At 43.1% G+C, this 72089-nt stretch overlaps 3 protein-coding genes across 3 annotated transcripts; 2 read left to right on the top strand and 1 right to left on the bottom strand.

The window, feature by feature from the left end:
- Window positions 1-13513: 13513 nt before the first annotated feature.
- On the bottom strand, window positions 13514-17189 carry LOC127316851 (ETHYLENE INSENSITIVE 3-like 3 protein). The gene is made up of 3 exons (XM_051347320.2): window positions 17041-17189; window positions 14261-16195; window positions 13514-13833 (listed from the first exon to the last, which is right to left on the bottom strand). The coding sequence occupies exon 2, from the start codon at window positions 16111-16113 to the stop codon at window positions 14266-14268; it is 1848 nt and encodes a 615-aa protein (XP_051203280.1). The 5' UTR covers window positions 16114-16195; window positions 17041-17189; the 3' UTR covers window positions 13514-13833; window positions 14261-14265.
- A 3691-nt stretch (window positions 17190-20880) lies between these two features.
- LOC127316852 (lysine-specific demethylase JMJ30) lies at window positions 20881-26622 on the top strand. Its single transcript, XM_051347321.2, has 6 exons — window positions 20881-21374; window positions 23459-23668; window positions 24676-24807; window positions 24899-25042; window positions 25770-25862; window positions 26276-26622. Exons 1-6 carry the CDS (start codon window positions 20910-20912, stop codon window positions 26465-26467), a joined length of 1236 nt encoding a protein of 411 aa, XP_051203281.1. The 5' UTR covers window positions 20881-20909; the 3' UTR covers window positions 26468-26622.
- A 12001-nt stretch (window positions 26623-38623) lies between these two features.
- LOC127316853 (IRK-interacting protein-like) lies at window positions 38624-41745 on the top strand. The gene is made up of 2 exons (XM_051347322.2): window positions 38624-39020; window positions 40057-41745. The coding sequence occupies exons 1-2, from the start codon at window positions 38715-38717 to the stop codon at window positions 41563-41565; spliced, it is 1815 nt and encodes a 604-aa protein (XP_051203282.1). The 5' UTR covers window positions 38624-38714; the 3' UTR covers window positions 41566-41745.
- Window positions 41746-72089: the final 30344 nt, after the last annotated feature.

Here is a 72089-nt window from a genome sequence, read left to right as displayed (position 1 = left end):
AAGCATGGATTGCTATATTTGTGCTAGAGCTTTTATTTTGAAAACATAGAAACAATTTTGTCAACGGTAGTAATAATTCATATGTGTTATGCATAAGACATCTTATAAGTTGCAAGCCTCATACATAGAATACCAATAGTGCTCGCACCTTGTCCTAATTAGCTTGGATTTACATGGATTATCATTGCATAACATATGTTTCAACCAAGTGTCACAAAGGGGTACCTCTATGCCGCCTGTACAAAGGTCCAAGGAGATAGATCGCATTTGATTTCTTGTTTTTGATACATCTCAACTTAGGACATCCATACCGGGACAACATAGAAAACAGATAATGGACTCCTCTTTAACGCATAAGCATTCAACAACAGATAATATTCTCATAAGAGATTGAGGATTAATGTCCAAACTAAAACTTCCACAATGATTCATGGCTTTGGTTAGCGGCCCAATGTTCTTCTCTAACAATATGCATACTCAAACCATTTGATCATGATAAATCACCCTTACTTCAGACAAGACGAACATGCATAGCAACTCACATGATATTCAACAAAGGTGTAATAGTTGATGGCGTCCCCAGAAACATGGTTACCGCTCAACAAGCAACTTATAAGAAATAAGATACATAAGCTACATATTCTTTACCACAATAGTTTTTAAGCTATTTTCCCATGAGCTATATATTGCAAGGACAAGGAATGAAATTTTAAAGGTAGCACTCAAGCAATTTACTTTGGAATGGCAAAGAAATACCATGTAGTAGGTAGGTATGGTGGACACAAATGGCATAGTTTTTGGCTCAAGGATTTGGATGCACGAGAAGTATTCCCTCTCAATACAAGGCTTTGGCTAGCAAGGTTGTTTGAAGCAAACACAAGTATGAACCGGTGCATCAAAACTTACATAAGAACATATTGCAAGCATTATAAGACTCTACACTATCTTCCTTGTTGTTCAAACACCTCACCAGAAAATATCTAGACTTTAGAGAGACCAATCATGCAAACCAAATTTCAACAAGCTCTATGGTAGTTCTTCATTAATAGGTGCAAAGTACATGTTGCAATAGCTTAAACATGATCTATTTGAGCACAAAAATTGCCAAGTATCAAATTATTCAAGACATTATACCAATTACCACATGAAGCATTTTCTGTTTCCAACCAAATAACAATGAACGAAGCAGTTTCAACCTTCGCCATGAACATTAAAAGTAAAGCTAAGAACACCAGTGTTCATATGCAACAGCGGAGCGTGTCTCTCTCCCAAACAAAGAATGCTAGGATCCGATTTTATTCAAACACAAACAAAAATAAAAACATACAAACGCTCCAAGTAAAGCACATAAGATGTGACGGAATAAAAATATAGTTTAACTAGAGGTGACCTGATAAGTTGTCAATGAAGAAGGGGATGCCTTGGGCATCCCCAAGCTTAGATGCTTGAGCCTTCTTGAAATATGCAGGGATGAACCACGGGGGCATCCCAAGCTTAGAGTTTTCACTCTTCTTGATCATATTGTATCATCCTCCTCTCTTGACCCTTGAAAACTTCCTCCACACCAAACTCAAAACAAACTCATTAGAGGGTTAGTGCATAATCAAAAACTCACATATTTAGAGGTGACATAATCATTCTTAACACTTCTGGACATTGCACAAAGCTACTGAAAGTTATTGGAACAAAGAAATCCATCCAACATAGCAAAATAGGCAATGCGAAATAAAAGGCAGAAGCTGTCAAAACAGAACAGTCCGTAAAGACGATTTTTTTTTTGGGCACTTAACTTGCTCAGATGAAAACGCTCAAATTGAATGAAAGTTGCGTACATATCTGAGGATCATTCACGTAAATTGGCTGATTTTTCTGAGTTACCTACAGAAGGGGCTACTCAAATTCGTGACAGCAAGAAATCTGTTTCTGCGCAGTAATCCAAATCTAGTATCAACCTTACTATCAAAGACTTTACTTGGCACAACAATGCAATAAAATAAAGATAAGGAGAGGTTGCTACAGTAGTAACAACTTCCAAGACTCAAATATAAAACAAAAGTGCAGAAGTAAAATAATGGGTTGTCTCCCATAAGCGCTTTTCTTTAACGCCTTTCAGCTAGGCGCAGAAAGTGTGAATCAAGCGTTATCAAGAGATGAAGCATCAACATCATAATTTGTTCTAATAATAGAATCATAAGGTAACTTAATTCTCTTTCTAGGGAAGTGTTCCATACCTTTCTTGAGAGGAAATTGATACTTAATATTCCCTTCCTTCATATCAATAATAGCACCAATAGTTCGAAGAAAAGGTCTTCCCAAAATAATGGGACAAGATGCATTGCATTCAATATCCAAGAAAACAAAATCAACGGGGACAAGGTTATTGTTAACCGTAATGCGAACATTATCAATCCTCCTCAAAGGTTTCTTTATAGAATTATCAGCAAGATTAACATCCAAATAACAATTTTTCAATGGTGGCAAGTCAAGCATATTATAGATTTTCTTAGGCATAACAAAAATACTTGCACCAAGATCACATAAAGCATTACAATCAAAACCATTGACCTTCATCTTAATGATGGGCTCCCAACCATCTTCTAACTTCCTAGGTATAGAAGTTTCAAGTTTTAATTTCTCTTCTCTAGCTTTAATGAGAGCATTGGTAATATGTTTTGTAAAGGCCAAATTTATAGCACTAGCATTAGGACTTCTAGCAAGTTTTTGTAAGAACTTTATAAATTCAGAGATGTGACAATCATCAAAATCTAAACCATTATGATCTAAAGCAATGGGATCATTGTCCCCAATATTCTGAAAAATTTCAGCAGTTTTATCACAAGCAGTTTCAGCAGTTTTAGCAGTTTCAGGCAGTTTTGCACGTTTTGCATTAGGAGTAGAAACATTGCCAACACCAATTATTTTACCATTGATAGTAGGAGGTTTAGCAACATGTGAAGCATCAACATTACTAGTGATGGTAATAGTCCAAACTTTAGCTACATTATTCTTTTTAGCAAATTTTTCTTCTCTTTCCCACCTAGCATGCAATTCAGCCATCAATCTAATATTTTCATTAATTCGAACTTGGATAGCGTTTGCTGTAGCAAATGACTTAATATCTTTAGTTTCATTAGGCATAATTTTCAATTTTAAAAGATCAACATCAGCAGGAAGACTATCAACCTTAGAAGCAAGAATATCAATTTTACCAAGCTTTTCTTTAACAGATTTGTTAAAAGCAGTTTGTGTACTAATAAATTCTTTAAGCATGGCTTCAAGACCAGAGGGTACACTCCTATTATTTTTGTAAGAATTACCATAAGAATTACCATAACCATTACCATTATTAGAAGGATATGGCCTATAGTTGTTACCAGAATTATTCCGATAAGCATTGTTGTTGAAATTATTATTTTTAATGAAGTTCACATCAACATGCTCTTCTTGAGCAACCAATGAAGCTAAAGGAACATTATTAGGATCAACATTAGATCTACCATTCACAAGCATAGACATAATAGCATCAATCTTATCACTCAAGGAGGAGGTTTCTTCAACAGAATTTACCTTCTTACCTTGTGGAGTCCTTTCCGTGTGCCATTCAAAGTAGTTGATCATCATATTATCAAGAAGCTTTGTTGCGGCGCCTAAGGTGATGGACATAAAAGTACCTCCAGTAGCTGAATCCAATAGGTTTCACGAAGAAAAATTCGATCTTGCATAAAAGGTTTGGATGATCATCCAGGTAGGCAGTCCATGGGTAGGGCAATTCTTCACCAAAGATTTCATTCTTTCCCATGCTTGGGCAACATGCTCATTATCCAATTGCTTAAAATTCATTATGCTACTTCTCAAAGATATAATTTTAGCGGGAGGATAATATCTACCAATGAAAGCATCCTTACATTTAGTCCATGAATCAATACTATTCTTAGGCAAAGATAGTAACCAATCTTTAGCTCTTCCTCTTAAGGAGAAAGGAAACAATTTCAATTTTATAATGTCACCATCTACATCCTTATACTTTTGCATTTCACAAAGTTCAACAAAATTATTAAGATGGGCAGCAGCATCATCAGAACTAACACCAGAAAATTGCTCTCTCATAACAAGATTTAGTAAAGCAGGTTTAATTTCATAAAATTCTACTGTAGTAGCAGGTGGAGCAATAGGTGTGCATAAGAAATCATTATTATTTGTGCTTGTGAAGTCACACAACTTAGTATTCTCAGGAGTACCCATTTTAGTAGTAGTAAATAAAGCAAACTAAATAAAGTAAATGCAAGTAACTAATTTTTTTGTGTTTCTAATATAGAGAACGCAAACAAGACAGTAAATAAAGTAAAACAAGTAACTAATTTTTTTGTATTTTTGATATAGAGAAAACAAACAAAGCAGTAAATAAAGTAAAGTAAAGCAAGACAAAAACAAAGTAAAGAGATTGGATGTGGGAGACTCCCCTTGCAGCGTGTCTTGATCTCCGACAACGGCGCCAGAAAACAGTCTTGATGACGCGTCAAGCACATGCCCGTTGGGAACCCCAAGAGGAAGGTGTGATGCGTACAACAGCAAGTTTTCCCTCAGTAAGAAACCAAGGTTATCGAACTAGTAGGAGTCAAGGGCCACGCGAAGGTTGTTGGTGGCGGAGTGTAGTGCGGCGCAACACCAGGGATTCCGGCGCCAACGTGGAACCTGCACAACACAATCCAAATACTTTGCCCCAACTTAACTGTGAGGTTGTCAATCTCACCGGCTTGCTGTAAACAAAGGATTAAATGTATGGTGTGGAAAATGATGTTTGTTTGCGAAGAACAGCAGAGAACAATGATTGCAGTAGATTGTATTCAGATGTAAAGAATAGACCGGGGTCCACAGTTCACTAGTGGTGTCTCTCCAATAAGAAATAGCATGTTGGGTGAACAAATTACAGTTGGGCAATTGACAAATAGAGAGGGCATAACAATTCCCATACATATCATGATGACTAATATGAGATTTAATTAGGGCATTACGACAAATTACATAAACCGCTATCCAGCATGCATCTATGCCTAAAAAGTCCACCTTCGGGTTAGCATCCGCACCCATTCCAGTATTAAGTTGCAAACAACAGAATTGCATTAAGTATGGTGCGTAATGTAATCAACACAAATATCCTTAGATAAAGCATCGATGTTGTATCCCTAGTGGCAACAGCACATCCACAACCTTAGAACTTTATGTCACTGTCCCAGATTCAATGGAGGCATGAACCCACTATCGAGCATAAATACTCCCTCTTGGAGTTACAAGTATCAACTTGGCTAGAGCCTCTACTAGCAACGGAGAGCATACAAGATCATAAACAACACATATGATAGATCGATAATCAACTTGACATAGTATTCCATATTCATCGGATCCCAACAAACACAACATGTAGCATTACAAATAGACGATCTTGATCATGATAGGCAGCTCACAAGATCTAACATGATAGCACAATGAGGAGAAGACAACCATCTAGCAACTGCTATGGACCCATAGTCCAAGGATGAACTACTCACACATCAGTCCGGAGGCGATCATGGTGATGTAGAGTCCTCCGGGAGATGATTCCCCTCTCCGGCAGGGTGCCGGAGGCGATCTCCTGAATCCCCCGAGATGGGATTGGCAGCGGCGGCGTCTCTGGAACTTTTTCCGTATCGTGGCTCTCGGTGATAGGGTTTTCGCGACGGAGAGTATAAGTAGGCGGAAGGGCAGAGTCGGAGGAGGCACGAGGGCCCCACACCATAGGGCGGCGCGGGCCCCACCCTAGCCGCGCGGCCCTGTGGTTTGGGCGCCTCGTCGCCCCACTTCGTATCCTCTTCGGTCTTCTGGAAGCTCCGTGGAAAAATAAGACCCTGGGCGTTGATTTCGTCCAATTCCGAGAATATTTCCTTTGTAGGATTTCTGAAACCAAAAACAGCAGAAAACAGGAACTGGCGCTTCGGCATCTCGTTAGTAGGTTAGTGCCGGAAAATGCGTAATAATGATGTAAGGTGTATATAAAACATGTGAGTATTGTCATAAAAGTATCATGGAACATAAGAAATTATAGATACGTTTGAGACGTATCATATACCACTTTTGGGCCATTTCAAATTACCAAAACTATATCCCAAACTATCAGGGACGGAGACAAGGGGGGACGAGGGGGGGGGGGGCTGCGCCCCCCTATGCTCATGATTTTCCTTCGAACACAAGCCATGGCAGCTCCTTATTTGTGTGATTTTAGCTAGTTCTGCCCCCCCTTATACTTCATTCCTGGCTCCGTCCCTGCAAACTATATTCCCGAAAAGAAAAGGAAAGCTAATGATAGTTGATAATTGTTAGAGGGGTGACAATAATGCATTCACCGAAATCCGCAAATATGTATGTCTCATGTTTATACCAAAATTATACCACTTTTGGGCCGTTTCAAATTACCAAAACTATATCCCAAACTATATTCCCTAAAAGAAAAGGAAAGCCAAAGATAGTTGATAATTATTAGAGGGGTGACAAATAATGCATTCACCGAAATCCGCAAACTATATTACGTGGCAAACTCGTTATTGCACATAAATAGAGGGGTGGCACTCTCCACCGACACAGAGAGAGAGAGGGTGGCCACGAAGAGAGAGAGAGGGGGTGGCCACAAAGAGACGGAGAGGGGTATACTGCCCGTTAGATCAGTTGATCAACGGTTCGTGGAGTCGATCCGTGTGACAACGGCTCAACCAATCAGGATAAGTTTGGGCTTCTGAGAGCATTTGTGACAGAAGTTGAGGGCAAAACTGAGTACTACTAAGAATCCAAGGGCACATAAATAGTAAATAGACTAAGGTATTCAAACAAAAGAATTACAAAATGAAAAATGCGTGTTTTGTACAATATAATTCATATTGGGCTACATTAAATTATTTGCAATTTAAATATACATGAGTGTGACAATTATGGCATCATTTAGACAAACTATGTTTTTGGGGAAGATGTTTTGCAAAGGGGTTTGAGTGGAAAACCATGCATCTTCATAGCTACACTAGTGATTCTGAGAAGTGACAATTTGTGGTAAAACTTCATTTATATATGTTTGTTAAGGTTTTATAGGTGGCAGGTTGCGTAGAAAGACTCCATGAGTAGGTGCCACTATGTTTTTATTTTTTTGGATTTTTTGCGCATGAAATGACTCAATTAGATATGTTAATCTCATTTGTTGACTCTCTGTTGACCAACTACTTGAGGGTAAAACTGAGTATATTGCACTTGCCAGTCTAAGTACTCAAGGGGAAAACTGAGTACAGATAAAATTTATGTATTAGGCCCGAGGTTATAACTGAGTACACCAAACGTTCCAGGGTTAGACTCATGTCGCGGTGCACGCTGCAGCCGTGCATAGCGGACGCGTGTTGCGGTACACGCCACCTTCGTCTTTATAGAGCCCTTTTTCTCTCCCTCGAAGCACGTTCTCACTGCAACCGCCTCTCCTGTCCCATCATCTTCTCCACAACCGAAGAAAAAACCCCGAAGAAAACCACCGGCGATGGAGAAGAATGAGATGCCCATTGTCGGCGCATCAGCCGCCGGCCATCGGCCGCGGCCCCCGTCAAGGCCCCTGTTGCTGCTTCCAACGTAGCAGCCGGCGCATCAGCCGCCGGTGCATCGGCCGCCGCCACCGTCCAGGCCCCCGTCTAGGCTCCCGTCGCTTGAAACCTGTACGAACCAGTGTCGTATGTCGCGCCGGAGAACCCCTACAACACCAGCATCATCGACGACGAGCCGGAGGTAACCCTTTGCTCCCTTGTTCTTATCCCATTTCAATCCTTTTGTGTTAGATCTAGAATTATTAGGGTTCGTCTGTTCCTAGTTCAATCCATTTGTGTTAGATCTTGCGTTATTAGGGTTCGTCTGTTCCTAGTTCAATCCTTTTGTGTTAGATCTTGCGTTATTAGTGTTTGTGATTTGCTTTTGTTTAAGATATATGCCGATGATGATGAATATTTGGACACAAATTGATTCAGGGTTTGGTCAGTAAACAATTGGTGTGTACAAATTTGTTGTGCATGATCTTTGGCTTGCTGACTCAAATCCTAGATATAAGTGTGTCCAATGTAACTGAGGCTACCTCTTTTTTTCGAGCCCATATTATCATGCATGATCTTTGTTCACTCTCTGTTCCATGTTGCAATTGACTCCGTGTTTTTTGCACGATCTTTCGTACTACGTGACAGGTGCAGAGCAGCGACATCGACAGCGACGACGAGTCCTTCCACACCAAGACTCGTCACGTCCTCAGGAGGCTGCAGTTCGGCCATTACGATGGCCCCTTTGCTCGAGGCATTTACAAGTGCCCCTTCTGCAACAGGAAGCTCCGCGCCACCGACTTCAACTGCCTGGTGAACCATGTTGAATCCATTGGCAGATGCGGCGCTAGAGTTGGAACGACCGTGAACGTGCATGCGTTCATGGCTAAACACAAAGCACTTGGGATTCACCTGCGCAACCTCCAAGCGAGTCACATGCGCTACCTGGAGGCGTTGAACGTGCCTACTACACTCTCTGTATGTGACTGCTCTATCTCTAGAGCAGCTTAAATTCATGTAAAATGTAGCTTATGTTGTATCTATCGGTACTACTGTTGGATCTATCGTGAATATATCTATGCTATGTTGGTTGCTGTATGCAGCTTATCCTATATTTTCTCTGGATTTGTGCCCTAGATTTCCTACCTTATTGGGTAAAAACAAAGGCATAAAGAAATGAATGGCGTTAAAAAACAGAAGGAGAAGCTGCTCTAGATTTACTACCAATTTGGGCTATCAAATATGAATGAGATCGAGCGAGAGAGAGGAAAAAGGTACATTGAAAACTGCTAATCTGGGCGAAAGAGACAGAAACCACTCGTGCCCACGTCCCGGACCCACACGGCTCCACACGCTACGGTCCCACACGCTACGCCAACACAAACACGGTCTCGTCCTGTCCCACGCGGTCCCTTCCTACCAGCCCCACACGACGCGGCCCCACACGACGCGGCCCCACAAACGGCACGACCCCACTCGTCAGCACGGAACGGTCAACTTAACGGATTCCTTCCGTCCGAGCCCCTTCTGCGGGTTTTCGACAAGGACTTGGAAAAAACTGAGGAAAAACTAAGTAGCTGGGGAAAATTGAGTGCAACTAAGGATATGAGGACACAGAAATAGAAAACCCTTTATTTTTCGGGGCTGTTATTTTTTTTCTTCGTATTGACGGCAAACAATCTACGCTGCTACAAGTACTACTCTAGATCTTCATCGACGATGATGACAAGTAGCCAGCCATGCCGGGTTACTGTTGTTTCCAACTTTTGATTGGAGTAAATAGGTTGGCAAAGATTGGATGAATGTACATACTGACCGGATATATCGGACGTACGTTGGTATCATTTGATGGCTCTGTGACGTGACTTGCATGTAGGAGAAAATTGTAAGACTAATCGTAGTGAAAGTAATATAGGTACTAATATCACACATTTCAAATCGTTTTAGCGACATAGCATAACAATAAAAGAGAAAAATTAAGATGGTAATTAGCTATGTTATCATAACATCATACACCCTAAAACAAGATGAGTCCATAACATAATGCATGGAAGCACATATAAGTTACTACCCACTATGGATGTAGTAACATGAAACATGTTATTACTAAGTTATTTCCCGCTATAACCAGCCTAAAAAACGCAATACAAAATATTTAAATTTCTAGCCACCCGTTTTGACCGAGCACGCTTTGGCTCCTGACACAAATCCCAACACGAATGGGCTGGTATATAATGTAGTACTTCCTCCGTTTAGAATTACAAGGTTCAGAGGGTTAATTATGTAAGATTAAGAAAATTCATAATTCCCCCATTAATTAGTACATGCGTCGATAGTTTCACATGCATGAGAAACTAGAAAAAAGAAACATGCATTGGAGAAGAGTGAGCAATAAATAAATGAGATATGCCTTATGATTTCTAACAATTAAGAAAAAAACTCACAGGTCATATAATCCCGAACGAAGGGAGTACTCTATTAAGTAAGAGGCCTAAGAAAAGATCCTAGCTAACCGCCCATCCGTCACCGATGGGTCCCCACCTCCTTTTTGTGTCGCTCCGGTAGAAGGAGGGGTTGGGGAATTCTCGAACCTGCGCTCCTTGTTGCAGTTGGGTCCTTAAAATTAGGGTTTGGTGAACCAGCAGCGAAATTATGGTGGCTATGGAGGTATTGCATAGAACAAGAGAATAGGACCAATCAAGCTAACATAATCTTGAAGACTTGTTGAACACAGCAACAACCAAGTCGTCGTTTATGGTTTTACTACTTGTATACATGTGCATGTGTTGGGCCAAGCCAAAAAAAAGCCCGACGCATGAAAACTAGACCTAGGCCCGACCTAGCAAAAAAAGCCCGAAAGCTCGTTGGGCCATAGGCCGGGCAACATCAATTGAATTGTGTTTTCAGGATACCTAAACCAGGCCCACACGAACTGAGGTATGTCACGTTGAAGAGATGGCTATCACAAGAAAAGTAAACTCGGGTACAGAGATAACTGAGACACGCGGAGACGAAGATGTATTTCCGAGTTCCCACACACGAAGTCAGGTACGTCGCGTTGAAGAGATGCGGGCTACCAGAAAGACCTCCTGAACACCACGGAGACTCACCTTCTTCTTCAAGTCAATTCCACGAAGGACAATGGTCTCAATTGGCCAGCTTTTCCTGCACTCCGGAGACTTCACAATCTCCAAGAAGGAGAAGCCCAGAGTGGCGCAGATCTAAGGCAGGAAATGGGGCTGGGGTGTTGGGGGGAGGGGGGGGGGTCGCGAGGGTTACGAGCGCGATCAGGCTGAATATTTAGGTGTGTGGGTATTTCATACCGATGCAGGAAGCGGGAAAAAAAACAAAAACCAGAAACGTACTTAACGATTCCACTTAGATCTGGCCGGAATGGAGTTTGTACTACGGTCGTTGTCTGCAGCGAGTTGTAGTCTTTTTGTATTTCAAATTCTGCCTTCTATAAAGATATGGCATGTCTTTGGCGTGCTCTCGAAAAAAAAACGATTCCACTTACAACTCATGCCAACACGAATCACAACGCAAACGATCATGAACATGTTTGGTGTATTGAATTTGCAAGCCACACTCAAACTTCAGTGACACGCAATTCACGATGCAAATTCGGTTGCCCTAGAGCCAACCGCTAACTTAATTCTGGATCAATCGAGAATTGTAAAACCAATATGTAATGCAGAAGCGTGGAAAGGGATAATCGAGATGGATGGATAATATCTAGAAACGTGTGAATATGGAACTACCGCTGCACGGATGTGTGCTGCCTCATGTGCACGTAGGAGTTTGACCATGCATGGTATATATCCAATTTGCAAGTGGCAGCAGCAAAACACGTACCTCAACACCGTTAGTCTTCACCATAGGTGGCCCAAGTCGCTCGTCGCTTGGCGCGCTGGTACCGACGCATGGACTTTGCATCGGCAGGGCATCGCGCGCGTACTATACAGGTACTCCTACGAAGGTTCCATGTATACGTACTCTCGATCATATCGACCAAGACGAGGTGTAAAAAAGAAGACTGGCGGGCAGGCCTAGGACCAAACTCGTAAGAGTGCGTGCGGCGCAGGTTCAGCTCGCGACGATCGACGCGGTAAACGTCGCGCGCGGTCAATTGGGGACTAGTCGTCTACGGGGCTGCTTGAGGATTACGCCGGGGCCTTGTGTGATTATAAAGTCACGTGCCCACGGTATTTATCCAGTTTTATTTATTTTTTATTCATCAGGGTTATTGTTTATTTGTATTGACGCGAACGATCGCTGCTGCTACGTATGCAGGTACGTAAGTGAGCGAGGAATGGAAGATGTAGGTCCACAAAGTTAGGGTTTGGTCAACCGGTAGCAAAATTATGGTGTCTATGGCGACATTGCGTGGAACAAGAATAAAGTTTACCCTATTTCTTCACCCACCTCGTAAGTGGCGATCTAGTCCCATTGTGGAGGGCGGTGAAAAGGTCGCTGCTCCTTTGAAGTGGTGGATCTCGTATTATCTATATGTGTGGGTTTGCTTCAGGAGATTAGGATCAACTGAAGAGTTTAATGTTGATGACTTCAGCTCTAGGACGTTGGTCCTCACGGGCATGTGGACGAAGACGGCTTCCATAGGGGTGCGACGATAGCGGCGCGTCGGCGGCTCGTTCTAGTGGCAGTAGTGGTTGTTAGGTGGTCTAAGCATCTCGATTTAATTTTTATTATGTTTGAAGTGCTTTCTACTTCTCGCGAAGCTTTATAAGCGATCCAGATCTTTCTCGCAAAAATAAACTTGGGTGGGCTGGCTTAACACGCTGGGCTCAGCCCACCAAGCTAGTGATTGGTTCTCATTTTTAGTACTCGCTTCGGCTCTAAATACTTGTACTCCCTCTAGTTCAAGATAATTGCTCAAAATAGGGGTGGTGCACTTTCAAATTCCACTTGTACAATTTGCATAATAAAAATTGGAAACCCAAAATAAGGTGTACTCACCTGTAAGTGAATTTGTACTCACTTGTAAATGTTTGACAGGGGTAACACTTAGAAAAAGATGTGCATATCTATTGCATATCAAAAGACACCAGTGTGATCTAGCATTCAAACGAGACATGGTGTCCTACTGTACAGTCATCAAAATGTTTGGCCTACTGAATTTATCATGTCACTGCATATGTACTGCTTGTAACTGTATTTAGCACTGACTGTGGGATAAGCTTCAGGTTTACAGGTTCAGTAAACATGTGTGATGTTGCTCTGTTTATAACATCTGTTACAAAAAGAACATTGAAAGCAAGAAACATTCTGTGAGTACTCAACAATAAATTAGCAGGAAACACTAGTAAATTCAGTGACATGTCAAGTTTCAGGGACTGAAATTTTCCGCAAGCTTCCCACAAATTTCAGCGAACTAGTCGTCCCGGCCGCTGGTCCCGTGGGCACGGTCCAGGAGCATCCAGAGGCGGCGCCGCTTCTTGGGTGCGTAGGAGAGCAGATCGAGCGCCGGCGCATCAAAATGTGATCTTTGACCTCGCTGCTCCGGGAGCTGAAGGCGGAGGAGGTAGTACGGGGCATTTTGGGAACTTTGTGAAATTTAGACAACATGCCAGGATTGAGCAGAGCGAGTACGGAGTATTACAGGAGCTCCACGACTCGCGCACCGCCGCCAGGCGCCAGCCCGCCAGAGGCAGAAACAGGGCCTTGTACCATGACATGGCCAACGCCTAGCCAGGAGCAACCTCCAAGGGTCAAAGCAACCGGAGGCAAAAGACTGCTGCCTTGTAAATTGTAATCCCGGTGACTGGCAGTCTGTCATCGAGATTCTTTTGAACCAAGATTCCTTTATCTCATGCTCGTATCCCGTTTTACCCTTTTATCTCCCCGCAAAGGAAAATGAAACTCTGCAGGTAAACTACAGACATTCATGTTTTTGCCAGCAACATTCAGAATGACATCCAGCAAGCATCAACAGAATTGTCTGCAGTATCACCATGTTTGAACAACTGGAAATGCATCAAGATGCATCTTAGCGGGAAAAACACGGAATAAGGAATCTCAATTCTCTCCAGCTAGCTGTGCACGCCTCTACCAAAGTTTTTACAGGCTAATCATATCCAGCACATGTCAAGAGAACAGCCTACAAATTACAAAACAGAGACAGATTTGATCTTTTTCTAGCTGCAGCAGGATTGGCACCGCATCAGCATCTCATGGACCTGCTGTTGGCAGGCTGCAAATACGCCTCCTCGCGGCGATTAACTGCAGAGCGCTGCAAATCAACAGAACAAGCACACGTTACCAAGAGAGCTGAAAGTAAATTTGGAAGGATCAAAACTGACAACAAGACTTGCGTAGTGTTTTCAAAGGTAGCTGTTTCTCAAGAGACAGGACTGTTCCATTGTGTGGCAGGAGTAACACTCAGCAACTCAGCTCAAATACTTGTGAATTCACCAGAGGAAACACAATCTTTCTTTTCCAGACATCATATTCATAGAGATTAGCTAATTTGATCTTAAACCAACCCCACATCTCACAAGTATGGATATAGAGAATTTTAGAATCTAGCTACATATAATTGCTCACGAAGAGAGATGGCACAGGCGTTATTACATAAATTGTAATAGCAATATAGCATATTATATTAAACAAAAGGTAGATCTAAGTGAGAAAAATAGCTAGATAAGATCAGGGATTACCTATATTATGTTCCCAGGTATTGCATTAAATCATCGTCATCCAGCAATTCATCGAGGTCAGGGATTGGACTATTAATACCAATGAAGTCCAAAGGCAGTCCATCAAAAGAACTGCCTATGTACTTATCATCAGGGTTAATATAAAAATCATCACTCATCATCTGATTTGTGTCACCGGCAACAGAAGTTGAATTCCCACTACCTGACATATGATGACTAAAAGAACTGTTCTCAACCAAAGCTTCTGTTCCCATGCCAGGCACATGACTATCCACAGTTACAGGGAGTGACTGTTTTGCAGCTGAAGTCTGGTAATCAAGTGAAGAAGAACTAAAACCCATAGATCCAAGATAAACATTTGGTGGAAAAGTATTCCCAGACCATGAATTTGTGTAACCACTACTTTCACAAGCTAAAGGCTGGTCACCCATATAAATGCTTGAAGTAGTTTCATTTGCAACCTGGTTATAGTTATTAACCACATCAGTAGGAGATATGAAGTTCCTTTGAGCATCTCCTTGATGTTGTAAAGCTCCACTTGTGCTGACATGGTTGAAGCTTGTCAGCTGGTTCGCCACAGACTGCACCTCCATCTGATTTGTGTTCATGTCAGGAATCACATTGATCAAAACCTCTGACGGATTATTGATTCTTTGTGTCCCATCAACCTCAGCCTCATAAACAGGAGACTGTCCAGGACGTCTTTTTCGCTTGCGTGATTCATTAGTTTGCTTATTACTAGGAGGCGTTTGAGTAGAGTGTTTATCATGACGTTTTCTGTTCCCTCTGCTTGAGACATTCTCTTCTCTGATCTGCACAGCTGGCTGATGAGCTCCAACGTCGTCTTTGGATGTTGTAGACTGAGGAGGCTCCTCAGTGCAGACGACATCGTACTCACCACAGCTGCTATATAGGTTGTCATCTTTGTCCCCTAGATCACAATGGTGAGTAACCTCTGATAAACCACTGTCAACACTGCGGGAATAATTCTCCTCCTTTTGCAAAACACCCAGCCAAGTCAAGGTCTCTTTTGCAGTCATTTTGTCCTGCAAGCACTTTGATTTCCGCACATGATATCTGATCTTATCAAAGTTTGGTGCCATGTGTTTGATCACACCCGTCAGCACACCAACCTTCCAAACCTTCTTAAGGTTATGTGGTTTATTGTATGGAGGCGTTTTACCCTTGGGAAGGCCTAAATCAGCCCACCACTCCTCATTCCCTGTCGGCCACCATGGGGGTGGAATACCCTTATCCAGTGGGTACTTGCGCTGCTGAGGGCTGCAGTACTGCATCAACGCTGAAAGCAATGAGCCCAGAGTGGAGTCTTGGAGATCCATCAAGCTATGCTGGTTCATGGCTCCAATGCTCTTATCGTTAACCAACGCCGGGTTCTCGGCCTCATATTTCGCAATTGCTGCTGGCCCGTTCTTATCAAACTTCACCTGCTCCTTCCACCAAGCTCTAATATTGTCTGATGCTCCACTGACAGGCTTCCCTTCCTCAGGAATGATCCCATAGACAAACCCCCGCGCGTTGCACACTTCCATCAACTTGAGCATGTACTTGAGGATCCCGTCCTGCGCTCTTGCCATCCTCTTGCGGAGGGCCAGATCAGACATCTTCTTCGGCTTGGACTTCTCCAGCTCCGCTTCTGCACGCTGCTGAGCAAGCTTCTGCTGCCTCTCCTGGATCCTCTTGAGCCGGACCTTGTCTTTCCACATTCGCCGGGCCAGGTCCTCGGCGTCAATCTCCTCATCACTGACATCATTCTCGGTGAGGTTCTGGATGCCATCGACCTCAAAGTCCGACACAACGCCTAGCTCTGACGCAAACATAGCTAGAGGGTCCATGCTCAGTAGACGCAATCACTCCACCCTACCGAACTTGCAACAGCGCTTTGATTCGCACCATCAGACAAGGAATCTCAAGAACCTGCAGGTTTTGCATATAGTCAAAATCTGCAAATTATATGCTAGTCGACTAAAGAAGATAAATCTTAGAATTGCGATCGCACAGCGCAATGGGCAAGACCTGAAAAAATCATCATGGTCATCGTAATTTTAGGTTTTCTAGTCTTATCTAACTATTTCCCTAAAAAAAAGTCTTCTGTAACTATGTCATATACAATGAACAATGAGGACATCACAGCGCATTACAGGATTTTAACAATTATGAAGAAATTCGGAAGGAGAACAACCTGCGAGTATTTGCATATAGTCAAACTCTAGCAAGCATATGCTTGTCGACTGAAGAAGATAAAAATCATAGAATTGTGATCGCACAGCGCAATGAGCCATACCTGACAAAACTATCAAGGTCATCCTAATTCTAGATTTCTAGCCTGCTCTAACTATGATGATACAATGAGCAATGAGAACATCCTAGCGCATTACAGGATTATAACAATTACGCAGAAATTCAGAAGTAGCAACCTTTTTTTTTCTAGACATGCATGTTTCATTGATAGTAATACATTGCAAACGCGGACCGAGAAAAGATTACAGGCATGGGGATAAAAAATAATATCAATATACATCTGAAGGAAACCCTAACCCCCACCAAATCAGGCAGGGACTAATCGCCCCACGGCTACGGGAAGGCACGGCAATCTGAATCCCACGCGAACCCTAGATATACGGCGAGCAACGAACGGAATGAGACCTAGCACCGCAACAGCCACCAACCGCCGGCCGTCCACAACACGGACACCGGGGGGGAGTAATCGCACACGAAATCCCTTGGGACACAAAGGGGGGAACACAGCCGCCGATCCGTACCTCGTCGAAATGGTCGCCGCGGCGGCGGAATCAGGTGGGGGGAAGCTCGGCGGAGGGGCCGGGTTCGGGGTAATCAGGTAGCTGATGCTGCCGGTCGCCGGCTCGCCGCAGTTTTTGTTATTGAAGATGGGAAAAGACAAGACAACAGGTTGGTGTTTTGAGCAGAGGCGGAAAGCGGCCGCGGGGGAGCATGAACCGTATGAGGTAGGACGTGACGTCACGGGTGATGTAATAAGTGGTATTTTATAAACTGCACGAAAAGTCGTTTTCATTTTCTGCCAGTAACATTGGTTTGGTAATGGAATTTGCCATCCTCCGTGCGGCTAACTCTGCGGTCCATCCTGTGGCGCGTCGCTCTTTGCCGCTGCACGCTGGAATTGTGTGCACATGTACTCCGCAGAAGATCCTGCCGCGCCGACAAGGACTTTGTGTGTGTGAGAGAGAGCTTGGAGAGAAGAATTTATTAGATATGTGTTTTTAACTTTTTATACTATGTACTTAGGTATTTACAGTGGATTCAGTGCGACAAGTATTTAGGAGCGGACGGAGTACGTTGTTTGACATGCAAGAGATCACGCTATGTGCTTGGATGAATTTCAATCGAATCCACACATCCACGTTAACATCATTTTGTCAATCCTAGCCGTCATGGATGCTTACGATTTTGTGATACTACCATTGCAAATCGATATGTATTGTGATAGTATCTTAATTCGGTAGTATAATACTTATACCATCGATATTTATCATGGTATCTTTAGTATCCCGATACAAATTCGATACTATACGGTACCACACTTACACTGAAATACAAGGTCATACCGGTGTGATAGCTGAAGACTAGAAGTTGTCTCAGAATCGCAAGGTGAACTAAGTATTTAAATAACATGGCTTCCATTACTTTGTGTGAGATGAGTGTAAAAAGGTGATTCTACGTGAAAGAAACAAGTCAACTAGCTTCCAAGTATACGACCCTACTCTTCTATTATTTTGTGATTTTGTAATTAGTTATGCTCATATCATGCATTAGGTGTCGGCTAATATTTAATATAAAATACAACAGGTATATGATCGGCCTCTATAAAGACAGGTACATGATCGGCCTCTATAAAGACGTAGAATATACTCAAGATTCAAATTAATAATTAAATTTAAATGCATTTGAGGAATTTAAATATATGCATGTATTTATTTAAAAATAAAATCTCATGTCATCGTAATTCTACGGTATAATTATACAATGTGATAGTGCTAACAAGAAAACAACGCCTCCTACTATCCCAATACTTATAAATGGAAGCTTTCAAAGTCCACACTTTAACAATAGGTGTAGCCTAAAATGAACTTCAATGTGGTTGAACATCTAGTAAAATCATTTGAACTTCTAATAGTGCTACTTTTCTCGTGTGTTTGAATTTTCTAGAGTTTTGCCAAACTTAAGTTTGTCTCCATGTACATTACCAAGGTTCATTGAATCTGGTCTCCATTGAACTCGGCAAGCAGCAAAGAGTCTACGTTCAATGTATCTTTATCGCGCAGCATATCCATTCCATTCTGGGCGTCTGGCCCATGGTTCTAGCCGATCCACAAGCGTCTTGCCCATAATTTAATCGAATAATAGAGTATATATTAGGCCCAGTAGATAAGAGCGAAAGAATAATAATTCCTATGTATCGGGAATCTAGGCCCAGGCTTGTCATATTCCAGTCCAAGCGGTTAAAGTTTGGCCCATAATTTCTTGAAATGGCGATTTCCGCGTCTTCATACATCTCACGCAGTCCACTAATAAAAGGGTTTTTTATATGTTATCATTTGAGAAATCATTTTACTCTTATTTATATACATATAACAAAAAAAATCATATGTGTTGTAAGAGCTAAAATATTCACATATATAATCATAAATGCACCCAAGTACTATATAAAAAGATGTCTATACATATTAAAAAACATATGCTATAAAATCATGTTTTCTATACTAAATAAAAAAATTATGTTTTATCAAAAAAATTCATAAAAATTTAAAAATATTCATGCTTACATGAAAAATATTATTACCTCCGTCCAAAATTAAGTGCCTTAGTTTTCTTTACATACGGATGTATCTGGAAAATGTTGAGACACTTGTTTCTAGACGGAGGGAGTATATGCAGGAAAAAAAAAGGAACAAAGAAATGATAAAATAAAATAAAATAGAAAGGAAAATGAGAAAGGAAAGGCAAAACTTAAAAAGGAGGCGATGGAAACAAATACTCCCTTCATTTCATGAAGGTTGTCTACGATTTATCAAAATTTAGATGTATATAGACAATAGCATCTGGATATATCTAAATTTTGACAAATCTCAAACAACCTTCGTGAGACAGAGGAAGTATGTAACAATCGAAAGAAAACCAAAGGGGACAATGAAAAACCTAAATGAACATGCAAGAACAAAAAACTTACGGAATGCATGATAGGAGGGTCGTCTCAGGAATTTTGTGGCCTTCGTGTGAAATGACAATTGGGGCCATAATTGTTTTTAAAAATCTAATATAACTAGAGCATAATTTTACTTAACTATATAGCCTCAACATGTGTTATTTCATACAAAATGAAAAAACAAAATAGTTAACACTAAAAAAGTGAAGTAAAACTAGATAAATAAATTTACATCAACTAATGAACTAAAGTAGAGAAAGAATCTGTTGACCAATCAACCAGATCATGAACTGATTGATCAAGTATGGACTTAATAAGATTGACCAACCGAGCATTGATTTATGCATATTAACGATCACTTATGAATGATGAACTGTAAGAAAATCGGTGATCATAACATGTTGGCTCGATGATCGGTGAGAATTCAAAAAATAAGCGCATGTATAGTAATCATACAAATGTAATTATTGGAGATATGGATCGGTATTTATAGTTGCATATTGTAGGATTAGTAAAATATATTTAAAAACTAGATAAGAATGCACCTCATCGGTTAATTGTTTCCTTCTAGCTATAAGTTAGTCACATGGGCTGATATGAACCTATTTTCTTTTTCAAAGGCAGTTAATCTAATACTTATATACAACAACATAAAGATATTATTTGAGTGGTGTTTAGGTACATGGGACTATGGAAGCATATGCTCCCTATATTTTGAAATGCATGTTACCCATATTTTGAAATTTTAAATTTGAAACGAAAAATCCGCACACACATTTTCACATGCTACGCTCTTATAAGTCGTTTCATAAAAAAATGACTTGTCGTCTGGTGTGTAACAAAAAGACAAGATTCAATGCTAAAAAAATAAGGCTTTTCAGATGATAAATTTTCTCTTTTTTACATAGACCACATAAGAATATTGGTTCCTCACAAAATTTGACGAACACATATATATTATGGAGATGTGCATGTAGATTTTTTTAATCAAAAGTTTCAATATTTTAAAATATAGTGTTTTGTTAGAGGGAGCATGTGCACCCGGGGGCTGAATTGAATTTTCATTTCTTTATTAACTATATACATTCTTGGGAACATTTGTCTGCAAAAAGTACAATGTTGACATTCTTTTCTGACGGGCCCACCTTTGCGATACTCCACCGTCCCACTGTCTCTCTCTGGCCGTTCAAGCCAAAATATCTTTAGTGGAAAATATCTCACATTTACTAGGAGCGAGGGCAAAAGCGTAAATCCTACTCGACCGTCTCACATCCGCGTCCAAGTATCTGGGTCCAAAATATCTCAAATCTACTAGGAGCGAGGGTACAACCGTAAATTCGGTAAATCCACCTCACACTGCATCCGAGTAAGCAGAGAACTGACCACGGCCCACGGGCACCCCGAAATATCTTCTCTTTTGCGCTTTTCCCACGGCTCAGCGACTCAGCAATGGACACCGGCGAGCCGGAGCCGGCGGGGGCAGTGGTAGCGGCGGCGGGAGGGGAGAAGCGGGCGGCGCTGCTGCGACAGATCACCGAGGAGGGGGGCTTCGCCTTCGTGGCCTCCGCGGAGAAGGCAGCTGCGGGGGACCTGCGCGCGGCGGAGGCGGCACGGGAGATGGCCTGGGAGCAGCTGCACTCGGGGCCGTGGAGAGGGGTGGAACCCGCGTGGCGGGACGCCTACGCGCTCGCCTGCCTCCACGTGGCCAGCATCCGGGCCGGCGACGACCGCCGCGCAGCGCTCCGGGCGCTCGACATGGGCCTCATCATGGGCGGCGACCTGCTCCGCGGGGAGCTCCAGGCTGCCGTCGCGCGGGTCCCGGCTTACAGAAACGGCGATAGCAATGGCGACGGCAATGGCATAGACGCGGAGAGGTGGATGGAAGGGCTCAGTAGGAACAGAGACATCGCCGATGTGAGTATTTCTATTGACTTGCCATCTTTCTAAGATTTCGTCTCTTGTCGTTGTGAGACTTTGTGAGTTTATATAGATTGGTGCATGAAAATGCAGTGCTAAAATTAGACTCACTTAGCAATCAGAATTACTCCTATGACAAAAAAAAATCTAGGAAAAATCATTAGTGCAGTGCAAGATTATAAAATGTCACAAGAACATAATTGGAAGGAATCTTTGCACATAGAAAAATAACAAGCAGTAACAAATACTATATGTGAATGGGTGTTTTGTATTTTTGGTTTCTCCCAAACTGCATAAAATATTAACTGAAACTTTAGAGGCCAACATAACTTTAGTTAGTATCGTAATATGTACTATTTTCAGTTTTTTAATACAGTGAACATGTCTTAAAGAAGTGAGTCTGTAGCGTGTACGTACACCCCAACGGTCAGCTCAAAGGTGAATTGGTTGGCCAAGTGGTTCATGTAAGTTTATATTTCTTCAAATTAACATTCACCGCATCGATGGCTAGGAATCTTGAGTTCGCAAATTGCAGGCAGTGTTGCGTTTTTATGAGAAGCTAGCATCTGCGTTCCCTAAGCTTGTGCAATTGTGCCTATTTGCGTCCCTATAAATTATTTTATCTCATATAGTTAATAAATGCCTGAATTCTTTGTGCTGAACAAGTTAGTCATTTAGGCAGACAGTGGGATGTGGAAGATGGACTTGTTTCCATGTATAAGGATGATATATTAAGTGTAAAGAAGTATTGGAAGCTCCGACACCTAGCACTAGCACCCACTTAGCAATCATAGTCACCAATGCCTTTTCTAACAAAGTTTGATGACCTGCTAGATTATTTCCGGTTGAGAGACCTAAGGGTAATGAAGCATAATAGTACTCCGTTTGGCAGTTTCAAGTGGAATATACTCTGTTAGGTCACGGATTGTCACACAATTGCTACCCTTTTAGTAAAAATTTAGCTTGACTTAGGGTTCCTCTATATATCTGTCGACCATGCATGCACTTATGGCGCTGTATTCTCAATGTTTGTGATATGTAGCAGTACATGCATGCTTTGTTTGTTATTTTTCGCAAAAATGCAAAAAGCTTGGTGTTTCGATGCATTGATAGAAAAAAAAGGCGTATTTACAAGTCCGAAGAGTGGACCAACACCCACACCATACAACTCAACCCAAGAAACCTAGTCTAAGGGAGAAGTTGGCGTAACCCTCGACCCTCGTGCTCCCGCCTCCGCCCATGATCTTGCCCCGGCTTTGATTGTGTCGACTAGGGAGGCCACCGAAGGCAGCTCGTTGTTGAAGACGATCGCTTTCCTATGCTTCCAAATCCACCACGCCGTGAGCATAATCAACGACGAGGTTCCTTTGCTCTGTTTGTTCTAACTGCACACACATGCATTTGCTCTAAAAGAAAATTCATAACTATACATAAGTAAAAGATTTGTGCAATTGTAGGCCTGGAAGTTCAAAGTGGGAATAATCTAGTTGCACATTTCGAAATCTAAAATCGTACTTCTTTATGCAAATGTAGGTTTGGCAAAGCCCAACTATCTCAAAAACAACAAATTAATTTATACCCATATATACAAAAGTTCTACCACACGCGAATCTCAGAGCAAGTCCAGAAATTTGTGAACACAAAAAATCAGATCCCCGCTAGTCAATTTAAACGAAAAAACAAAAAGTTAATTTTCACCCCAACCAAATATAAAAGTCTCGAGCCTACTCCCATTGTTAGCCGTTATCAGTTTAGGTTTAAGTCAGAAATCCAATTGAAATTAATCATTCGAAAATAAACTATAACTTAGAAACATGAATAACTAGTCAAATTAAATTAATTTTGGAGTTGCACAAAATTAACGGGCTGTCTAGGGACCGGAGACTGAGATTTTGTGCATGCATAGATTTTGTTTTGTAAAAACAAAGAGTTAAAACAATCAAAAAATGGAATTTAGTCTTATATAAAAATGAATTATTTCTGCAATTTTAGGATCAGAAGTGTGGAATTACCCAATTCCACATGGATTATGGACTACCCTGTAATCTCTCTGATTTATCTATTATGATAATATGTTTCAGGTGTTCAAAGTTCTGCCAGTGAAATCCTTATCGTGTAAGCAAATTGAGAGGCGGACATGCATTTCTTTGGAGGCATTTATACATGATTACTTTTTACGTGAGTCCCCTGTTATACTCAGCGGCTGCATTGATCATTGGCCTGCGAGGACAAAATGGAAGGACATAAAATACCTAGAGAGGATAGCCGGAGATCGCACTGTTCCTGCTGAGGTGACTACTTACACAGTTACACTTTACAGTTGACCTATCATGTAAAAAATCAATTCTGACATTTTTAAAATTAAAAACTTATGTATTGTGATTTTCAGTTTGCCCTTTTCAGACATTTTTAAAATTTTAAAAATAATGATGCCATTAATTGGGAAAAAGTATATGAAGTTCCATTGAAGAAGTGCATTAAATGATTAAATCTGATTCTACAGTAAATTGGCTGGTTTCCAGCAAGTGGCTCATATACTCAAATTCCATCTTCAGGACTTCAATCCAGCTTATCTCAGGAAGTATTTGTTATTGCATTTTCTTTTCTATTCAGTATTTGTCGTTCTTATTATACGCCTTAAATTCGTGTGTAGGATATATTGTTGAGATGTGCAACCTAAGCTAGTTTTAAATTTCATGTTAAATGCAAGTTAGAAAAGTAGTATTAAGCTTTGCAAGTTAGAACACGTGACCGAATTTATCTCTTTTGAACTGACTGCATCACATGATTTTACATATTGGTACTGGCATCATGCCTATGTTATGTTTTAGGTTGGATTATTTTCTAACCTGTTAACATTTGTAGTGGTATAAATCAGGTTTTGTAAACCATCCTTCTGGCACCGTTTTTCTTTAGCTATTTGTTCTTACGTTATTGACCAGGCTTATATTTTTAGCATCTTTTTCGCGTGCGTCTAGTTTTGATTTTCTACTAGTATTGTATGTGTATTTAAGAAATATCCCTGAAAACAATCAGCTTTTTTAATCTAATATTCTAATATGTATGAAGCATGTGCGTAAAATCTTCTTTCTGTTCGTGCAGTTACATATATGCTTGTCGGTTGACTACTGTTCAGTTAGCAATTCATTTGTATAAGCAATAGCTTATTTGTTGTCCGTAAGAGTAACTTGTCTAGTACTGGTTAGTTTTTTTTTTTGGTCGAATATTATTAGTATGCATCTTTCTCTCTTCTGTTACATAAGTTCTCAGCACACTGGTATAAATAATGGTGTCTCAGGTTGGGAAAAATTATGTTTGTAATGAGTGGAGACAGGACCTTATCACATTTTCTCAGTTTCTTGAGAGGATGTGGTCACCTGATTGTTCTGCAAACTTAACGTATTTAGCTCAGCATCCATTGTTTGACCAGGTAACCTATTCCTGAGAAACTTGATTTTCTTTTGAATATGTGGAGTTAGCAATTATTGAACTTTATTTAATGCCTTAATGGTATTTGGCAGATCAAAGAGCTTCGTGAAGACATAGTGGTTCCTGATTATTGTTCTGCTGGTGGAGGTGAACTCCAAGCGCTCAATGCTTGGTTTGGACCTGATGGGACTGTAACACCATTGCATCATGACCCACATCACAACCTTTTCGCTCAGGTATCACAGGAGTATAGTTCTGTAGTAGTTATTTTGAGTAATGCTGATGCATGATAATCGAACATGTGTTACTGCAACTACAGTTACGCTTCTTTTTACTACATAACGCCCCCTTCAGGAAATAGATCGAACTAAGTTGTCTTGTTATTTGTTGTTCCTCTGTTCTTCGGTAGGCAGGTTTCCTCCTCTACAGAAATGAAGAACAGACAGTCAAAGTGAGCTAGGTGATTCATAATTTTTAAAAGCCACTAAAAATGCGTCAGCATTTTTGTGTTTATTTAATTTTCTTGTGGAGCTTTTGCTAAACCTAGGTTCGGCTGCACCAACAAATAATATACGCACAAGTGGGCTGCACCTGCACATGCACCAATATGCTGCACACTTGAGACACATGTTAATCACAGTTTTTTTTTAAAATGAGAGAGAGGGGCTTAGCTTATTGGTATGTTATGTTACTTGCATGCTGCCAATGGGGTCTTCCCTCTAAAAATATTACTTGCATGCTCAAATCAAGGCTTGGGTCGTGAGATTCTTTAGTGCTGATTAACCTTGGTTCAGCAAAAACATTACGCTAATTTAAATTTGATCCACAAAATGCTGCTAGTTGGCACCTATTTAACTTAGCTACCAACTAATTATGTTCAGCTTCTTACTATGACAATGGAAGCAACATATTTCATCTAAGTTCTAAATAAGTCTGATATCTCTGGCTGTTCCTTATTGACAGGTCTTGGGCAGGAAGTATATTAGACTCTATAGTGCTTCCATCTCTGAGGATTTGTACCCTCACATGGAGACTATGCTAAGCAATACGAGTCAGGTGCGTGTTCTGTGTCAGATATCAAGCATTGGTTGAACAAGTGATTTGTCAACATCAATGATCTTCATAGTCTAGAGCAATATATGAGTGAATATAATTGGCAGGCCAAGAAAATAAATAAATGCTCCCTTTACCTGCCTTTCATTATTTTCATCCATGCACAAATTTGTTCCAAATCTTCTTCAAACAACCTTGATGCGGAGATTCTGAAAATAGAACAAGTTTGGTAATCAATATTGGACTACGTAGCAGATTTCTTCTGGTCCTCCTGTTCAGCCGTGTTTGTAACTGTCCAAAAGATCGATGTCCCTCAGGCCCTAAAGCTATGTGCTCTATAATTTCTTTTGCACAACTAGACTTGATTGAAAGATATTGATTTTCATGAGACTATTGTACACACAATGTCTCTGCAGATTGATCTTGACAACATTGATGTAAAGGAGTTCCCGAGGATGGAAGGTCTTGAATTCATGGACTGCATACTGGAGGAAGGTGACCTGCTTTACATTCCACCAAAATGGTGGCATTACGTGAAATCTCTTTCTATCAGTTTCTCTGTTAGCTTTTGGTGGCGCACGCCAATTCTTCCTTCAGAGGGTTCGTAATGTTATTGTTTGGACCATTCATGATGTTTCTATCATCAGGTGGTAGGAACTTTTTGTGAAAAAAATAATCAAGCCCATGTTTCATGATCCACTATTGTTTGGGTAGCATTGCTACATTGGGTGTATATCATTATTTTACGACAATGATTTAAACATTTGACTACTAGCATATACTAGTCTGGCTTCCGCTCTTCTCATCTAAAAATTTCTTTAATGGTTAATTTTTTTCTCTTTTTATTATCCCTTTTTAACAAAAATATATGGCAATTTATTTTTTTTCCTTCTCTTTTTTGAAAATATGTATGTTGAAGAAACTAGAGAGCGCATGTAAGAATACGTTATCATCTCTAACTTAAAACAAAATCTTGAAATTTGTATGTTACTATAATGTTACTCGTGAGCTTCTACATGAAGACATCTTTAAGACATGCCTTCAAGTAGCATAAAGTGTTTTAACCATATTATCGAATTCAATATGCACCTCTACTGTTGATGTGCAGTTTATTCACGGGGAAACCACTATGGTAGCCTCAAATTTTATGTACCCAGTAGCCTCAACCTTAGTTCAGAATCTTTTTCGTTAGTTGCTGCTTTTCACAAATACCACATGGTTTGATTCCCAGCCGTTGAGCCTCTTTTCTAACCCCGTAAAAGCCCATTTGCCGCCGGATAAGCATAAGATGATGGGAACTGGCCACTGAAGAGATAGGGTTGGGTATTCCACATTCCCACTGGCTTGCATTTGTGAAAATGTCTAAATCTTGATTCTCCCCAAACTAATGTATTGGCAGCACTTTACCTAAATAATGGGAAAATCATGACTGCAGCCCCCAAAGGCCGAACTTGACCACAGGGGCGCTGGGGCCATGGCTCCCCATGGTGGTTTTTTTTTTTTTTTTTTTTTTGAATTCCCCTAGTTAAAATATGTGGGTTTGAGCGCAGGCTTTTGGCTCCTTGGCACCAGTGCACCCTGTGCACACATTTAAAAGAAATTCTTAGTATCACAAAAATTTTATCAAAACAATCATGCTTGCAGATTTCAATCATAATTTCCATTGGAATTTTTTATAAAAATAATGTTGATATTTACATGAGTAGAAGCAACGGGGTAAAAAAGGCAAATTTAAAATCTTAAAAACACGGCCAAACTTCTTATTTTCCTTCACGGGTAGAATTATTTAAACTATTCTATGCAAATTTATTGGTCCAACAAACATTAAGATTACCGCCTGTGCGAATTATTTGGTGATTTATTTTGGCAAGCGTATAAATTCTGAAACATTATTTTCTTGCACCAGGAGCAGTAGTGTCCGAGATCCGAAGCGTGCTTTCTGATTTGATCTCCGAATTTACCCCAGTTTACATATGGGCTCTGCAGCTTTCGCTATGTCCTACTCATTGCTCCTTGTACTGCACCAAACTATAGTTTTTAAAGATTTTCTTGTAGTTTCCACCATGTGGTGGTTTAATTTGTTGCAATTTTCACCGATCGTCTAATCAGCCATTTAATAACCCTGTTAAGAGCAAAGACAACAGCTAGGCCCCACATGTCAATGCTCCAACTTATATACAAAAAATTAAAACTAAAGAAGTACATAAAAGTGTATAATTTATCCAGAAATAATTATCATTTTTTGTGGATGCACTATAGAATTTAATGGACGAATTTTCAATGAATCTTCTATAATTACTTGAAAAAATAGTCAGACATAATTTTACAATCAATAATCTAAAAAAAATAGTCTATTTATTTTCATGTGCAGTTGGCCCCTTGTGTTGCATTCTGGCTCCGTCCCTGCTTGGCCACAGCCGTGATCAGCGACGAATCAAACGACAGACGCTAGAGTCCATCTCGTGAACCCCATGTCGCCGAGCCCTGGCAAGCCTGGACGGACGCGAGCGCTGGAGCGGAACCGAGGTACGCCTCGTACAGATCACTGCGGCACGACATGCCCTGCCTGGTGCCTGCCGTGTAGGCCGCGCGGGGCCTTCGCTGAGAGGACAAAACGACCGTGCAGATGCAGTGCAACCGAACGAACCAAGGAGACAGGGGCATCGCGTCGTCGTCTCGGACGCTGCTTTGGCATGCTCCGTTCGGTCGCATCCTGCACTGCTGCATCTCCGAGCGAGTCTGTTTTGCCTCGGGCGTCATTCCACCCAGCCCAGCGCAGCGCTGGATCATGATCCCCCGGAACAGAAGACGGTCCCGCGCTGCCCCATGCCCGCCCGGTTACCAACCGGGGCGTCCTCGTTTGAGCCGAAAGGTTGCCGTGCCCATACCAAGCCGAGGCATGCATCGTCGTCTCACGCGGGAGCACGCACGCGGAGGCGCTGATCAAGGGCACCACACAAGCATGCAACGCGAAAGAAAACCGACGCTTTCTTTTTACGATGCACGCCCATAGGCATACATTACTTATATTTATAAACATAACAATACATAGTTGGTACATATACAAGCAACATAACACGGGGAGGATATAAACGGTTGTACTGCTGCAAACTGTCGCCGCCGCAACTACCAAGAACACACGTCTTCCATCGTCGCTGGAAAAGAAAATAATCAATAGTTGGTCCACACTTTACCTGAAGGAACTCCTAGCCATGAGGCGTTAACGAGCCGCAGTAGCCACCAACCTCATAAGATTCCTCTAAGCCTCTTCAACGCCGGATCCGGGACCAGTGCCACCCCGACCTTCAAGCGGCCAGATTGTTATAAACGCGACAAGCAAATAACGAAGAAGGATAAAGAAAAATGCAGAAGGGACACAAGATGTTAACGTGGAAAACCCCTCCAACACATAGAGGAAAAAACCACGGGGCCAGCCAGCGAAACTTCACTATATTAGGGTGTGTTTACAAACAACGTGGGTTATCTTATAATCTGATAAACCCTAACCGGCGGCTTACAAGAGGTATATGTAGGCGGTGGCATCGATCCGTACCGGCGACGGGCCTCGTTCCGCTTGTCAGAAGTTAGCCTCCCTTTAGTATGAATTTGGATCACAATATAACAAACTTCACCTTGAGACAATTTCCATTTTGTAGCATGAACTTCAACAATCTCCTGAACAACAAAGAAAACACTTGCTGGCGCCAACAATCACTTGGGATAAACAGTTATACCAACTAAGCTCGAGCAAAGCTCAAACTTGACAACATGAACTGGCTTTGTCATCATATCAGCAGGATTATCATGAGCACCTATCTTGCATGCCTTCAGTTTACCTTGTGCAACAATGCCGCGAACATAATGGTAGTTGACATCAATGTGCTTTGTCCGCTCATGGAACATTTGATCTTCAATAAGGTATATGACACTTTGACTGTTACAAAATAAGTTAATGAAGAATCATCTCCACAAAGCTTAGCATACAAACCTTTCAACCAAAAAAGACTCTTTGCAAGCTTCAGCAATAGCCATATATTCTATTTCGGTTGTAGATTGGCAACAACATGTTGTAATGTTGCCTTCCAACTCACGGCACATCCACCAACAGTGAACACATAACCTGTGAGAGACCTTCTCTTATCCAAGTCGGCAGCAAAATCTGAATCCACATAGCCAACGAGTCCCTTACCGGTCTTGCCAAACTTCAAGCAAGCTTTGGATGTGCCACGAAGGTACCTAAAAATCCACTGAACAACTTTCCAATATTCTTTACCAGGATTAGCCATGTATCAACTAACCAAACTCATAGCATATCACAAATCAGGGCGAGACCAAACCATGGCATACATCAAGGAACCAACAACACTAGAATATGGAACTCGTGACATGTACTCAATATTTTTCTTGCTCTTGGCAGCAATCAACACATAACAGCAAGTATATAGGTGATCCACTAACAAACTTGATGTAAACACAGCTATCATACTAAGATCTCTTGAAATCATGTGCAAGCATAAATAAATCAAACCTTTGGTACCACTGTCTTGGGGACTAATTCAGACCATAAAGGGACCTCTTTAACTTGCAAACAAGATCCTCCTTACCAGGCACAACAAAATCTTCATGATGGTCCATGTATATCTCATGCTCAAGTTCTCCATGCAGAAAAGCAATCTTCACATCTAACTGCTCAAGCTCAAGATCATGCATATCCACAATACCAAAGAATGCACGAATGGAACCATGCTTCACAACCGGAGAGAATACATCATTATAATCAATACCTGGAATTTAGCTGAAACTTTTTGCTACTAACGGCTCATTAGGAGATAAACTTTCCTTTCTTTTAAATATCCACTTATAGCGGACATCTTTCTTTTGTTTAGGAAAGCGCACAACATCTCATGTACCATTCTTATCAAGCGATTGCATCTCCTCTTGCATAGAAGAAACCCACTTCACGCAGTCAACGGATGCAACAGCCTCAGCATATGTAGCAGGTTCAGTATCATGCTCCAGCTGTTCAACACAACTCAAAGCATAATGAACAAGATTACACTCTTCAATTAAACGAGGACGTGGACTTTTGTTATGCCTCAGTCTATCAACATCAATGGAACTATTTGTTTGCTGCAAAATAGGTGATGAGTGTTGAACAACAGTGTTATCATTTCTAGCAGCATCATTTTCTTTCTCCTCCACGTGCTACACCTGCACGCTAATGCTCTGTTGCTCATTATCATAAACATCAGAAAAATCAGTAGCATCATAAACATATGTAGATGAACTCTTATAAAACATGCTATGCAAAACTTTCTTAGTTTTAGGATTCCATTACTTATATGCCTTAACACATGAACCATAACCAAGAAACACACATTTAACAGCCTTGTGCTCTAGCTTTCCATTATCAACATGTGCATAAGCAGTGCAACCGAAAATTCTCAACTGTGAATAATTGATACGACAAAAACGTATCTATAATTTTTGATGCTCCATGCTTGTTTTACACCAATTTATATATGTTTTGTTTACACTTCGTTGCACTTTTATACATTTTCCGGCACTAACCTATTGACAAGATGCCATAGTGCCAGTTCCCTATTTTCTGTTGTTTTCTATTTCAGAAAAGTTGTATAGGAAATATTCTCGGAATTGGACAAAACACAAGCCGAAGATCTTATTCTTCCGTAATGAAGACGAAGTCCAGAGGGGGGACGAAGAGGTGCCACAGGGCGGCCAGACCAGGCCTAGGCGTGGGCCCCTGGCCTCCACCGACCTCGCCCTTCTGCCTATAAGAAGCCTTCCGATGCGAGAACCCTAAAAACATCAGCCTCCGTCCACGAAAAGTTCCGTAGCTCCATCGCCGTTGCAAACAAGATTCTGGGGACATAAGTCTCCGTTCCGGCACCCTGCCGGGACGAGGAATTGCCCTCGGGACCATCTCCATCGACTTCACCGCCATCTTCATCGCCGTTGCTGACTCCCATGATGAGGAGTGAGTAGTTCTCCCCCGAGGCCGAGGGCTTTACCGGTAGCTATGTGGTCTATCTATCTCTCCATGTATGATCTTTATGTGATCATGAGCATTGTAATCTAGTTGCATAAGTAGATGTTATTCTTCAACTATTGTGCTACTCAAGTGGTTTTATTATGTGATCTCCGGGGACACCTTGTCCAACGGTGTGAAGGTGACAGTGTGCACACCGTGTTTGCTTCTTAAGCTTAATTTATAGAAATACTTATGAATTGTGGTGACTAGTTAGTAACATCTTTGTATGCTCAAAGTGACAGTGTGGGGCGTCCATAGATTGGGAATGCGAACTTTAATGAATGCTTATGCAGCCATACGCAGTGATTTTTTTTATTATCAAACCGGGAAGTGGTTCAGAGTAGCATAGTGAAGTGATGATATCTATGTATTCAATTATGGTATCATTGTTGAGAGTGTCCACTAGTGAAAGTATTATCCCTAGGCCTTGTTTTCAAGTATTGAAACACCGTTTACAACTAGCTTAGTTCTGCTACATGTTTGCTTGCTGCCATTTTTATTTCAGATTGCAATTACTACTTACAATCATCTATATTACTTGTATTTCATTGTCTCTTCGCCGAACTAGTGCACCTATACACCTGACAAGTGTATTGGGTGTGTTGGGGACACAAGAGACTTCTTGTATCGTAATTGCAGGGCTGCTTGAGCAAAACTCCATACCATTGTCAGTACGAAGAAATTTAACTTTATTTTCTCTTTGCTTCTCTACCATAACTTTCCACTTTCTAAAAACATTAAATACATCAGATTTATGTTTTAGAAAGAAAGGCCACACTTTTCTGGAGTAATCATCTATGATAGTAAGCATGTAATTTGCACCACCAAGAGAAGTCTTGCGGGAAGGTCCCCGCACATCAGCATGCACATAATCTAAAACCCCTTTAGTGGTATGAACGGAAGCATTGAATTCAACTCTTTTATGCTTACCAAAAAATGCAGTGCGCACAGAACTCAAACTTACTTAAATTGCATCCATCTAGCAGGTCTCTCATGTGCAATTCTTCCATGTCTTGTTCACTCATATGTCCAAGACGCATATGCCACAGATTAGTTTTACCATGTTCATCGGGAATAACAGCAGCAGACATACCAAACAAAGTGCTACCTCTAAGAACATATAATTTCACAGAATTCATATCACCAATCATGTGAACAAGAGAATCTTTTGATACCTTCAGAACTCTGTGAGAACCTGAGTGTTTGTACCCATCAACATCAAGGGTACTGAGAGAGATCAGATTTCTGGCCATGCTAGGTGTGTGACTCACATCTGCCAGTGTGTGTGTCGTGCCATCATGCATCTTGATCTGAGGCGGAGCCAATGCCCACGATCTCACGTGGGTTGTTATCTCTCATATGCACAACATATCCACTCTGCACAAACTCATAACAACTAACCAGTCTTTGTTACAAAAAATATGAAACGAACATGCATAATCAAGGATCCACTCATCATTACCAGAAACACAACCAGCAAACACAACTAAGCAATCATCATCAGAATTATCACTGGAAACAACATCAGCCTTACCATCACCATCAAATTTCTTTTTCGGTTGATAAGTACTATTTCTTTAGAGAGATCGTTTGCAACTTGTGCGAGAACAACTTCATCTTCACGTGCATCTTATTGGTTAGATCTTTAGACATGCAGATCGATTCCAGTTTCAACCACAACGCCGTTGAAGTTTTTCTCAGCCAACACTTCCTGCAAAATATTATTGGATAGATGAAGTTAAATCAATGACAAAGCCTTACGGTCTTTCTGCTTTTCATCATCGGTCCAAGTCTTTGCATTAGACTTGCCGAATCCTTCAAGAGCTTCACCCAGATCATAAGTTTGGGCGAGGATCACCCTCATCTTCACTTGCCACAGAGAAAAACTTATGGTGTAATCTAGCTGCGGTAGATCGAACTTCAAGGAAGACATTTCACAAACCCTAGATTGAAACATGGGCTCTTATACCACTTGTTATAAACGCGACAAGAAAATAGCGAAGAACGATAAAGGAAAACGCAGCTGGGACACAATATTTTAACGTGGAAACCCCCTCCAACACAGAGAGGAAAAAGCCACGGGCGCTAGCTAGCAAAAATTCACTACACCGGGGAGTGTTTACAAACGTTGTGGGTTATCTTATAATCTGATAAACCCCAGCCGACGGCTTACAAGAGGTATATATAGGAGGTGGCATCGATCCGTACCGACGACGGGCCTCGCTCCGCTCATCAGAAGTTAGCCTCCCTTTAGTATGAATTTGGATCACAATATAACACATATCCTCCACCATCTTCCACAAATATGCCGCATTCAAGACCGCCACACTCCAAGAGCAGCCCATCATTTCCGCCACGGCATGACGTAGCACCAAAATGAAGCCCCTCCAACAGCTTGGACTCCACAAGCCTCTTGCCAGCGTCAGCAACACATCCGACGAGCAGGGACATGGACTGGGAGACCATTATTCCTAAGGGCACCATCAACATTTGGCCCACCATGACGCTGATAGAGGAACCTTGGAAACCAGAAAACCAAAAACTACAACACACACAAACGAGAACCAAGCCTCCCCTCCCCCTCACGATGCTAGAACGGCAATCAGAGGGGAAGGAGAGTAGCAGACACGCCGGCAAGAAGGAGTGAGAAAGAACCTGGAACCGCTCCTCTGTGCGGTTGTTTATCGCGAGGCTTGAGACGAGTTCTTGGTAAAACCGACGCTTTTCTGAGCACCGGGAGCATGCACGGGATAATTATGTTACATTGTGATCTAAGTTTATACCTCCTCCACGATACGGATCTTCATCACCACTTGTTTATAGCTCTTGTAAATCGACGGCTAGGGTTGTTGGACATTAGAACTTTGTGGCCTTGAGATATTCATCTTGTTGGTTCTTCGTTAAGTTCAAATGTGGCTTTAACATTCCACAGGGGTTTTAGCTGATGGCAAGTTCGCAACCAAGACAAGGCGGCCACGAGCCCGACACATCTGCCAATCTACGAATGCAACCCTGCATTGCGGTTTGGGAAGTTGTGGTAGGCAATTGGAGTGCTTACGCAGCGGCCAGCGAGCTGTTCTTTTGTTGAGCTTGTGATAATTTGTTTCATTGTTTGTACCTCTCAAGTTTTAGGATGTGGTATGAAACTATTTGGACCATTGGATGGATGAAAATTAATGGTTGTTATTTATTTTTGGGTACCACAAAACAACCCTTTTCTTAAAGTTCCTTGGAATCTGTATTAATTCAGCGTTGGACATATATGTACAAAAAAAGACCCCACGGAAAGAACAAATTATAGCATGGACTTGACTTGTACACAGAACACTATGCATCATATCACAAAAATGCGACTGAATCCAAGCTTTTCGCCGAACAAGATAACCCTGCTAGCACAACCAGCTCTACCACCGCCCGGGACATGGCCACTTGGGGTAGTACAAGCGCATGATGCCACGTCGAGGCTGAAAAAGATCCTCCACAGGAGGATGATAAACTCGAGCAATTCGTGCTCAACACATCGATGCCAAGATCTTGGCTGAAGATAGTGTGGGTGGAAGCAGTGGCGGAGCTGTGACTGCCAACTAGTGTTGTCAAAGCTTTAAAAAATTGTAGTGATGTCAAAAACTAGAATTTATGGGGTCAATCTTGATGTATCCATAGCTATATTTTCTTTGCTCGCCATTTTTGCATGTTGTCAATTGACCACACAAACATAGTGTAGCTCCGCCACTGGGTGGAAGGCGTAGTCACTTGGGGAGCACCGCAACAAACGCAGACTCCGCAAACTCCCTCCGCCATCTCCTAGAACCAGAGCTTTCACTTTCCTCTCCCTCGCCACCGAGGTCAGCCAAGAGGAATCTAGCTTGAAAACCGTAGATCAAGAGAGGGTAACACTTATTGACTTAGCCCGCCTCGACACTCTTCTCCCCTTCCTTGCTCCTCATGACCATGATGAAGAAGCTCGACGACGAGGGCCTAGCGCCGCACCAGAGCAAACAAGATGCATAAGCTCGAATCCATAGCCTTATTGGCGGAGATCCTCGAGGCCAACTCACCCGCCTACGACAACTATGCCTAGCCTCAGGCCAGGCCAAAGAAAGCCCGACACACATAAACTAGGCCTAGGCTTGGCTCGGCCCAAAAGCCCGAAAGCCTGTCGGGCTAGGCATCTTCCCTATGTTATGTATTTGCACTACCCAAGCCCAGCCCGCCATCGGGCCAACATTTTTAGGCCCATGCCCGGGAATTTCAGGCCGGGCTTCAGGTCAAGATGTCCATGCACAAGTATAATGGCATGGCCCGCCAGCAGCGCATCATCGTGAACAAAGATCGTCCACAGGTTTTACCAGATCTGTCTAGGAAGACCTAGTGTTCTACACAAAGAGGCCATATAGGATCAAACACATTTAACCCCAGACCTACTATGCACACTACGCTGGCCAGCACCTCGCCTAGCCACTCCGGCCTTGGTCTACCTCGGGTGTGAAGAGAAATCTCTCAAGATAATGTAGCAAAGAAAGAAAGAAAGGGGGAGCGTGATGACCGCCATCGTTGGTGTGATAACAAGTTTCGCTAACCAGTGAATATAATCATCATCGAGAAGATATATTCCTTCAGCTAGAGAAAGTACTCTGCACCATCTTTTTTTTTTGCACACAAGGCGGGGTCTACGACCCCAGAGGAGCTTTTTCATTAAAGCACACGTGGCAGGTACAATTTACAGTAAGGCCCCTTATCATCACTTTCCCTAATAAACCAACTATTTGAAGATAAGGCCTCACACTTTACACAAAGCACCGTAAAATTACAGAGGAAACGCGATCAAGGACAGTGCCTCTGCCACCAGCCGCCGGCGAGCTCCAGGCGTCTCCGCCGAGCTCCGAGAGGAGAATGCTCGAAAGCTCTTCTCCGGCGTGAAGATCCAGCTGCTGGCAACCAGAAGAGGGCTGGGGACAAACCACTTGGCCTTCTAATGGCGTCGAGCTCCAGCAAATGAACTCGAGGGCCTTCGGGCTGGAGGTTGAAGAAGGGTCACCCTTATGACCAAGGATCACGGCGACGAACCTGTTCACCATGTAATACGCGCAAGAAAGGACATCGGCTCCAGATTTCCCCTCCATGGAATTCCCAACGACCGAGCCTTCCAGCCTCTCCTCATCTTGCCCACCACCGCGGTGGCTTGGAGGAGGAAGAAGCATGGAAGCACCGCCCAGATCCAGATCCAGGGGGAGAGAGAGAGATCTATTGAAGGGGGCGATGAAGCGCTCCGCCATCAGCCTCTGGCTCCACCCATTGGAGCACCACGGCCAGCATCCACGCCACCACCGGCCACCGAGAGCCGCTCAAGCTCCGCCGTGACCAAACCCCCGATGACATGACGCCAAACTCCACAGGGGTAAGATCTACAAGAGTAACAATAGATCTAGACCTAGACCTAAACCTAACTACTATGGCACCTCTCCAAGTCCTAATCTGTCCGGCTACTCCGGCGGAGAGGGCCCTGGATCTGCCCGGCCGACCATGGGATACTCTCAAGGAACTATAGAGGACTGAGAGAGGTGGAGGGGAAATGAGACGGGCAATACTCTGCACCATCTGCATGCCCTCCTCGGCTCTGCTGCTAAATAATATAGATGTTAAAATATGTTTAGATATATCTATATATTATTTAGTAGTACTTCCTCCGTCCCATAAAATATGTTTTAACAGTAGTACAGGGAGGCTGAGAGCAACTGGCTCTGTCTATACGCACTCAAGAAAATGAATGGTCGGATACATCAGAATCAATGGCGCGTGGCCCCTTGGATAGGTGTTGGTTACAGCGTTTTCGCGCCAACCAATTTTATTTCCAGCCCAACCACAAGTTCGCACCAGAATGGTTCTCGCATACCACCCAGATCTCTTTGCTGCTAATTTCCAGCTCCCACACAACATTCTGCTCTTCTCAGCTACTGACAGCGACAACGTCCGTGTACCTGGTACTGCTGTACCGGTGTCTTCGTAGAGCGTGTCGGACATACGCTAGAGCCATATGATTCCTGAAGCAGCCGAAAGTGAATCAATCGAACGCAGCGGCAGTGTGGGCACTGTCATGTCATCATCAATCAGTTCGATCGCGCTTGCTTGTGTCTGTGGGTGCCATGTGGCCGTGCTTTGCCTTTTCCCCGTGCTCCTCGCCACTTTGCTTGTTGCTGAATAATGAAGCTGCAAATGTTCGTTAGTGGTATAAGACATCAGCAATCTATACATATACATCACCAGCAGCAGCAGATAGTCAAGCCTACAGTACACATCACTGTAACGTAATGTCAAATTTCCCAACTATGCGAGATACTGGTTATAGTAGCAAACAGTAGGGAAGAGAGGGCTAGAGTACTGTGTGGTAGACTGTTAATGTATTAGCACGAGTGTCTTGGAAAGAATCAAAGAAGCGAGTTGAGCTCAACATTCTTTTTTTCCTAAAGCTATTCTCTCTCACGTGCTTTTCTCCTTCCGATGACACTGCTTTGCTTTGCTACAGTCCAGCCTGCGCTCTCAAACATCTCCAAATCCAATGCCATGCTGGTCCTGCATTGGCACTAGTACTACGTATTAAGTACTAGTGGTACCAAAGCATGATTACTGCACAGTACCGAGTACAAAATACATGACAACATACACAACCAAAGCAAACAACAACAAGCCATTATTCCTTTCTTCCCTCTTCCAGCGGCGCAGCTCCAGCAGAAAGCCAAGGCCAAAGCCAAAGACGCGCCCTTTGACCCACACTCCCCGCGCCGTCGCCGTCGCCGTCGGCATCCATGGCGGGGGATACCGCCTCCGCCTCGTCGTCCTCCTCCCACCCTCCCGCCGCTCCCGCTTTCCCGGCCACGCGCCAGGAAATCCAGGCGGCCATCGCCAAGGCCACGGAGCTGCGCGCGCTCCACGCCGCGCTGCTCCAGGGCGCCGGCCCGCCGCCTGGCACCAATGCCGGACCCTATGCTGCTTACGCCGGCGCCGGGGCCGGCGGTAGCTGGAGCCCCGCCGTCATCCGTGTGCCGCCTGCCGCGTCGCCGGCGCTCCCGAGGGTTGCTGCTGTCGCCGAGGACTACCCCGTCTTTACCCCGGTGAGCAGGCTCCTACCTATTCGCAACCATGCGTGATTTATGTGCTGCTTCTCGGTGTAAGGAGCAAGAGTGTGAGTCAGAGGTAGCTCGCTCGCTAGCTCCTCTGTTGTTAGATTTGCCTCTTCTGTTTGCCATGCTTAATCTTTTTCACATTTCTGCATCTGTCTGTCAACACGGTAGGTTAATACTACCTGCAGGATTTGCTTCTTATTACTGCGAGGATGTTCCTGTGTAGTAGGTTGGAAGCTCGTACTACAAAACTTGGCAGGCACCTTTGAACTTTAACTTTCTTTAATAATGGAAATTGGTGGAAATGGAGGCTAAATTTGTTGATATGCTGGATTTTAGGTTTCTCTGTCTAATCATTTGCAGCTACCTTGCTAGAAATAACCAAGAAAAGATGGTGACTAGTATTATCTTCCACGCATAACCATTTCATGGACCACTTTCAGATATACATAGGACAGTAGGACGTGCACTATCTGGTCTAGCTTGCAGCATTTCACAGCTACCTACATATGTATATTGGTGAATGAGCTAACTTCTCGACACCGTAATGCATTTACTGAAATGTAGTACTCCCTCCTTCACAGTTTATTAGGCGCGCGCGTACCCCTAGGTCATCAATTTAACCTATATAATTTAAATTATATAATATAAAAATTATATCATTAGTTGTATCTGCAGATCACCCTGCATTTGAGTACTAGCAAGCTGCTAGGTTGGCTGTTAATGCTTCTTTTGGTACAAAGAACGGCAACTACTACTACATCTTGTAGTAACCTGAACAATCATAGTGAATTGTTGATGCATAAAATAGTTAAATTTGGTATCTTTCGATATTAATATATTCCTTTTATCGAAAAAAATAAAATAGTTAAATGCCCTTTATTTTAGCATTTCTGCTTTCCTACCGAAATTGTGTTTCCTGTTATTGGTTTATCTCAATTTTCATGAACCACATTAATTTTGCTTTCTGAATCATCCTCTGGGTTCAGAGATTAACACTCGTTGCTTCCTTGATGAATTCCCTCAGGCTTATGGTGAAGAGCCCTTGGGTGGACTGAACTACATTCGCCAAGACAACCGGAGCCTATCTGAGAACTGGAGCGGGATTGGTTTAGAACATGAAGGTCAGGAAGATGAGGTGGCCTTCTCGGATGTCGACAATCTCAACACCTTCTCTTCATCAAACAGCGAGCTCCACTTCTCTTCATCAAACGAACATATGCGCAACAGAAACACGCGCAGAAACCATCGTTCCTTCCTTCATCCTGCTCTCTCTGCCGATAGTTTCCTCAATTCGGATAGCAGGAGAACAGATTTGGCAGAATCGAAGACTGTGATGACATGCAACACCTGCAAGCCTGCAACAATCAGTAGGGGTCCTGAAAGTGAAAATGATACCAATTCTCTGAAGAACTTCAGTGGAGCGCCGCTGTCGAACTACCACCCCTCCATCAGCTCACGTACAAAGCAAAAAGGGGGACACGTGTTATCATGGCTCTTACCCAAGTCAAAGAGGAAACCAAAATCAGACATGTCACCGAACACCAACGAGGGTGAGAACATGTCTCAGCTTCTCAAGGAGTGGGGTGTGTTTTCACTAGAATCTCTGAAGAAGGAGCTTGCTGAGGCCAATGAGCATAGGGACGCTGCTCTTCAAGAAGTTGGAGAGATGAGATCATCACTGGGAGAACTAACTAGCAAGCTGCTGAGCTTGGAAGCGTATTCGTCAGAACTGAAAAAGGCTCTAAAGAAAGCAACAAGCACAAAAACCGTGCAATCTCACTCAAAGCGATCAGCCAGATCAGTGGTTGTAGACGATTCATTGCCAGTCAGCCACGAAGTAATGGTGGAAGGGTTCTTGCAGGTAGTGTCGGAGGCCCGTCTTTCCATCAAACAGTTCTGCAAGGTACTACTCCAGCAAGTCGAAGATGCTGACAACGGGCTATCAGATAAGCTGAATATACTCCTGCAACCATATCAGCTCACGCTCGCTGAAAAACACTCGAAAGTGATACTCTATCATCTCGAAGCCCTCATGAACCAAGCAATGTATCAAGACTTCGAGAACTGCACGTTCCAGAAGAACGGTTCGCCCAGGTGTCTCGACCCGAAGCTGGACCTCCAGGACAACTTTGCCTCGTTCGTCGCACTCCGTAACCTGAGCTGGAACGAGGTGCTGAAGAAGGGCACCAAGTACTACTGCGAGGACTTCAGCCGTTTCTGCGACCAGAAGATGAGCTGCATCGTGTCCACGCTGAGCTGGTCGTGGCCATGGGCCGAGCAGTTGCTGCAGTGCTTCTTCGTGGCCGCGAAATGCATCTGGCTGCTCCACCTCCTGGCCTTCTCCTTCAACCCGCCACTGACGATACTGCGGGTCGAGGAGGACCGGGTGTTCGACCCTATGTACATGGAGGAGATCCAGGTTGAGAGGCAGACACAGCAGCGAAGCCCATCTCAGGTAAAGGCCATGGCAATGCCTGGGTTCTACGTCCAGGACCGGGTGCTCAAATGCAGGGTGATCTGCAGATACAACTAAGACCTGTAGGTTAATGCTGAGCTGACATGCCTCTTAATTTTGTTTTGGCTGGTTTTTTTTTAGTATTAGCATGATGTAGCATTTTGCTCTTCGGTTGCAGAATGTACAGGAGTGTTAGAATGTTGCTTCACTTGCGTGCCAATAGATCTACTTCTGTAAGAAATATGTATGCAGAATCTGGATGGGTAGGTTCCTCAATAGTTTGTGATGACCAGCATGACATTCTGAGTTGAACTACTTACGCACGAAATATAGAACTGCTAGACGTTTGTAACTTGCCACGGACAAAAAAAAATTGAGTGCCTATTTGGTAGTTGGTACGGAGGATTTAGATGTTGGTTTATTTGGTTAGAAATAGAATCCTGAGGTAAGTGCATAGGAACTCTCAGAGGAAGTTGCTTTTGAAAAGGCTTGTATCATGATTAACGATGTGTTGGATTATTTTCAAACTAGGAAAGGTCTAAGACAGGGTGATGTTTTTTCTCCCTTGTTGTTTGACATTGCTGTTGATATTCTTGCTGTTCTGGCTGAAAGAGCGCAACAGAATGAACTTATTAGAGGTTTAGTTGCTGACTTGTTGGATGATGGATGAGCCATCATCTACTATGCCGACGATACCATTTTTATGTTCAAGGATGATGTAGGAAGTGCTAGAAACTTGAAGTTCATTCTCTGTTTCTTTGAGCGATTAATTGGTCTGAAGATCAACTTCAATAAGAGCGAAGACACATGTTTTGGTAAAACAGGACATTTATGCTGATATTTCCACTTACAAGATTGGTAATTTCCCTTTAAAATATCTAGGTGTTCCTATGCATATTTGAAAATTAGGAAAGAGTGATTGGAAAGATACTGATGATAAATTATAGAAGAAAACTGCTTAATGGAAAGGTGATTTAAACTCTACTGTTGGGAGATTAATTTTGATTGAGTCCGCTCTTAGTAATGTGCATAGTTATATGCTTTCTATTTTTAGAGTTTCTAAATGTGCGAGAAAGAGGTGGGATTTTCTTTTAGAGCTATAAGTTGTGGCAAGAGAAACAAGGCGTGAAAATCCCACTTGGTTCGATGTGTGATGTTTGTCAACCCAAGGATCAAAGTGGGCTGGGGTCACTAATCTAGAGCTTAAGAATACGAGACTTGTTTGAGTTTGAGGGCAGGGGTTGTAATAGAGCAAACGCCTATAAATATTAGTCGTCTGTACAAATGGATGTGGAGTTTAAATAAAAATGGTATTTGGCAAAAACTTTGTTAAAGCTAAATACTACTTTATCCCAGTGCAAACATAAGCCTACAGATTCTTACTTTTGGTTTAGACTTATGTCTGTGAAAGGTGCTTTTTTGTAGTATAATGCTGAGCTGAGGTGCACCTTAATTTTAGTTTGACTGGTTGCTGTTAGAATGATGTAGTAGCATTTCGCTGTTAAGTTGAAAAAAATAAAAGCAATGCCAGCACGTTGGTTCACTTGCATGCCAACAGATCTGTACTATATGTAATAAAAAAATTGTTTGCTCGTGCAGGGCTGTAATTTCCTCGAGAAAAAAACTGTATTTGAACTGCTCCTGGATGAAAATTGAAAACGTTGGATGCATGTTGGGGCAAACAAAATTCAGGCCTATTTTGAACAGAGGAATTAGATGTGACTTCTATGTTGGTATATTTGATCAAGACGGAATCGTTAGATTAAGCGCATAGGAACTCTCGGAGGAACTTGCAGGAAGAAAAAATGCGCCCGTCGCTGTTGTAGGAAAAAACAAAGCTGTGGTGACTCACCGAAAGATTGTAATGGCGAATGAAGCCTGCTTGGCGGCGTCATGTGGCGTTCAATCTCTCAGAGCTTTGCCGAAGTGTGAGGTCATATAAATCGGATCATAGTTCTCCTTCATCTTGGGTCAGCACAGCCGACGGCGGCACACAACCGCGCCCCGGCCTTGTTTAGCGGGATTCGGCCGCGCGCTTGTTTCTCCAGTCCGGAACAACACCCGCAATCCGGCCCACTTTGGAGCTCTCCGCCCATTCACCTTCACCGGGCCAAATCATGCAGACGTCCTGCTCTCACTCCCAGTCCACACCCCACGCGTCCCAGTCCCAGGTCCATGACTCCCCGCGCGCGACGTCAGCCTACAGCCGTGCCGACATTTTTTCGGGTAAAACCAGATCTTTGTTAGGCAAAAAAGGATAACATCAGGTTCAGCCAACAGTTCTGAAGATCATCAAATCCTGAGCCTAATTAAAACATCGTTCTACTCTCTGTCCTTGCCAAGTTAGCCAAGCAGTGGCTAGGCCTCACTTGCCCTCGACCTACTTTTACATTGCACTCACAATTACTAAAATAGAGTAACTTGATCTCGGACATAATTGCTAACCGGTCTTCAACCCTATCATAGACCACCGTCACCAGTTAAGACAACAATGACTGAAGCTGACTATGTTGGAGGCTAAGTTCCAAGCCCTTCAAGCAAGCGCATAATTCTGCTTGAAGAGCACCTTCACACGACTCCAATGATCGGCAAGCTCAGAAGATTATACTTCCTCGTGCATCTCTTAAAATCATCTCAGTTCCAGCAGAACCATCTTCTTCTTTATAGGATCCATCGACTGATAATTTCACCCATCCTTCCTTTGGTTTGGTCCAACGTTTAATAGGGCTTCCTTCGCCCTCTCCTTTAGAATGACAATGGTATCATGAGCTAGCATAGATTGCATACCTTTCAGGACTTGATCAGTAGGTAACTCCTTAATGATGCCAAGGAGATTTGCGTAACCACATACCAATCGCTTTGAGCCCTCCACTGATGTGAGGGGTTTGTCGTGGGTGATTTCATTCCTTTCATACCAGGACCTCCAAGCAACAAGCAAGGTATTATCCATCATATGAGCTGGTAGATTCACTAGGACTGAACGGAACCAGAACCGAGAAGAGGTGTTTCGGTAGTTGCCAGCACTTCCGCAATGCCTACTATAGATGATGTGCGTGAGGGCATCGAGCTAAAGCGTGCGCCACATCCTCCTTATCTGTATTACATATCCAACACAATGTAACTTTCATATTTTAGCTCAACTTGTTCGTAGCAAGAGCATTGGACGCCGCTTTCCAAGCAAAATGCTTAACCTTAGGAGGCACTGACGCACTCTAGATCCTCTTCCAGACTATATCATCACCAGCGGGGCTAGAACTAGAAGCCCCATAGTTGCATTGTATTGGCAGCTCATTGAATGCCAATTTATACGCCAATTTTACAGAAAAAATTGCCAGCAGCCAAGCAATAACGTCATCGTGGTTCTGCCTATAGGTAGCTTGATTCTGAAAATGGCATCAACATCAATAGGCAAAAATGTATCGCGCACCTTCTGTACATTCTAGTTACCCATTTCATGTATGAGTTCAGAGACACGCTTGATCCTCTTATTTCTCCTCGGCGTCAGTATTTTACCGTACAAGATCCTCGGAACCCAACTATCCCACCACACCTTAATTTTCTGACCATTTTCGACGCGCCAAACAATGCCTTTTTAAGGAGCTTTAAGCCATGTGCAATTGTTGTCCACGTGGAGGATGGATTGCCAGTGAAGAGTGTGTCCATCAGTTGTGGCTAATATATAGCCTTCAAGACTCGAGCACAAAGACTGTGCAGGACATGAAATTAGCCGCCAAGCCTGGCAAGCTAGCAAAGCTTGATTAAAAAGCCGCATGTCCCTAAAACCCATACCACACCTTGATCTTTTGATCTGGTCATGGTATTCTAATTCACCCAATGCGTCTTCCGTTTTCCTCAATCCATGCCCCACCAATAGTCCCGAATTAATTTAGTGAGTCATCGAGGCGGGTAACTTAAACACCCCCATCACATAGGCAGGTATCGCTTGTGCTATGGCCTTGATCAAAACTTCTCTGGGACTTTGAGATGTCAGACTATCTCCCCACGCCATGAGGTGTTGGCATAAATGTGACTGAAGATTCAAGAATCTACCTTTATGCATCCTACCATTAGGGGTAGGCAATCCCAAATATTTGTCCTCAAAGTTGTTGTTTGCAACTTGGGGATAGACCAAACTTCATCTTGAGTAGCTTGAGAGCAATATTTGCTAATGATAATCGAGCATTTTGCTGGATTGATCAACTGACATGTACCATTAGCATACACATCAATGCTTTTCTTCAATTTCAATGCCTCATCAAACGAGGCCCAAAAAAAACAACAAGGTATCATCAGCAAATAAAAGGTGGGAAACTCCAAGCGCTCTCTGACACACCTTAATTGGAAAAATCCCATTAAGCTCAACTTCCTTTTGCAAAAGTGTAGAAAGACCATCAGCCACAAACAAAAACAGAAAAGGAAATAGGGGATCTCCTTGCCTGAGCCCCCTATGTAGGAGAGAATGCTTCCAACAAGGTTTCATTAAATTTGATTGAATACCTCACCATCGTAACACATGCCATAATACATTATACCCACCGATGAGAGAACCCCATTTTATGCATTGTAGACTTCAGGAAGGATCAGTCCACTCTATCATAGGCCTTAGATAAATCTAACTTGTAACACAAAAGTCAGAATTTTGAGATGTACCATGTTGCATATAATGCAAGCACTCGAAATCCAATAAAGCATTATCCATGATCAAGCACCCCGGGAAGAAGGCACTTTGATTGCCAGAAATAATATCACCCAATAACAGCCGCACTCTATTCACGAGACATTTAGAAACCACCTTGTAGAGAACATTGCACAACCCAATAGAACGGTAGTCCTTAAGCTCCATTGGATTGCCAATTTGCGGTATTGAAACAATGGAAGTGTTGTTTGTACCCTCTGGCATAAACCTGGTACTGAAAAAATGGTGAAAGACTTTAATCACATCCTTTCTTAATAACTCTCAATTCCTCTCATAAAAACGTGCAGGGAAACCGTCGGGTCCTGGGGCTTTAATAGGACCAATCTGAAAGAGAGCACCGGAAATTTGATCATCCATAAAATCCTTACAAAGCTTTTCATTCATATCCATAGAGATTTGATCCTCCACAAGCGAGGTAATAGCCTCACTATTCAAAGATGGATCACGAGTACAGAGAGACTTGAAATAGGAGCAGGCCATGCGCTCCATATCCGATGGCACAGTTTGAATTAGTCCATTGTCATCACGCAGTTGAACAATTTTTATTTATCCTTGCACGCCACACAACTTTCTGGTGGAAAATTTAGTGTTCCTGTCACCTTCTTTCAGCCAGTCAATGCGTGACCGCTGCAACCACGCCATTTCCTCCTTATAAGTAGCTCATTCATATGATCCGAGGTCTCACGAATTTCTTCTCTTGGCGCATTATTTAGCTCTCGGGTCACATTATCAAATCTCCTCCGCCCCCAAGCTTGCAACTTGTGCATCAAGCTATGTAGGCCATCCGACACTGAGCCAATGTCAGCAAGAGGACCCAACTCACGCCATGAATTACCAATAAATTCCTTCAAGGTGGAGTCACGCTCCCAAAAAAATTCATACCGCATGCATCGGCCTTGTATAGCTGGCCTGTTTTCCTTTTCCAAAGATACCAATACAGGAAAATGATCAGAGCATGGGCTGACAAGGTGCACGACTGAAGAGTCAGAGAAAATGTCACGCCAACTATTATCCGCCATGGCACGATCCAGTCGCACACGAACATTCCTATTCCGTGCCATTTTATTGTCAAAAGTGAAAGGATGCGCAGAGAAGCCCAAATCCGTAAGCTCGCATACCTGCACACAATCACTGAATGCCGCCATTTGGGACTCTGATCGTAGAGATGAAGAGAAGTGCGCGTATTGCCAAAGCTCTTCATTAAAATCTCCAAGTACTAGCCATTGTAAAGAGGACAAAGCTCGTAAATCTAAGAACAACGACCAAATACGGTGCCGGTTCTCCACCCTAGGTTCGCTATACACAAACTTAACATGAAACAGTGGTTCACCGGGGCTTAGACGGATGAGAGAATATCTAGTGCTACATCTGTTTGTGTGCTACTAGTTTCCAAGGAAATCTGGACCATTCGCTCATATCCAAGGGACGGGATGAGGCTTGACTGCAGATCCGCCAACTACCAAGCAAGCATGCAAATTAGTCCCTTTAGTTTTTCATATTGTGACACGAGATCCCCTTTCTAATCTCTCACGAGATTCAAATCACGCCCAAATCGACGTTATCTAGTTTGCAAAATCGAATCTAGGTAGCGGAGCAGCTCAATAGGCCGGCATGAGATTCATTTCACCCCCAAATCGAAGCTAGGTGAATGAAGCAGCTCAACACGCTGCCACCGTGCCACGAGATCTCTAGTTTTCTCCCAAATCGAAATTAAGTTCAAGCAGTACAACACGCATCCATCAAGTCTGGAACTGGAACAACCAACCATGGCGTTCGTCGGCTCACTGCCGGCTGCTGCCACCACCATTTCACGGCCACGCGCAGAGCCACTTCCCAGATTATCTTCTCAACACTTGCACGCGATTTGGGAAATAAGCAAAGAGAGAGGGTTCCTGTACAGCAATCTTGAAAATATAGGGCCTTATTTGTATATGTGTCACAGTGGAGCAAGTCTCAAATCCTATCCCTTGAATACGAGTGGACGGTTCATAGTGTTGGAAACTAGTAGCACGCGAACAAGCTGTAGCAGTAGATATCTTCTCTTAGACGGATGTGTATGTCGATAAATCTTGCCCATAAGGAGAGCCAGACCTCCACTCATTCCGTCACTATCCAAGACGCTTCCGGAGTCTATGAATTCGGTAAATACAGTGTTGTGTTTCACACAAAAACACCAGCCGAGAACTATGTGCTTTTAGGAGAGCACATAACTCATGGACTGTTGTTGCGTTCCTCTTGTTGCGTTCCCCATGTCGCCGCTAGTTACATATTGGCCAACTCATTGATCCTCACAGATCCGAACTAAAACAATGGGGATTTGAAACTCAAAGATGCGAACTACCACACAGAGCAGACCCAAGCAACTGAAACAAGCTTGTAACTGCAAACAGCAACTCAACATCAGACGGAGCCTCCGAGAGGAAGGAACCCTAAGCGGGTACAGATACAATCGCTACCTAGGCAGGCATCAGAGCAGCAGCTGCCAGCAACGGTGGCATTGCAAACCCTAAGTGTGCGTCTCAACCGGGGGGGGGGGGGGGGGGCATAATTTCGTGCAAAAAGATAAGACCAGTCCGCTCACAAAAATGTTGTTACCCATTCAGAATCAAAAGTCCACCACGAGCTCGGTCCAACCTCGCGTTTATTCTTCAATGAAGATAATATATTAATATCGAGAAAATATCAATTACAACTAGACAACTGATTATCTTTTATGTATATCGCTAAAAAGATCTCTAAACGCATATACATGAATTTTCTTCTAAAATAGAGAAATTGAAAATAAAGACCCGTCGCGACGATGAAATACTCGCAACATCACTCTAGCGACCATCCAAGGCAACACTAGGATGACAAAATCGATTGTCCAAAAACAAGACTCGTAGAAGGAAACAATGCACAAGCATTATAGTCGCATGATTGACAACCTCACTGTTAAGTTGGGATAAAGTAGTTTGATTGTGTTGTGCAGGTTCCACGTTGGCGCCGGAATCACTGGTGTTGCGCCGCACTACACTCCTTCACCAACAACCTTCATGTGGCCTTCATCTCCTACTGGTTCGATAAACCTTGGTTTCTTACTGAGGGAAAACTCGATGCTTTACTCATCATACCTTACTCTTGGGGTTCCCAACGGACGTGTGCTTTACCGTCACAAGGAGCTGCTTTTCTAAGTCCCTACACGCCAACAACAACTTTTCTGGCGCCGTTGCCGGGAAGATCAAGACACGCTGCAAGGGGAGTCTCTCACACCCAATCTCTTTACTTTGTTTATTGTCTTGCTTTATTTTATTTTCTGTCTTGTTTGCTTTCATTATATCAAAAACACACAAAAAATAGTTACTCGCATTTACTTTATTTATCAGTTTACTTTTATTTATTTCATCATGCTTCACCCTAAGGTCACTTTGAAAGATATATCGGTAGGGAGTGGGTCTATCATTGGAAGAGATAATATAGAAGAATTTTTCATGCATGTTAGTAAGGTTGAAGATTTTGAAGATAGATCCTTGGTAGAACTTGCTCCTAATTATGAAATTGCTACTGCCTCTTTAGTGCACATGTTGGAAGCTAGATTTGTTAATCTTAATCCTATAATGCAACATATGTTTCTTACACTCTGTGATATGGAAGAAGGAGAGAAGAAAGATTTTGTTTTAGAAACCCTTCTTAAAGAATTTGGTGATGTAGCTAGAGAAGTTAGGAAAGTCTTTATTCAACATAAGATGTTTGGCTTTTATACCAATGTTGCAAGTACCCTTGAAAGGATGGAAAAATATAGGCTAAGGTACACTAATGAAACCAATTGTGAGGGGGAGATTAAAATACCAATACCTTATAAACTCATAGGAATGCATGAGGCACTAGAAAAGAATTTTGATTGGATTGTTCCTGAAAATTTATTTGAGGAGGATAGTAAGCCTAAAAGTAATGAAAAAGGAGCTTCTTACATAGATAAGATACAATGCATAGTTGAGAAAACTCCAAACTCCTCCGTTGATGTTTCATCTCTTGATATTACTTGATTTTCACTTTCTGCGCCTAGCTGAAAGGCGTTAAAGAAAAGCGCTTATGGGAGACAACCTATTATTTTATTTCTGCAATTTTTGTTTTATATTTGAGTCAAGGTGTTTGTTACTACTGTAGCAATACCTTTGTATCTTTATTTTCTTGCATTGTTGTGCTAAGTAAAGTCTCTAATAGGAAGTTGATACTAGATTTGGATTCCTGCGCAGAAACAGATTTTTAGCTGTCACGAATTTGCGTTTTTCTCTCTGTAGAAGAATATAAAAATTCTGAAAAAATTCATGCGTGATCCTCAGATATGTACGCAACTTTCATTAGTTTTGAGCTTTTCCATCTGAGCAAGTTAAGTTCCTCGAAAAAATTCGTCTTTACGGACTGTTCTGTTTTGACAGATTCTGCCTTTTATTTCGCATTGCCTCTTTTACTGTGTTTAAGTGGATTTCTTTGCTCCATTAAATTTCAGTAGACTTGGGTAATGTCCAGAAGTGTTGATAATGATTGTGTCCTTGCTGAACATGTGAATTTTTGATTATGCACTAACCCTCTAATGAGATTGTTTTGAGTTTGGTGTGGAGGAAGTTTTCAAGGATCAAGAGAGGAGGATGATATGATATGATCAAGAAGAGTGAAAAGTCTAAGCTTGGGGATGCCCCCATGGTTTATCCCTGCATATTTCAAGAAGACTCAAGTGTCTAAGCATTGGGATGCCCAAGGCATCCCCTTCTTCATCAAAACTTATCAGGTCACCTCTAGTGAAACTATATTTTAATTCCGTCACATCTTATGTGCTTTACTTGGAGCGTCTTTTTGTTTTTATTTTTGTTTATGTTTGAATAAATTCGGATCCTAGCAATCCTTGTGTTGGAGAAAGACACGCTCCGCTTTTCATTTGAACACTTGTGTTCTTTGTTTTACTTTAATATTCATGGCGAAAGCTGAAAGCCCGCAGCACTTATACTTATTGTTATTTGGTTGGAAATAGAAAATGCTTCATATTGTCTTGAATAATTTGATACTTGGAAATTGTTTTGATCTCTCAAGTAGATCATGTTTAAGCTCTTGCATCATGTAGTTTAAATCTATTAGTGGAGAACTACCGTAGAGCTTGTTGAAATTTGGTTTGCATGATTGGTCTCTCTAAGGTCTAGATATTTTCTGGTAAAAGTGTTTGAACAACAAGGAAGATAGTGTAGAGTCTTATAATGCTTGCAATATGTTCTTGTGTAAGTTTTTGCTGTACCGGTTCATACTTGCGTTTGCTTCAAACAACCTTGCTAGCCAAAGCCTTGTACTGAGAGGGAATGCTTCTCGTGCATCCAAAACCTTGAGCCAAAACCCATGCCATTTGTGTCCACCATAACTACCTATTATGTGGTATTTTCTGCCATTCCAAAGTAAATTGCTTGCGTGCTACCTTTAAAAATCCATTCCTTGTCTTTGCAATACATAGCTCATGGGAAAGTAGGCTAGAAAACTATTGCGGTAATGAATATGTCGCTTATGTATCTTAGTTCTTATAAGTTGCTTGTTGAGCGGTAACCATGTTTTCTGGGGACGCCATCAACCTGTCACACCTTTGTTGAATATCATGTGAGTTGCTATGCATGTTCGTCTTTTCTGAAGTAAGGGATATTTGCCATGAGTTGAAATGGTTTGAGTATGCATGTTGTTAGAGAAGAACATTGGGCCGCCAACCAAAGCCATGTATCATGGTGGAAGTTTCAGCTTGGACATTAATCCTCAGAATCTCTTATGAGAATATTATTTGTTGTTGAATGCTTAAAGCATAAAAGAGGAGTCCATTATCTGTTTTCTATGTTGTCCCGGTATGGATGTCCTCAAGTTGAGATTTATCAAAATCGAGAAATAAAATGTGATTTATCTCCTTGGACCTTTGTACAGGTGGCATAGAGGTACCCCTTTGTGACACTTGGTTGAAATATATGTAATGCGATGATAATCCATGGAAATCCGAGCTAATTAGGACAAGGTGCGGGCATATTAGTATTCGATGCATGAGGCTTGCAACTTATAGGAAGTTTTATGCATAACCCATATGAATTATTAATGTAGGGATTCGTAGCATAGAAAACAAAAAATTCCTACCGCGAGAACGCAATCCAAGCCAAGATGCAATCTAGAAGATGGGAGCAACGAGGGGATGAACGAGACTAACCCTTGAAGATTTCCAAAGCCTACGAGAGGAGGCTCTCGTTCCTGCGGTAGATGATCACTTGCCGCTTTCAAAAGCGCGTAGAAGATCTTGACGGTGCCACAATCGGGCAGCACCTCCGTACTCGGTCACACATACGGTGTTGATGATGACGTCCTTATCCCCGTTCCAGCGGGCAGCGGAAGTAGTAGATCCTCCTCGGAATCCCGGCAGCATGACGGCGTGGTGGCGGTGGTGGTGGAGAACTCCGGCAGGGCTTCGCCTATGCGCTGCGGGAGTATTATGTGGAGGAGGAGAGGCTAGGGTTTGGGGAGAGGGGGTGGCTAGGGCGCCGGCCATGGGCAGCCCTAGGTGGTGCGGCTAAGAGTGGGCAGCCCCTCCCTCTCCTCCTCATTATATAGGTGGAAATCCCCAAGTGTTGGTATCCAAGTCTTCGAATAAGACCCGAAACCAAAACCTTCCATAGGGACAAAACCTACCCAAGGGGGAAATCCCACTCAAGGTGGGACTCCCACCCCTTCCTTGGGGGGTTGGCTGGCCACCCTTGGGGAGTCCACCTTGGACTCCTCCCCTTTAGGGTTGGCTGGCCATGCAAGGTGGAGTCCCTCCGGGACTCCACTTTCCATGGTGATTTCTTCCGGACTTTTCTAGAACCTTCTAGAACCTGCCATAAATGCACCAGATCATTTCCAAACTTGGAATATGACTTCCTATATATGAATCTTATTCTCCGGACCATTCCGGACCTCCTCATGATGTCCTGGATCCCATCCGAGACTCCGAACAAAACTTCGAACTCCATTCCTTATTCCATATCTACTTAAACGACATCAAACCTTAAGTGTGTCACCCTACGGTTCGCGAACTATGTAGACATGGTTGAGACCTCTCTCCGACCAATAACCAATAGCGGGATCTGGAGATCCATAATGGCTCCCACATATTCAACGATGACTTAGTGATCAAATGAACCATTCACATACGATACCGATTCCCTTTGTCACGCGATATTTTACTTGTCCGAGGTTTGATCATCGGTATCTCTATACCTTGTTCAACCTCGTCTCCTGACAAGTACTCTTTACTCGTACCGTGGTATGTGGTATCTATGAACCATTCATATGCTTGCAAGCTATTTTAGACGACATTCCACCGAGAGGGCCCAGAGTATATCTATCCATCATCGGGATGGACAAATCCCACTGTTGATCCATATGCCTCAACTCATACTTTCCGGATACTTAATCCCACCTTTATAACCACCCATTTACGCAGTGGCGTTTGATGTAATCAAAGTACCTTTCCAGTATAAGTGATTTACATGATCTCATGGTCATAAGGACTAGGTAACTATGTATCGAAAGCTTATAGCAAATAACTTAATGACGTGATCTTATGCTACGCTTAATTGGGTGTGTCCATTACATCATTCATATAATGATATAACCTTGTTATTAATAACATCCAATGTTCATGATTATGTAACTAATCATCTATTAATCAACAAGCTAGTTAAGAGGCTTACTAGGGACTCATTGTTGTTTACATAACACACATGTATCAATGTTTCGGTTAATACAATTATAGCATGGTATATAAACATTTATCATAAACACAAAGATATATAATAACCACTTTTATTATTGCCTCTTGGGCATATCTCCAACAGTCTCCCACTTGCACTAGAGTCAATAATCTAGTTTACATTTGTAAAGATATAACACCTTGGACTTCTGGTGCTTTATCATGTTTTGCTCACGGGAGAGGTTTTAGTCAACGATTCTGACACACTCAGAAACGTATGTATTTTGCAATTCATTAGCGTCTTCACGCATCACTCATTTTCCAAATGAGTCGGCATTAAATATGTTTGGTCTTCTGGTGGAACCTTAATTCCGCGGTCTGAAATATGTCACTAATATTGTCATACACAATATAGCTTCAAAGTTCTGACACTATCGGAACTACACCAAGTTCACAACGAACTTCTTGACTTAACATCCTCAATCATTGTCAAAACAATGACATACTCTGCCTTCTTTTGTAGAATCCGTCACAATATTTTAGAACTCTTCTAAATCTAGCATTGTGCTACCTTTTAATCAACACTTAGCCTAATTGAGATTTGAAATTAATTTTATATGTGACCAAACAAATATCGGTGCAACACCTTACAGCGATTTGTTTGTCATTACCCCATATAAAACTATACATATATCCTTGGTTCTTCTAAAGCACATAGGGATATTCTTACTGTTTGTCCATTGATCATTGCATGTATTATTCTGGTATATGCTCCTAACTTTTTAGAACACATGACATCTGATTGTGTACATATTATTCGTGATCTATAATCACTCATGTGTTTTTACTCATTGAGTGTCAGATACACTCAAGTCTTGTTAAACCTTCACATGACAAGAACATTTTCTTAATATTTCTATATTGAACTACTTCAATATCCATTCTATGTACTTTGACTTAAACTTATTATGTGTCTCAATCTATCTTCATAGATCTTGACACTAAATATGTTTCAGTCCATATCCTTTCATTGAAGTTAATTCTCAATGAAACCTTTTATAATCAAGTATATAATTACATTATTTATAACCAACTATATGTATCTACATAAAGTATTATAAATATGTCTCAGCGCTCCCACTTAATTTCTTGCAAATGCAAGCATCTTCATCGTTTCTGATGAAATCAAAAATTCTTTGACTATTCAAACTCTGCGATACTCACTTCATCCAATTGAAGTTCGTATACCTATCTAGTATTCCACGGACTAGCAAAACAATTGATTGTATCTTGTATACACCTTTAATACACACTTCTGTTAAGTAATGTATTTTGCCATCCTACTATCATATCTCATGAAAGAAATATGTAGCGATTACTAGAATAATCCACATAGACTATAAGCATTGCTACGGAAGATCTAATCTTATCGTAGTCAACTCTTTGAACTTTGTCGTAAACAACTTTTCGACAAGTCGAGCTTATTCAAGAATATTTCATCCAAGTCCATCAATTTTATAGATCCATTTACTTTCAAAAAGTATTCATCTATCTTGGATTTTATGGCGTATAGCCATTTTAACGGAGTCAGGGCCCATCATAACTTCTTTGTATGTGGTTGGTTTATCATTGTTCAAAAAACAATCCTTTGTTCACAAATCATTTATTTGATCACAAAGTAAACCATACCTACAAGGTTCAATAAGTACTTCGATCTCCATGACTATAACATTTTGTAGACATGGGAGCCATGATCGTCGTGGCCGCTTCCGGAACCAATTCTGATGCTGCGCTACTCTGATCATTATGCTCAGGTTCATAAACCTTATCAAGTTATATTGTCCTCCCACTCAAATACTTCGCTAAAAACAATTTCTTGGAAATAAGTAAGAAACATCGACAAACACTTTTGTCTTTGTCTCCATAGTGGAAAGAATTCCCAATCAATTCTGTGGGATAACCAACAAAGACATTCATCCGATTTTGGTTGTAAACTTATTTACTTTATGCTATGCATTCCAAAATTTAAGAAAGGACTATTAGGGTTCATAACCATGACATAACTCGTATGGTGTCATTTCAACGGATCATGATGATGCTCTATTCAGTGTAAAAGCGGTAGTCTCTAAAGCATAATCCACAAAAATATAATGGCATCAATATTTTATCTCATCATTGATCCAACAAGGTTTGGATACGTCTCTCGGATACTTCATCATCACTATGATACTCCAAGAAACATGAGTTGTAGAACAACTTCATAACTCTCTTAGATGTTCGCTAAAACTCGTAATTCAAATATTTCCACTATGATCCAATCATAGATATTTGACTTTTCTATTACGATGATTTCCACTTCATGCTGAAATTCATTTGAATCTATTCAAATGTTTCAAACTTCTTCCTTATCGAATATATCCACATATATATACTCAATTCATTGTTGGAAGTTTTCATGAAGTAGAAGAATCTCCCGCACACAACTATACCCAGTGAACCACATATATCATCATGTATGTTTCCACTAAGTTAGTTGCCCGTTCAACTCTTGGCCTATGAACGGTATTTTAGTCATTCTCTTTAGAAAAGATTTGCAAGCGCCAAACGATTCAAAAATCAAATGACTCCAAAAATCCATTTGCATGGAGTTCCTTCATGCGTTCCTTTCTAACATGACCTAAATGGCGGTTCCACAAATAAGTGGAATTCAAATCATTTGCCTTATGGCATTTTAGCGTAAGTGTTATGTATGTGTATTTCACCATTAAGATTTATAATAACTTATCCGTCGTACATGGAGTAATGTCATAATTTGAACAACTCATTGTTTTCATTTGACCAGAGCAAAATAACAATTATTAAGTTCTTTATTATAAATTCTAAGGGCTAGATAGAATGCCAACGACGAACATAATAACACTTTATTTTTGTTCCAGACGTGCATTCCTATCATATTCCTTGTCAGTCATTTAGGCCATTGTATTCTTGTATTGCGTTGTTTTGTATGACACTTCATACCAACCAATATGGTACAAATACCCAAGAATTTCATTCTGTGACCAAACTAGGAATACAACCATAACATGTATATCATGTATATACACCTGAGCTAGACTTTCTAGTCTTTTCTTTTCTTTCTGCCAAAATATCTTTTGTAGTTTTTCTTTTAGCTTTCCTCATTATTCAGAAAACACTTCACCTTCAATAACTTCTAGGTTTGTTGGTCAAATACCAATAACCTTGAGGTTCTTACTTTGAAGTTGATCATCATATGACAAGTGTTTCAGATTTCACTATCAGTAACTTTTTTTTTAATATAATGAAAAATTTCACTCATAATTTTAGCCATCATATCATGGCGACTTTCCGAGACCATGTCTGTACATGCTAGGCTCGTAAAGTTTAACCTCAGTATTTGCATGTGCAAATCTGGCTTGCACCCGTTGTATGTACACGTAGAATCTATACTTCAGTATTAGAAACGACGAGTCTTAGCAACGGTGCATACTAAGAACGATCACTTCATGGATATGCGAATATCATTAGTGCCCCAATAGTTGGAGGATTGAGACGCCTTGCGTCTTGAACCTTCCTACATTCGCATAAAACTTATGAGTTTATGTAGTCTCACCAAATTATATTCTATCATCTTGCAATAAGGTCTTAGATATCACATATATCTCATACCTTGATTATTTCTGAAAACAAAATTTCCAGCTCCTTACTTTTCAAACAGATTTGAACTTCAAATTTCACGAAGACAAGATAACTTTAGGTACTAATTGAAACCATAGCTCTTTGAATCAACAATGTGAGGTTTACTAAAAGTTTGCAATAGGACTTAATCATTTCTTGATTCTTTAACAATACGGTACCAGTCCGTAAAGTTTCTTGTCAGATTTTAACAGTATTTCTATCTCAATTACAAGACTAGCGCTTGGTAGAAAACGGACGCCAATACTACAAATTAATTCAAAATACTACTCAGACTATGTTTATGATAATTAGTTCATGTTTTAATCTAATTACTAATGAACTCCCACTTAATACAACATCCCTCGTAGTTGTTAAGTGGTACACGATCCAGATCCACTACACCAAAACCGATCATCACGTGAGATGATGTAGCTTTAATGGTGAACATCAACATGTTGATCATATCATCCATATGACTCGTGTTCAACCTTTCGGTTTCCGTTGTCCCGAGGCCATGTCTGTACATGCTAGGCTCGTCAAGCAAACCCAAGTATTCCGCGTGTGCAACATGGCTTGCACCCGTTGTATGTGAACGTTGAGTCTATCACATCCGATCATCACGAGATGCTTCGAAACGACAAACTATATCAACGGTGCATACGAGGGGAGAACACTTTATTATCTTGATATTAATGTGAGGGATCATCTTATAATGCTACCGTCGCGTTCTAAGCAAAATAAGATGCATAAAGGATTAACATCACATGCAATTCATATGTGATATGATATGGCCCTTTAGTCTTTGCGCCTTCGATCTTCATCTCCAAAGCACGGACATGATCTCCATCATCAACGGGCATGATCTCCATCATCGTCGGCGTAGCGTCAAGGTCCATGGCGCCGTCTTCATGGTTGTTCACCTCATGTAGCAACTATCACAACTACTTTGAAATACTACTCAACATGAAATTTAAAGACAACCATAAGGCTCCTGCCGGTTGCCACAATACAATAATGATCATCTCATACATATTCATCATCACATCATGGCCATATCACATCACCAAACCCTGCAAAAACAAGTTAGACGTCTCTAATTTGGTTTGCATATTTTACGTGGTTTAGGGTTTTCGAGTAAGATCTAATCTACGTACGAACATGAACCACAACGGTGATACTAATGTTGTCAATAGAAAGACTAAATTGAATCTTCACTATGGTGGGAGAGACAGACACCCGCAAAGCCACTTATGCAATACAAGTTGCATGTCGAACGTGGAGCAAGTCTCATGAACGCGGTCATGTAAAGTTAGCCCGAGCCGCTTCATCCCACCATGCCACAAAGATGCAAAGTACTCGAACTAAAGACAACAAAGCATCAACGCCCACAAAACAATTGTGTTCTACTCGTGCAACCATCTATGCATAGACCTGGCTCTGATACCACTGTAGGGATTCGTAGCATAGAAAACAAAAAAATTCCTACCGCGAGAACGCAATCCAAGCCAAGATGCAATCTAGAAGATGGGAGCAACGAGGGGATGAACGAGACTAACCTTTGAAGATTTCCAAAGCCTACGAGAGGAGGCTCTCGTTGATGCGGTAGACGATCACTTGCCGCTTTCAAAAGCGCGTAGAAGATCTTGACGGTGCCACAATCGGGCAGCACCTCTGTACTCGGTCACACATACGGTGTTGATGACGATGTCCTTCTCCCCGTTCCAGCGGGCAGCGGAAGTAGTAGATCCTCCTCGGAATCCCGGCAGCATGACGGCGTGGTGGCGGTGGTGGTGGAGAACTCCGGCAGGGCTTCGCCTATGCGATGCGGGAGTATTATGTGGAGGAGGAGAGGCTAGGGTTTGGGGAGAGGGGGTGGCTAGGGCGCCGGCCATGGGCAGCCCTAGGTGGTGCGGCCAAGAGTGGGCAGCCCCCTCCCTCTCCTCCTCATTATATAGGTGGAAATCCCCAAGTGTTGGTATCCAAGTCTTCGAATAAGACCCGAAACCAAAACCTTCCATAGGGACAAAACCTACCCAAGGGGGAAATCCCACTCAAGGTGGGACTCCCACCCCTTCCTTGGGGGGTTGGCCGGCCACCCTCGGGGAGTCCACCTTGGACTCCTCCCCTTTAGGGTTGGCTGGCCATGCAAGGTGGAGTCCCTCCGGGACTCCACTTTCCATGGTGATTTCTTCCGGACTTTTCTAGAACCTTCTAGAACCTGCCATAAATGCACCGGATCATTTCCAAACTTGGAATATGACTTCCTATATATGAATCTTATTCTCCGGACCATTCCGGACCTCCTCGTGATGTCCTGGATCCCATCCGAGACTCCGAACAAAACTTCGAACTCCATTCCTTATTCCATATCTACTTAAACGACATCAAACCTTAAGTGTGTCACCCTACGGTTCGCGAACTATGTAGACATGGTTGAGACCTCTCTCCGACCAATAACCAATAGCGGGATCTGGAGATCCATAATGGCCCCCACATATTCAACGATGACTTAGTGATCAAATGAACCATTCACATACGATACCGATTCCCTTTGTCACGCGATATTTTACTTGTCCGAGGTTTGATCATCGGTATCTCTATACCTTGTTCAACCTCGTCTCCTGACAACTACTCTTTACTCGTACCGTGGTATGTGGTCTCTTATGAACCATTCATATGTTTGCAAGCTATTTTAGACGACATTCCACCGAGAGGGCCCAGAGTATATCTATCCGTCATCGGGATGGACAAATCCCACTGTTGATCCATATGCCTCAACTCATACTTTCCAGATACTTAATCCCACCTTTATAACCACCCATTTACGCAGTGGCGTTTGATGTAATCAAAGTATCTTTCCAGTATAAGTGATTTACATGATCTCATGGTCATAAGGACTAGGTAACTATGTATCGAAAGCTTATAGCAAATAACTTAATGACGTGATCTTATGCTACGCTTAATTGGGTGTGTCCTTTACATCATTCATATAATGATATAACCTTGTTATTAATAATATCCAATGTTCATGATTATGAAACTAATCATCTATTAATCAACAAGCTAGTTAATAGGCTTACTAGGGACTCATTGTTGTTTACATAACACACATGTATCAATGTTTCGGTTAATACAATTATAGCATGGTATATAAACATTTATCATAAACACAAAGATATATAATAACCACTTTTATTATTGCCTCTTGGGCATATCTCCAACAATTACTACCGTTGACACAATTGTTTCCATGTTTTCAAAATAAAAAGCTCTAGCACATGAGTAATCCCTGCTTCCCTCTGCGAAGGGCCCTTTCTTTTACTTTATGTTGAGTCAGTTTACCTACTTCTTTCTATCTTAGAAGCAAACACTTGTGTAAACTGTGTGCATTGATTCTTACATGCTTACTTATTGCACTTATTATATTACTTTATGTTGATAACTATCCATGAGATATACATGTTGAAAGTTGAAAGCAATTGCTGAAACTTAATCATCCTTTGTGTTGCTTCAAAACCTCTTATTAAGAATCTATTGCTTTATGAGTTAACTCTTATGCAAGACTTTTTGATGCTTGTCTTGAAAGTACTATTCATGAAAAGTTTTTGCTATATGATTCAGTTGTTTAGTCATTATCTTTTTGTTAGCAAACTATAGACCATTGCTTTGGGTCACTTCATTCATCTCATATGCTTTACAAATAGTGTTGATCAAGATTATGTTGGTAGCATGTCACTTCAGAAATTATTCTTTTTATCGTTTACCTACTCTAGGGCCAGTAGGAACTAAGCTTGGGGATGCTTGATACATCTCCAACGTATCTATAATTTCTTATGTTCCATGCTTGTTTTATGACAATACCTACATGTTTTATTCACACTTTATAATGTTTTTATGCATTTTCCGAGACTAGCCTATTGACAAGATGCCGCAGTGCCAGTTCCTGTTTTCTGCTGTTTTTGATTTCAGAAAAGTTAATTTACGAATATTCTCGGAATTGGACGAAACGAAAGCCCACGGTCTTATTTTCCACGGAGTCATCCAGAACACCGAAGAGGAGACGAAGAGGTGCCACGAGGCGGCCACACCATAGGGCGGCGCGGCCCCACCCCTTGCCATGCCGGCCTATGGGGTGGGCCCCTCGGGCGCCCCCCGACGCTGCCCCTTCGCCTATTTATTCCTTCCGTCGCGAAAACCCTAGTACCGAGAGCCACGATACTAGAAAAGTTCCAGAGGCGCCGCCGCCGTCAACCCTACCTCGGGGGGTTCAGAAGATCGCCTCCGGCACCCTGCCGGAGAGGGGAATCATCACCGGAGGGCTCTACATCACCATGCCCGCCTCCGGACTGATGCGTGAGTAGTTCATCCTTGGACTACGGGTCCATAGCAGTAGCTAGATGGTTGTCTTCTCCTCTTGTGCTATCATGTTTAGATCTTGTGAGCTGCCTATCATGATCAAGATCATCTATTTGTAATGCTACATGTTGTGGTTGTTGGGATCCGATGAATATGGAATACTATGTCAAGTTGATTATTAATCTATCATATATGTTATTTATGTTCTTGCATGCTCTCCGTTGCTAGTAGAGGCTCTGGCCAAGTTGATACTTGTGACTCCAAGAGGGAGTATTTATGCTAGATAGTGGGTTCATGTCTCCATTGAATCTGGGGGAGTGACAACAACCCCTATGGTTGTGGATGTGTTGTTGCCACTAGGGATAAATTAAACATCAATGCTTTGTCTAAGGATATTTGTATTGTTTACATTACGCACAGTACTTAATGCAATTGTCTGTTGTTTGCAACTTAATACTGGAAGGGGTGCGGATGCTAACCTGAAGGTGGACTTTTTATGCATAGATGCATGCTGGATGGCGGTCTATGTTCTTTGTCGTAATGCCCTAAGTAAATCTCATAGTAGTCATCATGATATGTATGTGCATCTCTATTTGTCAATTGCCTAACTGTAATTTGTTCACCCAACATGCTATTTATCTTATTGGAGAGACACCACTAGTGAACTGTGGACCCCGGTCCATTCTTTTACATCTGAAATACAACCTACTGCAATCATTGTTCTCTTTTGTTTTCTGCAAGCAAACATAATTCTCCACACCATACGTTTAATCCTTTGTTTTCAGCAAGCTGGTGAGATTGACAATCTCACTGTTAAGTGGGACAAAGTAGTTTGATTGTGTTGTGCAGGTCCCGCGTTGGCGCCGGAATCACTGGTGTTGCGCCGCACTACACTTCTTCACCAACAACCTTCACGTGACCTTCATCTCCTACTGGTTCGATAAACCTTGGTTTCTTACCGAGGGAAAACTCGCTGCTGTACTCATCATACCTTCCTCTTGGGGTTCCCAACGGACGTGTGCTTTACCGTCACAAGGAGCTGCTTTTCTAACTCCCTACACGCCAGCAGTAACTAGCACTTAAAACAATATCCGAGGTTCAATCAAACACAAACTATGAGGGAACTGAAGTCCATCTCGTAGATGGTGATGGTGGTGATGATGGTGCTGGTGGAGATCGAAGACCGCCGTGAGCATGCCTGAGAAGAGGAAATTCGGGGACGCCATCATCGTTGTCGCGTCGACAACCCGTTTTTTCTCCCGGTTCAAGCTCTGCTCGGCAACGACATCCATGGCGATAAGACCCTAATCCAAGCTTTTAGGCTTGATTGTTCATAGATATGCAGTTCTGCGGTGTTTGATCTACGGTTATTTGCCGCATGCATCTTAGATCTGGTCCGACTGGGGTTGTAGTTCATTCTTCTTTCTTGTCTAGCTGCAATCGTGGCTTCAAATTGGTAGAGCGGTGTTCTTGCACCTTGTTTTGGCAGCAAAGAACATGCTGTTCTGGCCAGATCTAGGTTTTAGGTTCACATTGTGGCAGATTGGGGTTTTACTGTTCATGTCGATGATTACACGACATCGCTAAGCCACTGGAGAGATGTTTCTTCAGAACCTAGTGCCATGATCGAACTCCGTTGGTTGATATTGCATAAGGTTCTGATCAAACATCTCTTCCACTAGCTAGTGTTACGATTTATGAGGCCAAGATGAACTAGAGGGTTTGAAGAACGAGATAGCAATATTGAAGAACGTGCATAGAACGCAAGCACAAATCTTGAGGTCTGGGAAGGAGGAGTGGGAAGCACAAATCCTGAGGCCTGCATCTTGTTGTGCTCATTCAAATTGTTTCTTCATCTTGCAGTGCTCCAAGGTGATGACGGGTGGAGCTGGCATCCCTTTTGGCGAGGGCACCTCCAACAAAGCAGCTGGAGAATCCAGCTCTGCTAAGAAGCCAAGGGAGATGCCCGTCAAGGTTGGGCAATTCCATGACGACGTCGGACCAACCCACTTTGTGTTGTCTCCGGGGTTGAAAATGTTGCCAATCCAGACGGGCTTCCGCCCCTACCTTGGGACCGTCCCCAGGACTATCATCCTCAAGACGAACACCGGCTGCTCCTAGATGGTGAAGCTGAGGGACGTGAAAGGCATTGCCTGCCTCGATCAGGGGTGGCCTGAATTTTCCATTGCCCACCAGATCAATATAGGTTACTTCATGACCTTCAAGGTGATGAGGGGCGACGTCTTCAAGGTCACCGTCTTCGACTACACCATGACTGAGGTGGTCCAGAGCTGCCCACAACATCATCCAGCCCTTGCCATGACTGAAGACTGAAATATGTGCATGCATTTATGTCGTACTTTGTTTAATTACGTGACGAGCAATGTTTGTTCTCTGTTGAACTATGCCTGCTATGCCGTTTTGAATATTGTCCTGCTAATATTGTCGTGCTTTGTAGATTTGTGTGGTATATAGTGTTGGATATTGTGTGGTGTGTGCTAAAATGTGTGCTTGATGCTGAAAATGGGTGGTATCCTCACCATTTGGAAAAGATGTGATCACATTCATGTTCCGCACACAACTAAATACACTGATATGTTTCTTCCGAGCGGAAAATCCCTTACCAAAGGAACTACTTCTCATTTCTCCACTCGAGTCCAAGTAAAATTATTAGCATTCTAGCCCGAATCAAGTTTCCACTCATACGTACTACAGCTGTTAGGCTAAATTGTATAAAATGGACATGAGCGACAAAAATATTATTGGCAACCAATCAAGCCGTCGTAGGGAGTCCTCCGTGATCCGCGCATGCACCCGCGGCGGCGGTCGGACGCGCAGCGAAAACCCGGGCACCGTTTACTGCGGACGCCGCGAGTGCACCGCACGCGGCCGGAATTCCAAAACAGCATTCAAACGCTTCCACGCCCAATCGCTGTACTACTCCGTCTCTCGCCATCAGTCCCCACGGCGGTGCCTGCATCTCCATTAATCCACGCTCCGTACGCGCCTGGTCCAGCTGCGGAGCGATCACAGTACTGTACCACGAACCGGCCGGGCTAGCGCGAGGCCCAGCTCATGGCAAAAGCTGCTGCAACCATCGCGACGCTTTTCTTGGCGGTGGGAGGCGCAGGCAGCGCAGGGAGTCGAATCCACTACTTTCGCTGTGGAAGACACCATCGACCGATCACCGACCTCGACGGATGCTTGCAAGTTGCAACCACCGCACTGTTCCGCGATCCCAGTGCACCTGCCTGCGCGCGCACTATTGTCGTCCAGTGCTCGCTCACATGGAGAGGCCGCGCTCGTACGAAAAGCACTAGTACCCTAGTACGTACTGTACGGGACGACGAGACGACGCGCCAAAGGTATCTGGCAGACGACACGTCCTAGCACTACTACCTAGGATGGACAAACGTGCGAGCGCTGTGTGCCTTTCTTTGGAAGAAACGGGAGGCGCAGGAGGGCCGGCCGGACGAGCGACTTCTGGTGGTGCTGCCTAGTGCCTACTACATGCATGCACGATGCTCATTGCTCGATCGTAGGATACTTTGGGTTTGTGGCTGAGAACTGTACCTCCCTGCTCAGTGCTCCGGCTCTGACATGATACCCACCTCCGCTAGCGCTTTAGAGCATCTTTCCGTTGGAGACCCCGGGGCACAATCCGGATAGAAATTGATTTGGATTGGACGTATTTTTATTTTTAGCATGTGAAGCAACGATTTTCCAGCCGTTTTCCCCCACACGGTCGCCCAGTTGTTGGCAAATCTCACTGACACGCGGGCCAGAGCGCGGAGTTTGCTTCATCCGGAGTCCCCGGCAGCATCCCGGGAAACCGAGGATGGCCTGGGGAGTCCGGACGGATTTAGGCCTAAATCCGGACGAAAACGAGAAGCTGGGGACGTGATTGGGCCATTTTCGTCCACCCGGATGAAAAAAATAGAGTTATGTGAGCGTTTCTGGGGAGATGGATGGAGATGCTCTTACCCACCGTTTGTTTTCGGCGCGCAACAGCTGCATACTGTGGATGATGTAGTTCGGTCGTGCTGATTGCCACGGCATCGTTTCTCGTCTTGTTCACACCCATGAATCCTACGCCTTCTAAAATCTAGCTAGTGTAGCGAAAGAGAGAAGGCACTACTACTAGGCACTAGCAGACAAAAAACAAAAAATTGTGCTCGCCCCACGAGTGCCCGCGTTAGCGTTGCACATATCACCACATCGACGGAATTTTAGCAAGTCCGCCTGGCAGCGTCAACGCGGCTGCCAGCTTCTACGCCACCATCAATGGCCAGCTTCGCCTTATGTGCACGCGTCAGTACTAGCGGCGTAGTCTTACTGCATGCGCTAGGATTTGGTACATGTCTCCAAGCAAAAGCCTAGGTTCAGAGTCTAATCAGCACGATGGTGGTGTCCTTGATGTCGTCCCTCTGATGATGGACCATCACGTTGTAGACACGGTTTGGAAGTTCTTTGTTGCGCTCCTCCGGTGCTCGCTGTTTTCCAAAGCGTGATATTCAGGGGTGCAGTGTATGTGTATTCCACCGCTGGAGAGTCCTGTCACCTAGTGTCGTCTAATTTATGCCTCGAGGGTGGATGGTGGGTCAATAAGGAAAGTTCGGTTGGAGCTATTGATCTTTGAAGACGGCCGGCGTCAGTTGAGATGCGGCTGTGTTGCTTAGTTTAGGACTAACTCTTTTATGTTGTAGTTCTAAGTGTTGTGGTGAGTGTCTTCAGAGTAGTTGGGTGTCGAGTTTGTACTACGCTTGTTGTTTGGAACGAGCTGTAATCGTTTTATGCTTAAATTATTCTGCATTCTAAGAATATGATATGCCCTGGCATACTTAAAAAAATAATTTAACTTTTTTTTTTATCACAAGGCTAACTTAGTCAGAGCTGGTTAGAAACCAAAACGTACGGCTTGTTCATGTGAGCCCACCTTCAGTTTCCTGTCAATAGATATAAACACAAGAACTAGACTTGTGTTGCAATAGATTAGAACATGATTCGCCTGGACTTGCGCGTGTAGTACTACTACATCCGTTCCATAATATAAACCGTTTTGAGTTTGCCAAAACTATTTTATATAAGGGAACAAAATTATGTAATTATAGGGTTCACAAGTCAAATGGCTGACTATCGGTTGGAGATCCATACTTAACTGAACTCGTTTTTCTATATGGGTGCTTTGACTTTTCGAACCTAACATGTAAGACCAACTCTAGCGGATACCACAAACCGAGACCGGAAAACACGTTTGAGGTTTCCTATTTTGGGCTAAAAAATTGAACGGATGGTATATACAGCAATTCGTACAACGAAACTTAAAACAAAAAAAAATCGCGCCATAAATTGAAAATCATATTTCATACATACTTCATAGTTCATCAAGTACATATCATTTTTTTACATACCCACATACCTAAGGATCATCAAACCCTAGAAATGTCCTACTCCTCGTTGCCGAAGTGAAACAAGGAGGCGGAGTGGCGCATCGTCATGTCCACCTCTAGCTCCTCCCAGGCATCAAGGATGCAGTTGTGTACGTGCAGCCTCGCAGGTGGGGTTCTCTACCGCTAGATCCTAGCCCTACATCTCTTGACGAAACTTTGCCACTTGCGAAGTCATCCACGGCACTCACGATGGCAAAATCGTACGAACTGCTCCCCCCGTTCTCTTTTAATTGATTCGAATTTAGTATAATTTTATACTAAATTTGAGTAAGTTAAAAACGACCGAACGGAGTAGGTGACAACTATCGGCGGTAACCTATGTGGGCTGAAACATTAAATCTCGCAACAACGAGGGTGCTCTATCAATCAATGTGGCCATGTGAGCAAATTGACTAACAGTCTTATCAGATAGTATGTCTAGTTGCCACGCACGTTTTCTTCTTATAATTTTCGTTATCTTTTGTTATATTTCTAAGCATTATATTATTGAATAAAAATTTAATTTAATTATTTTAGTTATATGAATTCTTTAAAATTTAGGGCCATGTTTTCCTTTCACATCAGGGCCCCAAATTTTTGGTGACGGCCCTGCGCATGACAAGTCAGCTACTCAATGATGGACTGATGAGTGATGGCCCCTGACTGAATCTCGGAGAAAGCAACCAGCAGGTGCACTGAGCTGATTTGCTACAAAAACGAAGGATAAATCTACTTGAAACCTTGAATTCGTAGTGGTTTGGTGAAATGAAACCCCAACTCCAAATCCATGTCATTTCATTTGTATGTGATTATCTAATCTGGTCTAAATAAAAAAGTTGACTTGTTTGCCAGATCGTAAAATGATCGATCCCGGCCGAGAATATCTATTACCTCACTGACTGAATGGGTCCGTATATCATATTCATCTCTATCCCATCCCACAGTCTCGAAAAAATAGAGTGTACCGGGACAACCGACAAGGGTAGGAGCAGGGGCACCATCGACCGGAGCTGGGATGTTAAACCCCCATCACCGAAAGCTACCGGAGCTCTCAGTCCGCCGTTGTTGCACCCTTAGGGCATCTCCAGCGGGCCGATGCATTTCGGACGTCTGAAATGTCCGTTTGCGTCGGTCCGCGGACGCGTTGTGGCCCAAAGCGATCGTTTGTGTCGGGGTACCTCCAGCGGTACGGACGCATATTTTATCCGGGGACAGCGTCAAAGTCGCTAATGGCGTTTTACGTCCCGTCGAGGACTGCCGCCGGCGATTAACTGTTTCCGCGCGACGATGATCGTTTCCGCGCGTGCCCAATACATTGGCAAGTTTGGCCGGCGTTTCGCGCGCGCGGGAAACACCCTGCGCGCCAACGCCGTTTCCCGCCCCGCCGTGGCTATATATGGTGGACACCGCCGGGTGCGACGGGCACACCTCAAGCTAACCCTACCATCCATCCATGGCGGACCACATGGGTTGGGAGCACGTTGTTCACATGTGCCGCCAGCTCCACCCGGAGGAGGAGGAGGAGGACGAGGTAGCCGCCGCCGGCGTTGAGGCCCAGCAGCTGGACCTCGAGGTCGCGGAGGCGGAGGCGGTAGAGCGCGCGGAAGGGCGCCTCGCGGCGACCAGGGCGGAGATCGCCAACGCCATGGCCGAGCTCGCCGACGCCAGGGCCGAGCTCGCGGAGGCGCGGGCGGCCATCGCGGCCCCTCCGGCCGACGCCGTCATCCACGACATCACGGACGACGACCCCCCCTCCCCCGTTCCCGGGCGCTTCGAGTGCGCCGGCGACCAGCGGGTTCTGCTCGCGTCCTTCGAGTCCCTAGCAGGGGACGCCCAGCGCCGCCAGGCTTGGGTGTCGGAGGAGGAAGCCGCCAGCTATGCGACGGCCATGGCTCGGGGGTTAATGTGCTCCGACCTGGACTCGCTCCAGCGTAGGGGCCCTTCTCCCGCGCGGGTCGAGCAGGAGAACCGGGAGCTGGAGGTCGCCATCGCCGCTAGGAACGAAGTTGTGGCGGTGGCGGCTAGGGACAGGGCCCGCTTCGTCGCCGGCGTGGCGGCGATCCAGGCGGCTGTCCAGGCGGAGGAGGACGCGGCGGCGGAGGAGGAGGAGGCCCGGGCGGCGGCCGCAGTCCAGGCGGCGGCTGAAAGGATCGTATGCCGCACCTAGAGGGGGGGTGAATAGGTGCTAACCAATTTTTAGTTCTTTTTCAATTTAGGCTTGACACAAAAGGTAAATTCTCTAGATATGCAACTAAGTGAATTTACCTATATGACAAGGTTATCAACTAGGCAAGATATAGCTACGCAATATATAAGAGATAGAGTGGGATAGAGGTAACCGAGAGTGGAGCACGCGATGACACGGAGATGATTCCCGTAGTTCCCTTCCTTTGCAAGAAGGTACGTCTACGTTTGGAGGAGTGTGGTTGCTACGAAAGCCAAACCAACAGCCACGAAGGCTTCACTCAGATCTCCGGTGAGCAACGCCACGAAGGCCTAGCCCACTTCCACTAAGGGATTTCCTCGAGGCGGAAACCGGGCCTTTACAAGGTTCTTGGGGCACACATCCACAACCAAATTGGAGGCTCCCAAATCTGTTACAACACAACAAATCAACAAGCATACATCAACAACAATCACTAGGGATCCAAAGAGGAACACTAGCAAGGGGGCCCTCAAGCATAAGAGGGGGAAATGAAAAACGCTTCGGTGAGGATGTAGATCGGGGTCTTCTCCGTCGATTCTCCAAAGCACAAGGGATTTGGATGGTTGAGGAAGGAGATCCGATGGATTTGATGTTCTTGGTGGCTCAACAATGGTGTATCTCTTTTTTAGAAGGGGAATGAGCAACCCTAGCTCAATGGAGAAGAAACCCTTAAAAAGGGGCCAGCTGATCCGGCCGTTGGAGACTTGGGGAAGGGTGGCCGGTAGTACCGGCGAGTTTGGGCCGGTACTACCGGACTTAGGCGCGCGCGCGAGCCAGCCGGGGGCGGCCACGTGGCCAGGAGGGCCCGGTCCGGGGGGGGGAGGCCGGAGCCTCCGGCCCGGGGTACCGGCCGTGGTACCGCCGGGTGCCCCAACCCCCCTGGAAACCTCCAGTGTTGCTCGCCGCCCCGCCGGTACCATGGGCGGTACCATGGCCGGAGCCTCCGGCCGTGGCCAGGCCGGCGGTACCGCCCAGGGCCCCCGCTCCTTCTTCTCTTCCTTTGCTTCTCTCTTCTTCTTCATAATTCTTTCTCTTCTTCTTCTCATTTCTTCTTCTTCTCATTTCTTGTAAACTCTTCACACTTTAAGCATCTAGAGAATGTAATAACCTACAAATCTTATAAACCGAAATGTTCATATATTATCATTGTCATCAACACCAAAACACATATAAAATGAGATATGATCTTTCAATCTCCCCCTTTTTGGTTTCTTGATGACAATATAAGATTTGCATAAAAGGCTCCCCCTAGACATGTGCATCTAATAGAATTAACATATGAATGATAGGCACATAATCTAGGATCAAACTACTCAAGAAAAAATGAATCACCAACAAGTGCAAAGATGCTTAGTAAGCAAATAAATTCATCACTTGAAGAGAGGAGAGACAACCATATGTGAGTAAAGACTAGTGTTGAGTTTAGAGATCATACCACATGAAGTTCACTTAGTCTTTACCATAGATAGATAGATAGAAAATGTCTCATACATAAATAGATAGCCCCTATGTCTCACACACATAGATAAGGTGCATAAAACAAGATAAGTAGTTCTCAACAATAGATAACCATAAGTCACAAGCATAAAAAGTCAAAGAAAACGCAAGCTTGTGACTTCCCATGCAAATCCCGAACCTAATAGAACTCTTCTCCCCCTTTGACATCAAGATGCCAAAAAGGTTGAAGAGCGATGCTACCGTCCCTAGCCATCAAGGAAGTCCTCGGCAACATCGGAGTCGACATCATAGGAGGGACCATCCTCGCCATCAGACCACTGGCTATGAGCAGAAATCCACTGAGGCTTCGGAAGGATATTCTCTTCAGATCCTGGAGGAGACACTTCCACACCAAGCTTTGCCATGATGCTCTTCTGACGGCGTCGAGCTTTCTTCTCTGCCACATAGGCGTCATACATGCGCTCCTGAATATCCAGTTTGGAGACGAAGGTCTTCTTTACCTTGATCTTGAGTTTGGTGTACCAAGAGGGCTCGAGCATGGGATCATATGCGGAGTGAGCCGGAGGCCCCCCAAGGGCCATATGAGGAGTAAAACCATCAATGAGTCTAATGTGAGCAAACCGGCGATCAGCGCGAGGATCTGCAGGACCTGCTGGAGGAGGTGCTGAGGCAGAAGGTGCTGCTGAGGCAGAAGGTGCTGCAGGGGCTGAGGTAGAAGCTAGGAGCTCATGATCTTTGATAAGAAGGTTCTTGCGTTTATGAACAGTGAGTGTGGAAAATGGTTCCAGAATGGCACCCTCAAACTTCTGACGCCACACCTCAGAAATAAGCTTCATGATGAAAGGACCAAAGGCAGGAGACCTCTTCTCAACCATACGCAGGAAGATCTGGTTCCACAGGCAATCCATGACATCCATCTTCACACCCTTGCCCTTGCGGAGATGAGTTTGAAGCATCAAGTCAATGACAAAAGAATGGATCTCATCAACATTACCCACTTTGACGGCAACAGTCTCACGGTAGATGCGAAGCATAATA

Source organism: Lolium perenne, chromosome 7, assembly GCF_019359855.2.
Source record: "Lolium perenne isolate Kyuss_39 chromosome 7, Kyuss_2.0, whole genome shotgun sequence".
Lineage (NCBI taxonomy): Eukaryota > Viridiplantae > Streptophyta > Magnoliopsida > Poales > Poaceae > Lolium > Lolium perenne.
This window is presented reverse-complemented; position numbering and strand designations above follow the sequence as displayed.

Excerpts from the sequence above, each read along its gene's own strand:
- LOC127316851 (XM_051347320.2), bottom strand. The coding sequence starts at position 16,113 with ATGGACCCTCTAGCTATGTTTGCGTCAGAGCTAGGCGTTGTGTCGGAC.
- LOC127316852 (XM_051347321.2), top strand. The coding sequence starts at position 20,910 with ATGGACACCGGCGAGCCGGAGCCGGCGGGGGCAGTGGTAGCGGCGGCG. Across the intron at positions 25,043-25,769 it reads ATCACAACCTTTTCGCTCAG|GTCTTGGGCAGGAAGTATAT; the intron begins GTATCACAGGAG and ends CCTTATTGACAG. Across the intron at positions 25,863-26,275 it reads TGCTAAGCAATACGAGTCAG|ATTGATCTTGACAACATTGA; the intron begins GTGCGTGTTCTG and ends ATGTCTCTGCAG.
- LOC127316853 (XM_051347322.2), top strand. The coding sequence starts at position 38,715 with ATGGCGGGGGATACCGCCTCCGCCTCGTCGTCCTCCTCCCACCCTCCC. Across the intron at positions 39,021-40,056 it reads ACTACCCCGTCTTTACCCCG|GCTTATGGTGAAGAGCCCTT; the intron begins GTGAGCAGGCTC and ends GAATTCCCTCAG.